At 35.1% G+C, this 72,089-nt stretch overlaps 6 protein-coding genes and 1 long non-coding RNA gene across 9 annotated transcripts; 4 read left to right on the forward strand and 3 right to left on the reverse strand.

Annotated features, from left to right (window-relative positions):
• Positions 1-1,815: 1,815 nt before the first annotated feature.
• On the reverse strand, positions 1,816-2,193 carry LOC131621652 (uncharacterized). Its single transcript, XM_058892681.1, has one exon. The coding sequence runs from the start codon at positions 2,191-2,193 to the stop codon at positions 1,816-1,818; it is 378 nt and encodes a 125-aa protein (XP_058748664.1).
• An 11,598-nt stretch (positions 2,194-13,791) lies between these two features.
• Positions 13,792-17,398, forward strand: LOC131621709 (type I inositol polyphosphate 5-phosphatase 4-like). Of its 3 annotated transcripts, XM_058892748.1 has the most exons (13): positions 13,792-13,999; positions 14,131-14,194; positions 14,308-14,395; positions 14,709-14,777; positions 14,870-14,957; positions 15,058-15,162; positions 15,258-15,876; positions 15,962-16,155; positions 16,232-16,340; positions 16,438-16,586; positions 16,680-17,014; positions 17,102-17,176; positions 17,267-17,398. In XM_058892748.1, the coding sequence occupies exons 2-11, from the start codon at positions 14,165-14,167 to the stop codon at positions 16,915-16,917; spliced, it is 1,689 nt and encodes a 562-aa protein (XP_058748731.1). In that variant the 5' UTR covers positions 13,792-13,999; positions 14,131-14,164; the 3' UTR covers positions 16,918-17,014; positions 17,102-17,176; positions 17,267-17,398. The 3 variants fall into 3 exon arrangements, with proteins under 3 accessions (XP_058748731.1, XP_058748733.1, XP_058748732.1); XM_058892749.1 differs by lacking the exon at positions 13,792-13,999 and having other exon boundaries at positions 14,173-14,194; positions 14,636-14,777; XM_058892750.1 differs by lacking the exons at positions 17,102-17,176; positions 17,267-17,398 and having other exon boundaries at positions 16,232-16,344; positions 16,680-16,818.
• Positions 17,399-17,870: 472 nt separating this feature from the next.
• On the reverse strand, positions 17,871-18,667 carry LOC131621654 (non-specific lipid transfer protein GPI-anchored 16-like). Its single transcript, XM_058892682.1, has 2 exons — positions 18,217-18,667; positions 17,871-18,103 (listed from the first exon to the last, which is right to left on the reverse strand). Exons 1-2 carry the CDS (start codon positions 18,665-18,667, stop codon positions 17,871-17,873), a joined length of 684 nt encoding a protein of 227 aa, XP_058748665.1.
• An 8,912-nt stretch (positions 18,668-27,579) lies between these two features.
• Positions 27,580-28,809, forward strand: LOC131621595 (non-specific lipid transfer protein GPI-anchored 5-like). The gene is made up of 3 exons (XM_058892636.1): positions 27,580-28,000; positions 28,083-28,148; positions 28,238-28,809. The coding sequence occupies exons 1-3, from the start codon at positions 27,658-27,660 to the stop codon at positions 28,387-28,389; spliced, it is 561 nt and encodes a 186-aa protein (XP_058748619.1). The 5' UTR covers positions 27,580-27,657; the 3' UTR covers positions 28,390-28,809.
• Positions 28,810-35,434: 6,625 nt separating this feature from the next.
• On the forward strand, positions 35,435-36,022 carry LOC131621655 (uncharacterized). The gene has a single exon (XM_058892683.1). The coding sequence runs from the start codon at positions 35,435-35,437 to the stop codon at positions 36,020-36,022; it is 588 nt and encodes a 195-aa protein (XP_058748666.1).
• A 21,978-nt stretch (positions 36,023-58,000) lies between these two features.
• LOC131621656 (uncharacterized) lies at positions 58,001-60,897 on the forward strand. Its single transcript, XM_058892684.1, has 3 exons — positions 58,001-58,076; positions 60,345-60,803; positions 60,887-60,897. Exons 1-3 carry the CDS (start codon positions 58,001-58,003, stop codon positions 60,895-60,897), a joined length of 546 nt encoding a protein of 181 aa, XP_058748667.1.
• Positions 60,898-61,591: 694 nt separating this feature from the next.
• LOC131621596 (uncharacterized) lies at positions 61,592-62,527 on the reverse strand. Its single transcript, XR_009289630.1, has 2 exons — positions 62,458-62,527; positions 61,592-61,770 (listed from the first exon to the last, which is right to left on the reverse strand). It is a non-coding gene; the product is annotated as an uncharacterized LOC131621596 (long non-coding RNA).
• Positions 62,528-72,089: the final 9,562 nt, after the last annotated feature.

Genomic DNA, 72,089 nt, shown 5'->3' on the forward strand with positions numbered 1-72,089 from the left:
AAACATGTACAAGTAAATATATATACAAGTGAAACTATACAATATATACGATATATACAAAGCTCAAGACCACGGAAACTATTGCGATGCAATTCAAACAACCATCCCCGGCAACAGCGCCATTTTGTTGAATGCAGTATAGGGCAATCAACAAAAAGATTTGGAAATATTGATCCAGGAATTATCGTCCACAGAGATGGAGAGATTCCATTCAATAGTTTCTATGGTTTCGAGCTCAGGATTGAATGAGCAAAAAGTAAACAAAGATATAGACAGGAAAAGAATAAACACATTCTTAGAAGAGAAATAACTTATCAGGGATGTAAATATATTCACTCTTCACAAACATACACTTACCAACCCATTATACTCAACCTACGACACTCATCTATGTCATCACGTATCTCTCACATAAGCGTCCATCTCTGGAGCACAAACGAGATCATCTCACAACTAAGGTTATCTCTAACGCGAAGTCGCGAGAACATCTGTATTCTCGCATGCCGCTCAAACACGAAAGCATTAAGTACGGACACCCACAGTGAATGCTAGCTCTAAATCTATCTCTAGAGTTCAGAACCAACAGATTATCATCCTAGATAAGGATTCAAGAAGTTTATCTCTAAAGCAACCCAAATCCCCAGCATAGAGCAAAAATCCAGAACAACATCAACACAAATTTGTAAAGCAAGTTAAACATAACATGATAATCGGTAAATATACATAAGATTCAAGTAAATATACAAACAAAACCCAACCAAATAGAAATACACAAAGAAGAAGAGAAATGAACCGAAAATCTCCCGGTTTGTCAGCTCCGTTCGACGCTCAATCCACCCCGATCATCCGTATGCAACCTCCGAAGTTGTTTTCTAAGCTAATCTACCCTAAGAATGAAGGTTTGATGATTTGGGAACAATTAACCCAAAACATAACCTAAAAATTGTGTTTTTGGCCCCTTTTAACGAGCTGATGTCTTAGCAGGTCCGCTTAGCGGAGGGATCCCGCTTAGCGACTGACAGCAAAAGTGAATTTTTTGTTTTCGCGGTAACTTGAGAACCGTAACTCCGAATTGCGCCCAGTTCGAAGCGTTGGAAAGCTTATTCAATGCTCTATCCAATAATGAATGAATGGAAACCAAAATGATGATTTTGTTCATCCTTATTTTGAGCCTTATTCTTTGATGAATTGGTAGAATTTGCATTCTTTAAGCTTAGCCTTTGGTCTTTATTACTCAATGCTCCAAAGATGCATGAATACCTATAAAATGAACGGAAAACTATTAATTGGTATAAAAATGAATCAAAAACACAACTATGCACATATTTAAACAAAAGTTAGGATTTTATTACAAAAATCATAAGAATAGAATCGATAAGTGCCACAATTATATACTCAAAATATCGACATTTTGGCACTTATCATTTGGTGTTTGTGTTTATGTGTAATGCAAACCTAGAAACCCCAAATATATAAAAGCCTTTGGAGACTATACACCACACAATCTTTGTCACAGAATGTTCCGTAGATATATCCACGGAAGGATCATAGATTTCTGCGTTCTGTAGATGCATCTACGGTAAACACCTTGAATTTTTAACGTAACACCCTTCCGTAGATGCATCTACGGAAGTTTCCCTGCTATTTTTTTAGCAGAACAGAAGACAGTAAGCAGCAGTTTTGGTAAAGGGCGTAGGAAACACAAAACCTAAACAATTTGAAACACATACACACCAACACACAAACACACAAACACAAAAACACAAAAAAAGATCATATTGCAATGTTATAGAGTGCACATATTAAATTTTGAAACTAGATGAATACATCAAAAGAACTGTCGCCGGCTAAATCTATTGGTGGTTCTAATTTTGACTTTTTTGCAATCGAGATTTTATCGATATTCTTCAATCTTTTGAATTCATGCATCCTATCAACAAATACATTCGACCACGTATCGGCAAGTGCGGTATGATGAAGATTCCATTCCGGTGACGTAGGTCGTATGGGGCATCCCGGTTTCAAGTAAACTTGTACAAAATGACGCGATTCGGCGAGCCATCCAACACATATAATACGATCAATTGGATATGGAGAAGGTGCAGTTCGGAGCGGAAAAAAGGTTTCCGAAAAACCATAACGCGTCAAGTCAATGTATACCATGTCATATGCGCATGCAATAAGATGACCCATTTTCGGGAACCTCATCCAATGCGAAACCGGTGCGTAGGCCCCCCCCAAGGAACAAGAGCTTCGTTTACCGATGCAAATTTGTTTTCGTCGCCAAATACCCGCATGTACGAGTCTTTATGGTTCACCAACTCTTCGATAATATCACGACGGACAACCTCATGGGCATCCTCTCCCTTACCAAGCAAAGCCGATACGGCCTAGAATCCGCAATTACCGTCCCCGCCACATTGACGATCCGGTCGATGTATTTATGCATAAAAACCGGCATCTAATCAATTAATGGAATTTTTGGAGCAATTTGTACCTCTTCGATTGATGGAGCAATAGGTGTCGGAATCGAAGTCGAAACTTGCGGAACTTGCGATGGAATAGGTGTCGGAGGCGGTTTGCTTAAGCGAGCTCCCTTGTTTGAACTCTTTTGAGATTTTTGCGATTTCGGAGTAGGTGAGTCGGGAAAGCGTTTGTCGACGTGATCATAATATGAAGGAGACCGTGTTGTCGAGTTGTCATTTGGCGTAGACTTCACTTTCTTCGGAGCACCCTTTTTCTTAACGGGTTGAGCCGGCAGTTTCATGTCGGTTGGTTCAAGAAATCCAATCCTCCGCAACTGTTCTTTGATGTATAATTTCGTGTTGTCATCGACCTTCGAAAACCTATCTTGTATCGCCTCCAATTCAAAAATGATAGAGATATTCTAATCTTCTTTGATACAACCATCATCATCAAAACTAAGTCTCTTCCAATGAGGAGTGATTTCATTCATTGTTATTGGCTCACCTAATCTCACCTTTTTAGCAATAGCACAAGCACACGGGAGACCATACATGATAGTAATAGTGCAACCACACTTTGCGCTATCGCCACCAATTGTTTCACCTCGATTCGCCTCGTGACAGATATAATTCAATCCGGCTCTAGACACATTGCTGATCAATTGAGAGTAAAGGATGTTGTTCTTAAATAGATGCTCCAAAACTGTAATGCTCCGACCGAACGAGGTTTGTATTTTGTTGTGTTGGTTCGAAATCATATGATTTATGGCATCCCATGCTTTACACAAATCACCCTTGCTATCACACAACCAATTTTTCAAAGTAGCATGTGTCGACTCAACTCTATTGGTGGTTGTATTCCCAAGGTGTCGGACCTTATCAGTTCACGCACAAACAAACTTCTCCTTACTTTGTCAAGAATAATGCTTTCAATATATTTCAATAAATCGGGATATTTTCACATATTTTCCGAAATTGCAATACGACATTGACATACAATTCTTTTGTCGACAAACTTGCAATACGCGCCCATGCATCTATTATTTTGTCAACAATCACTCTGGGCTTCACCGCTTTCTTACCTTCGATCGCTACTTATTTCGTCCCCACAGCGAGTTTAACCTTACTTCTCACATTACATGATGTGTGATATTGACAAAGTAATGCATCAGAAGAAGGAAATACCTTTGAAACCTCATTCATCAAAGTGGGGTCGTGGTCCATAACAATTGCCTTAGGCATCTCGATTTTTTTTAAAAGTGAGCGACACACCTCTAATGCCCACCTAAAATTATCCTCTTTTTCACACTCCAAAAAAGCAAAGTCAACGGCAAATATCTTCTCGGTGGATGTAACACCGACCATCTCGAATAATGGGAGTCGATACTTGTTGGTCTTGTAGGTAGAATCGAGAAGGAGCACTGTCGAGAAAGTGTTGAACAACTTTATGGAATCCGGATGAGTCCAAAAAATATCTCGGACCGTAACCTCGTCATCGCAATTTCTGTACTGCACCACGTATTTGTTATCATCCAACATTTTCAACAATTGTTGCATCTCGCTCCTATCTCCCCTACCCGCCTTTTTATTGCGGTACCGTTGATTATACACTTGTCTTATATTTGATATGTTGTCGGGTTCCTTCCTTTTCATTGTGGCAAGTATATTTTTCGGTTGGACAAAATTCAAGGACATGTCTTTAATAGATGCCTTCTCAACCGAATCGAGTTGACATGCCACCAGGTGGCCTTGTAATTTTGCGCACAAGTCATGGTTATGCAAACCACAAACAACAGAGCATCTCCACTTCGTGCTAGCCAACATGTAACAACGAATTTTAAATGGACACGCATTTTCTAGTACCCGTGTCGTCTCTTTTAAAATTCTTTAGAGGAGGATGGTATTTCCCGCTTCTTTCACACAATATTGTTACAAACGGGTTTCTTCTTTCCATACCATTATCCGATCTTCTTATCACCACATTAAAACCAAGGTTAGTTGCATTCCTACGAATCCATGTTAGCATGCTTTCACGATCATCAAAGTCTTGCTTGCTACTAAAATCACCTCCGACATCTACCACATTTGCGACTACCTCGTCGATACTCGTACAAACATAGACTAAAGTAGCTAATTCTCTTGAAATATTATCGGGGTGCACCATACCTATTTTGTCAAAATAACACAGAATTACAAAATGTTGGAAAAAATTGCAGGGACTATTCCGTAGATGCATCTACGGAAGTGTTCATCTTCAACACGTTCCGTAGATGGATCTACGGAAGCTACATAACTTTTCTACAGTAAAAAAATTTGATAATGTGAACAATGTATTGGTTGAAAGTGATTATTTACCCGAAATTCAGTATCTTTTTGCTCCCTTTGATTTGTTGCACCAAAAAGTTTGAGTGTTGGAGTGAAATAGGGTATTGATGATGTAGGATTTTTAGGGTGTGGAAAATGAAAAGTTTGAAGAAATGAAACAATGGGGGAGTGATCATGCTGGTTCAAACTATATTAGACACTTTCGTAGATGGATCTACAGAACAATGCGGCGCTAAGAGATTCCGTAGATGCACCTACGGAAACATCCCTGAACTGATTTTATGTGTATTTTTCCCTCATATACACTAGTTTATTACGCTTCCGTAAATGGATCTACGGAAGGAATCAAAATTTTTCAAATTTTGGGGTGTTTCCAGACGTGCATCTGCGAAAGATGGAGGCAAAAATGAAATTTTACGTAGTGTATAAGATATCCATGGAGTTGGTTGAAAAATAGTCTATATTTTTAGGTGTATAACCATTTGTTTATTTATGTGTAATTTCTTAAATTTATTTATAAAAAAGAAGTTGTAAAGATTATCTTTAACAAAAAATTTGATAAATGATAAAATATTTTATAGAGAATATGTTAGGATAATTAATAAACTAGTTGATATATGATACATTAATTAATCAAATTTGTAGTATTTAATAAAATTAATTTATAATTAAAAAATATAAGATAACATAAAAAATGTTTAATTAATATTATCTTTAGATTATAATTGAGAGAAAAAAATTTATAAAGTTTAAATTATTAGTTACTTAGTTTATAAAAAAATACACATTAATAATTTAAAAAAATTAAAGAAAAATTATTATAAAACATATTTATTTTGTGCATATGAGCTAGTACTAAGTTATCCACTTCTATTATTGAATCCAATTATAGGGTATTCTTGTTGTGGATAATAATAATAATAGATCCCAATCTTTTTGACCTTTCACTAGGCCATTTAGAAAATTCAAATTTTAGGGTAAACGCTACTAGCCTTTAGTTGTGCATTCCATGAATAGGGTCCCATTTATCTTTAATTTTGATATTGCCCTTTCTTGTAAGGATCATTGAGACAATTATGAAGGAGGAAAATGTGCATTGGTGTGACCTTTCACCTGTCAAGATTAAGATACATGATTCACATCCAAACGTTGTGCATCAACCACTTACTAAGAATTAAAAAAACTCAAATGAACAAGTTTTCAAAGTCTTGGTACTTGTTGTCTTGCGAATGATTCCTAGGACAATTTGAATGAAGGAAAAACACAAGCGCAATTTTGCTCAACATTTGACCATATGCCGGACAAACATTTAACTAAGCAATCTTGATTAAGTTGCTATACCTTCAACTTCAACTATATATATATATATATATATATATATATATATATATATATATATATATATATATATATATATATATATATATATATATATATATATATATATATATATATATATATATATATATATATATATATATATATATATATAGGTTTAATTACACTTTTCCCAAAATTAGTTTTTATTTTCTTCCTCTTTCAAAGTTAGAGATTCAACATTTTCATTCAATCGTGTTTTACTCTTCACGATCATTCCTTCATTGATTTTCAATTCATAAAAGAGTTGTGGATAAACATCAAAGTTGATTTTATAAAAGAGCTTCAAGTTTTTGTTGTGAATTCAATGTCAAAAATAAAGTATAACACAAGGAAAAAATTAAGAAAAAAGAAGAAGAAGAACACAAGAATTGTTATAACTGTTATTCTTTTATTTTCTCTTTGAAAACAAGATTACAAGTTTACAAGAATAACAAATAACCTCTCTCACCCTAAATTAGGATTTGTTGTATGCAATGATGAGAGACTAGTATGCTATTTATAATAAAACCTAACATACTAACTAATGGGCTTTTTCCACAAGGCCTACTACACAAGTTAACTTAATAAGCAAGCTAACTTAACAAATTAGGGTTTAAACACTAAAACCTAGCATCTTCGACACCAGCATGTGAACAACCTTCGACTTCATGCTTAATCTTGTCGAACCAAGAAGCTACCCTACGACCATACTAGAGTTCGATCCAATATCTCACACTTTCAAATCAAAGTCGAGTTTTTCAGGGTTATGAAAAAAAACTATTTAAACGGAAAAATCATAAAAGGAGTAAATTGTTTATTTTTGGTTTCAGTACCAAAGTGAAATAATCCGACAAAGATATCAAACTATAGGACTATGTTTGGATATTGTAAAACGAACAAAGTGAAAGCAAAAAGGAGCAAAGCAGGATGAAACGAAACAGAATAATGGAAAGTGGAATTTCTGTAATTTCACAATTGTATTTTATACATTTTCAATAATAACTACCTCACTATATTGTGACCTTATACTACTTGAGTTAGTTACACATTTTGTAACTACCTTCTAACCCCCTTAATTACTTTACTTTCTATTACTCCCCCACAAACTTAAGGTTATTTGAGACAAAGAAATTCGAGTTTGCTACACTAACTTTGAAATGCAGTTGTATCGAGCGGTTTGGTCAGCGTGTGCGTAATTTGTGCATGAGCAAGAATGTGTTTAACAAGCAGCAACTTTTCCACTACACATTCCCGAACATAATGAATATCTAGTTCGAGTGTGCATGTGTGAAGAACTAGATTATGTGAGAGAAGGCCCACGCTCAAATGATCACAGAGCAGTGTATGAGGAAGAAAAACGATATGTAACTTAGACAGCAAGGATTCAATCCAAAGTAAATCAGATGTAGTATAAGTTAGACTATGATAGTCAGCTTATATGCTTGATCAAGTCACAAGAGGTTGCTTTTTCGAGCTCCAACAAAACTTTGACCAAAGAAGACACAAGAACTCGAAATGGAACGTCTATCATCTAGGACACTTGCCTAACCAGAATCGCTATAGGCACGAAGAGTGAACATGTGATCCACAAGTGATGGTGTGAGAAGAAGGTCGTGAGAGGTAATACCAACTTAAGATACATTCAACTGCTACCCAGTGAATTTCAAGAGGGATAGACATAAACTGGCAGGCTTTATTGATAAAGAAAGTGATATCAGGCCTTGTTAGTGTGACATATTGAAGGGCTCCAACAATGGACATATATAGACTAGGATCTTGAAAGACATCAGTGTCATTCTTACTTAGTTACATTAACTCAGCATTGGGGTAGGGACACCCTTTGATTTAGGCATATTTGCTATAATCAATAGATCATGCACATACTTGTGTTGAGTGAGTAAAAGGGAACACTTTGTTTGATGCAGAACCTTAATTCTTAGAAAGTAAACAGGTTTGCCTAACATTTTAAAGGCAAATTTATCATGAAGTTTGTGAATAAGATCATGAACTAGTTTGGACGAGGAGCCAGTTACTAGAATATAATCTACATATACTAAGAAATACATGCATATACCTTGGGAAGAATATATCAAAATGGTGTGATCACACTTACTATGAGTGAAACCAAACTGAATGAGGGCATGTGAAAGTTTGTCATATCAAGCTCCAGGAGCTTGTTTTAGCCCATATAGAGTTTTATTAAGTTTTCAAACCAAGCTTTTGTCACTGGAAACAAACCCTAGAGAATGTTGCATAAATTTTTTTTCTTGTAAGATCACATTTAAGAAGGCATTGTTGATATCTATTTGTTAAAGTTCCCATTTATGTGTGATGGCTAGTTTGAGAAGAACTCTAATGCTAGTAGATTTTGAAGGTTAGAAAAATACACAAGAAGGGGAGTTGAATTATGTATTTAGTAAACTTTTGCTTCTAAGAACAAGAACTTCTGAATCTGGCCAAGTTCAGATTTAGAGTAAGAGTAAGTAGCAGTGAAAAGATTAAATGCAGAAGCAATAAGTAAAAGCCCATACAAAAATTATCATGGTTCCTCTCCAACCGAGAGTAGTGCAGTCCCATTGTCTTACAAGAGATTTTTCACTATCAGAACCTGATTACAACCAACTTAGACACACCCATCCAAGACTTTCTTGCTCAATCACACCTGAAAGAGAATTCATTTCCTAGACACACCAGTCCAGGACTTCTTTGCTCAATCAAACCTGAAAGAGAATTCCTTTCCTAAACACACCGGTTTAAGACTTTCTTGCTCAATCAAACCTGAAAGAGATTTCCTTGCCTAAACACACCAGTTCAGGACTTTATAGATTCTAAAAAAATGTTTAGGATTATAACAAGTTGTATTTGATATACAATCAGAGGTACAAAGAATACAGCACAAGAAAAAACCTGGTTACTTGAGATTTCTAAGATATACAAGAGTAAGAAATCTCAAGTTTATGAGCAATACAACAAATATGTACAAAAGCTTGGTGATCAAATCGATTCTAGTTTGTTGTAGTTTATTGTTGTCTAATGGTGTATCTTCCTTAGAATCTTCAGTTTCTTATATAAAGGTAAGAAAAGAGTCGTTGGAGGATAACTTGCACAAGTATCTTTGCTGAAGAAGCAATTTCCAAGAGAAAGACGTTGCGAGTTGGTACGGTTAGGATATTCATCTTCTGAATAATCTCTTTATCCATTGTGTCTTTATCAAGTAAGGCGACCATAGGCATGATAGAGTAGACTGAAGAAATCATGTCAAATAGCCTTAGGCCTTGTGCTAGAATCCCTAGTTGACTTTTTCAATAATTCTGGCAGTTGACAAGATGGAGCTGCTTTACATATAGATATGTGTTATACTATGTTTTTAGCTCAATAGAGGCTGAGTCACCAAACACTGAGGTTCTACGTGAGAGACGGTTTATATGATAAATAAGCCAGTGAGATTAAATTAAATATTAAGTTTATGCTTTCCAAGTTTTAGCACTCATCAAGACTAGTATTGAATAATGTAGGTTTCGTCTAACGCGAAGTGCATGTTTTATATTAGTAAGGTGTGATGGGATAAATGTAATATCCAACTGCTAAAACATTGGGTCAAACTTAACTAAACAAATTGTAATTAGATTATATACGTTTAGAAGCAAGAGTTGGGAATGGTCCATATGATGGATTAGAATAAGGAGTTATTCACCCAACTGATAATATTCGAGAATTGTATTAGATACAATTGGAAGGAGTTCCTACCTAAATAAATGAGTTTTGTGTAATCAGCCTAACGCTGACTTAAAACGAAGTGAAATATGGATCTCGATCCACTAGGAAATCTTCCAACGGGATTTTCCAAATCAAATGATGAGGTCATTTGATTTGAGTAAAATAATGGGAGCATATTTAATTAAAGGCCTAATTGAATATGTTTTAACGATACTGATATCTTCACAATCTTTATGTAGATTACCATGACTTAAAACATCTCTAACAACATGTTGCGAACAATTCTTGACAAAGAAAAATTGTCTGGGACAAATTTTCTGGATTAACATCGAAAATTGAGGATTGTCCTCAAACATGACAAAAAGTTGTATGTCTTAGAGACACCCGTTCCTGAATAGGAACCTCCTAGTTCTGCTCCTAAGGATGAAGGAGATGCTTATAAGAAGCACGTCGGTGATGCCAATGAAACTTCTTACCTCATGCTGACTATCATTAAATTGGAATTGTAGAAGCAACATGAGAACATGGCATCATTCGATATGATCAAACACCTAAATATGCTTTATCAAGAGCAAGCAAGGCATGAGAAGTTTGAAGTTTCAAAAACCCTTTTTCATATCAAGTTAGTCGAGGGAACCCCTGTAGGTCCCCATGTATTTAAGATGATTGGGTATATGGAAAACCTTGAAAGGTCGGGGTTTCCCCTCAGAAGGGAACTTGCGACTGATTTGATCTTGCAATGGTTGCTAGAGAGCTCAAGTCAATTTGTCCTCAATTTCAACATGAATGATATGGACAAAAGTCTTCAAGAACTGCTAAGCATGTTAAGAACCCCTTAAGATCCTTAAATCTTGGAACAATATAAGTTTCTTAAGATGTCTCAACATCCAATTTTAGAAACTTATGTACAGTTGAAGATCAAATCACTTGTTCTGGATTAAATCTTCTTGACCTACGAAAAATAACTGAGATATGTCCAAAAGGAATCTCGCAAAATCAAATAAAAAATGTCAAGAATTAAAACAGCTTGTACTGATGATCTGGTACAATATGTCACAACATCTGTCTTCAATGAACCTGACCAAGATGTTAGAACATCTTTCATAACATCTTCGTGTGAACCATGTTTTAGCAAAATTGATGCCAATCCTAAAACCATGGTACTAACAAATTTCCTGAGTAATGGTTGGAGAGACAACTTGATAACTAAGATTCCAAATTTTGAGATTTTTTAACACGTTCTTTTTAAATCAAGGCCACAAGATATGAGTTGTAATACCAACTTTAAAAAAGAAAGAGTTAATCTAAGTTGTTATGTATTTACAATATTTGATCACAATAAATCCCTTAAACTATAATGATTAATATAAGTGCAACAACATTATTTCAGCATTATATATATATATATATATATATATATATATATATATATATATATATATATATATATATATATATATATATATATATATATATATATATATATATCACTTGAGATTTATATGAGAGTGAGAGGTATAGATAACGACCGTTTGATTAAAATAAACACTTGAGATTTAATATTTCGTTTAAATTATCCATGCGATCCTTTTTTTCTCAACTGTTTTTAGTTGAAAAAAAAAGAGGATCACATGACGAGATATTAAATCTCAACCGTTTATTTTAATCAAACGGTTGTAATTTCTTCCTCTCACTCTCATATAAGATTACCTTTTCTCACTAGACACACTCCATATATATATATATATATGAAAAAGAAAATCAACAATATCTCAACATTAACTAAGAAGCGGAGAGTTTTGCAGATTTAAATCTCACTGTCGCATATCAAATTTTTTTATAGGCAAAATAATATATAAAAGAAAAGGGGGATAAAAGTCAATGAAAAAAAGGCACAAAATGTACCAAAAAGACTAAAACAATAAAAAATAACAAACAAAGAAAGAAAAAATATACAAGAAAACAAGACCCCAACGACAAGATGTTAGGGAACGACCGAAGAGACAAAAATCTCCTACAAAACACCCACTCAACGCAACAACACCCAACCGATCATCTAATTAGAACTCAGATCGCCAGACCCACCATCAGTAGGCTAAGAGAGCCGAAGCAACATTGAAATCACTAAACACCTCTGACACATGTCAGAGCACTTAATTTGTTAGAAGTTTAGGTATATGATAAGATTATGAAGCCATAGAGAAGGGGAATGAGTTCAAGGTTACCCTTTTGAGAAACCAATGACAAGCCAAAAAATACTCTTATCCTTCACCTCTTTCACGTTTGTCGACAATCCAAAAAATCATTTATCATTACATATAGACCAAATGACCCAAACCAATACAAGCCAAATCATAAGAAAATCGCCTCTAGATTTAATCACGACTCCTAAAGAGATGAAAAACTCAAAAGAGCCCTAGGCTCACTAGAAAGAGCCGACTGAACCTCCAATCATCCTATACTAGACACTAGAATCCAAACTATGAGAAATAAAAAAATGAGATGCATATTCCATTTTTTTAACTGAAAAGGGCTTTAACCCAAAAAAATATAAAAAAGAGAAAATAGGTAAAATATGAGGGGGACATAAAGCCAAAACCTCAAACCTATCAAATTCTAAAATTAGGCAAACTTTGTTTGTTTCTATTGAAATCCGGCTCAACAACCAAATGAAATGATTCCACCAAGTAAAATTAGTGAGACATAAGCCTAAGTTAGCCCACTTATTTGCACAATGGTTTATTTCCCTGTAAATAAGTGTAGCCAAAAAATTAAAACTTTTTATCTTTTGCATATAGTTATCCCATATGTACCTTATCTTCTAAGGCACAACATAAGATTTACTGAACGCCAAAATAACTAATTTAGAGTCAATTTGTAACCAAAGGTTCGACCAATTATGGTTAACTTCTTGCTTTATCGCCAAAATAGCTCCCATAAGCTGTTAAGAGTCCCACAACGGACAATATATGGCCTGAACATGTCCTTATAAGTGGGGGGCAATCCCCACCTTATAAGCCGGTTTTGTAGGGTTGTGTTAGGCTCAACCACACTTCTTAACATGGTATCAAGAGCCTCGTTTAAGATCCGTGGACCACCTTCTATGGTTTCCACTATCGGGGCACCCACCATTTATTTCCACGCTCCAGTTGTCTAGTCCTGAGCGTGAGGGGGTGTGTTAAGAGTCCCACATCGGACAATATATGGCCTGAACATGTCCTTATAAGTGGGGGGCAATCCTCACCTTACAAGCCGGTTTTGTAGGGTTGTGTTAGGCCCAACCACACTTCTTAACATAAGCTTTGCAAATAACGCATTCTCCTAGCCTAAAAAACACGCAAAACTGCCAAGATACTCACCAGAATGATTTCTAAAGATACCCCCACAAGTTGCCTTAACGGGATGCCACCACAAGCGCCATCAATGTTAATCTTCAGCCACCCCCTAATAGGAGGGCACCACAAGACCTCAATGCAAATATGTGACTTATTAATGTTGATTGAAAACTCTTTAGAATCATAACATCTTTGATTGACAAATTAGATGTTCCAGATAAGGAGTTGGCATCGAATCTTGTTATTCCCACAAAAGGTACAAGAGATATATTCAAGATCATCCCGTCGGTAGAAAGACATTTATTTATTCATGAGTTATATTTTAAATAAACAATTTCTTGTATCATTTTTTTTGGATTAGCCAATCAGTTACGATACACACAGGGAATCGACTAATATGATTTTGTGGTAGACAATAGAGTGGTCAAGTCTTGTTTTCACCAAGAATCGAACTCGGGTAGCACCCAAACGATTCGTCATAGTGGAAGCTCAAATTTTGTTTGTTTTTTTTGGACAATAAGAATCCTCTTTTTACTTGAAAGTTAATTAGAAATAAATCATATAGTTTTTGTGGTTGCATAAAGATTAAAGACAATGTTATGTTGGGTTATGTGAGTGGGTTACCATTACCAATGTAACCATTGCACTCTGTCTCTTTTTGTGTTTCTTAACGAAGTCTTTGAATTTGCAGATAAAGGAAACCCCTCCATACTGAACCAACCTTACCTCTCCTGCCTGCACTTTATTCCCCTTCAAATTCCCTGCTTTACCTCTGTACGACTCATTACTCACAACAAGGTTCGTTTTCTCCCCCCCTCTCTCTCTCTCTCTCCCCCCTCTCTCTCTCTCATGTTTTCTTCTGCATTGTCTTCCTTAAAGTCTCAAACATTGTTGGCCATTTAAGATATTTTCTTATTTTGTTGAAGCAGGAATGATATTTTGATAGATTAACTTGTCTCAACAATGAGAGATGAGAATTTGAAGAAAAGCAAGGTTTTTTTTTTTGTTTGTTGAAAAATGCTTATTCTATTTCACTTTCATTTATCTATTTTTTTTGTATTAAGTGATTATTGGAATTGCTTATAGTTTTTTTTTTGTTGGTGAAGCTTTCTTGGCCAAAAACATTGGTAAAAAAATGGTTCAATATCAAGAGCAAATCGGAGGACTTTCAAGCAGATGATATCATTTCTCAAGGTGATTGATTAATTAATCACTTTTTTTTTTAATCTCATGATTTTAATATAATTTGGGGTTATTGGATTTGAAATCTTGGTTGAAAAAATATGAACTTTTTGTTTATTTCAATTAAGGGTATTCTATTTGTAACACAAGATCTAGCCTTTGTTGTTTTCTTCTTATATGACTTCATTTCAATTTTCAACCCTTTTTGTGCTAATACTAATTTTGTTCATTTTGTTGTGTTTGATTGAATAGGACAGTAAATTAACCATGGAAAGATGCAAATTTCACCACTTTTATTAACTTTATATGGTTTTTCCTTTTTAAGTTGTTGATGAAGAGTATAGAAGCAACTACTCAGAAATGGAGGCATGTTCTATCAAGAAAAGCAAAACAGGTTCAGCATCACTGTCACTATCACTATCACTACCTTCATATTTCTCAAACTCCTACTAATTTTGTATGTTTAATCACCATTTCAATACATAGAGAGATCAAGTAGAAGGTACATAGATAGAATGCAAAGAGGTAAGAATTACCTTGATGAAGCTCAGGTTACCGATGTATGTAATTATAGGTATGTTTTGATTACTTAAATAACTCCGTTTGTTGCGATTATAATGAAGTTTAAGAATTTTATTTCTATTGATTTAACTTTTTCCCTCTTTCGAATCCAGAATCTTTGTTGCTACTTGGAATGTGGCAGGGAAGTCGCCTCCGAGTTATTTAAGTCTCGAAGATTGGCTTCACATTTCTCCGCCTGCTGATATCTACGTTCTTGGGTAATTTAGGGATTATATAATGTTTTTTATCATCATAATGTATAATTTGGAAAAGGTTTGGAATGCGTTATATTTTTGTGTTTACTGGGACACAGGTTTCAAGAAATTGTGCCTCTTAATGCCGGTAATGTTTTGGGAACAGAAGACAATGGTCCTGCGAAAAAATGGCTGGCTCTTATAAGGAAGACACTGAACAACCTTCCGGGAACAAGTGGTGGATACCATACTCCATCTCCTATTCCCGCTCCTATTGTGGAGCAAGATGCTGATTTTGAAGGATCGATGAGACAAAAGGCAACCTCGTTCTTCCATCGGAGATCCTTCCAAGCCATGAGTCGTAGTATGAGAATGGATAACGACATGCCGCTCCCACAATCTTGCCTTGATCGACGTCTCAGTGTCTGTGATAGGATGATATCCGGTCACAGAACAAGTGACTATGACACCAATTGTCGATGGGGATCGTCAGATGACGAAAACGGAGGCGGCGACTCACCGATTACAACAGATTTTTCGCCAATGTCAAATGGAGGTTGTTTACCTATGGAGGAGAGTGACAGACCGATAGGAAACTCAAGATACTGTTTGGTTGCTAGTAAGCAAATGGTAGGTGTATTTCTAACCGTTTGGGTGAAAAGTGATATCAGAGATGATGTTCGTAACATGAAAGTGTCGTGCGTTGGAAGAGGATTGATGGGATATCTTGGAAACAAGGTACATTTGTGAATTTATTTTTAATACTAGAGTTTTTATTATGTACTAGGGAAAGAGACAATCTCATTTTCTTGGATTTTTCCAGGGTTCAATTTCAATTAGTATGTCATTGCGCGAAACAAGTTTTTGCTTCGTCTGTAGCCATCTGACTTCCGGTCAAAGGGATGGTGACGAGCTAAGAAGAAATTCAGATGTAATGGAGATTCTCCGAAAGACAAGGTTTCCACAGGTCCATGACACGAATGATGTGAATTCTCCTCAGACAATTCTTGAACATGAGTATGTCCCTCATCCATCTCTACTCATAATTTATTAGCAACTAAGTCGTAATTTTGCATTGGTTCATTTGGTGTAGCCGAATAATTTGGCTGGGGGATTTAAATTATCGGATAGCTCTTTCGTACCGAGGAGCAAAAGCTCTTGTTGAGATGCATGATTGGAAGACTTTGTTGAAGAATGACCAGGCATGTTAGTTTATCACCCCAAATAACTACGATGCTTCTTTCCTATATCGGTTACTTTTAAGATTTTACCTGACAATGTGATAGCTTTTTCCTTCAGCTGTGTATAGAGAAGCGGCAAGGTCGAGTCTTTACAGGATGGAGTGAAGGGAAAATATATTTTCCTCCCACATATAAGTATTCAAACAATTCCGACAGTTATGCAGGTGATGACAGACGCTCGAAACAAAAGAGAAGAACTCCAGCATGGTACTATTCTTTCTCGATGAAGTGAAAAATGTCGTTATTTTGAAACAAGTTATTTATATAGATCTAATAAAATAAAATAATCTATTCGTGAAGGTGTGATCGTATCTTGTGGTATGGAAGTGGCTTACAACAATTATCTTACGTTCGTGGCGAGTCGAGATTCTCTGATCATAGGCCAGTTTGTAGCATATTCTTGGCAAAAGTTGAGTCTATTAACAGTAACCAAGTAAAGAAAGGCTCTATTTGTTCGAATTCCAGAATTGAAGTAGAAGAGTTATTGCCGCATTCACGTTCACACGGTTATGGCTACACTGATTTCCATTTCTATTGATGTATAATACACATGTAAATTTAATTCTCTTTCTCTGAGTTCAACTCGACTAAATGACGGAACTTCAACTGAAACATCAAATGTTTTGTTACACAAGGTAATCCACCTCAGTATCAGTAAAAAAACCATCGATAGTTTCTCTTTTGATTTGCATCTGGCTTATAAAAAATTCAAACTCTTGCAGATAGGCAATGCTACGAGGAATGGTAGCTGCAACGGTGACCAAGACATTTCTGATATCCTCAAAGACCCTACGAAGGTTTTCCGTTTGTCCACTTTCCTTTTCTTAGCTTCTCTATAATTTTTGTTTGCCGAAGTGCTAAAACTTGTCCATGGTTCGATGTTGCAGCTGCAGAGTTTATCGATTGTCAACACCTATTGAGAAAGAATATCTGCAGCTCACAATCTGATTAAAGGGCGGGAGAAGGCTATGTGATTCGATTCAAAGAAAATTGCATCAGAATTCTTTATAATGAGATAATGTAATTAAACTTGACTCATACTAAAACTTAGTAAAGAATGACAATCACCAGTTTTACTTTATCATTATGAGAGAATTACGTTTCTCGCTTATTGATTTTTGCAGGGATTTGGTGGCAACTTTCGAGTACGCGACCAAGAGTCTCTTTGGTTCAAAAGGAGGGAAGGAAAGGGAGAGAAATAACTGTTTTTTGTTTGGTTCACAAGGGGTGAAAAATTGAGATGATGTACAAAATGTAAAGCAAGTTCTTTTTTCATATTAAGCAAAGATCACGCTTATGCGAAAAGCTAATAAAATTCACTCAAGATCAAACATTTTTGAATTGTGACCTATCCATATAAGTTTGTAACCATTATTAAAGTGTATCAGTATATATAATCAGAGCTCAAAAGGCAGAAAACATGAACACAAAGCAACCAGCTGCACGCATAACATCGGTATATGAACATGAACGCTGCTGCACATTAACAATTTAATGGAAGCCAAAAACCAATACTACTGCTATGCCTATGAATAATGCAGAAGGTGAATAATAAGATGGAGAAGACGCTGATTGAGGAAGAGGAGTCAAAACTGGTATAATTCTTGAAGTTTTAGACGGCGCTTCTGCTTCTATCGGTGCTGATGATGGTGCCAGTTCTCCTGCCTCTGCCAACTGCAGATTCTCATATACGTGTTTGTCATCTACATCCAAAGTTTTTGAATCTGTTCCAAAGTCACATTAGATTAAATTTTAATCTAAAAAAGAGTATTAATCTTGGAATTGAGCCAAATATTTTATAAAAACCTTAAGCATGTAATTCAAAGTTTAGTACTACCTTGAGGGCTTAAGGGAGTGGGAGCACTTGGAGCTGAAATTGGAGAATTCACACCTTTGCACTGAACAGAACCTCCATTAATAATGTTACATGCTTGTGTAAGAGACATAGCAAGAACTTGATAAAAAGGAGAATTGGAAGACATGACAAGACAAGCACAATCCATATTAGTACTAATCAAAGATCTTAATGATTCACAACAAGTACTTGATGGTACTAAACCATTATTAGTACTTCCTGTAATTATGTTAGCACAAGGAGTGAAAGTGCTGCTAATCATAGAGGATGTGCATGAAGATGAACTAATCTGTCCATTGATTAAATTTAATGAAGAGATTATAATTAGAAAGATTAATGATATCAATGCCATTTGAAAACAATTCAATGGTTTATGTTTTGGTTGAATTGAGGTAAGGATTATGATTGATATATAGTGTAATGGTTGGATCATATTTTGGAAGAGAAGTGGTAGATTTGAATATATGAGGAAGGAGTTCAACTACTTTGGTTTTTTCAGTGGAAGAGTTTTCATGTTAATTTCTTGAGTTATAGTTAGGTATAGTTGGCTAGAATAGAGTTTGTCACATTTGTTAGAGATAAACTTCATAATATGTTTCATGATGCTCATAGAAAAATGAAATGCCAAATAAGAATTGAAATTAAATATGAAGATAAGGGCAAGATGATTTTGTATTAAGGTTGAAATATGATTTTGATCACTACAATTATAACATTATTTGATTTTACTTAGGGTGGCTATCTGGCATGCCTGCCCGCGAAAAATGGGGGCGGAGCAGACATATTTGAGAGTGCGGGTCTAAAACCTTACCCCGCCCACAAAAAGTGAGGGCGGGGCGGGGAAAGCCTGCGAACATTAGGCTTTTTAGGCCTAAAAATAGTAAAATTGTATGAAAAAACTCACGCCCGCAAAAGCCCGCAAAAAAACAGAGCGGGACGGGACGGACACATTAAAGAGGGCGGGCCTAAAACCTTGTCCCGCCCTACAAAAAAATCCAGGCAAAACAAACTTTCTCTGCGGACCGAATCCGTTTTGCCTCCCCTAATTTTACTAACGGCATATATATATATATATATATATATATATATATATATATATATATATATATATATATATATATATATATATATATATATATATATATATATATATATATATATATGAGAAGGGATCATTTGACACCGGTGTCAAAGTATTAATTTTGACACCAAATCCTACCCCTTTATTCTTAACAATTCAAAGGTTAGGATATATTTCCTTAAAAAACTCATGTGTTAGTTATAAGTGAATGTATCCTAACCTTTGAATTGTTAAGAATAAAGGGGTAGGATTTGGTGTCAAAATTAATACTTTGACACCGGTGTCAAATGATCCCTTCTCTATATATATATATATATATATATATATATATATATATATATATATATATATATATATATATATATATATATATATATATATATATATATATATATATATATATTGGTTTATACAAGTCTTTATAAATTTAAAATTAGTTATTTATAATTTTAACAGCTTATGTATTTTGTTTTGGGTTGGCTAATAGTCTATGGAGTTTGACTCCATATATAGGCCCAATTCAATAAGGGTGTGTCAATCAATAATAATAATAATAATAATAATCAAATGAACCTTTTTATGGATGTTCCATTCACTAGCACATTGCTCATTACATTTAGAACATTGTTACGCATCTAACGTTTTTCTGCACTTCACGTTGAACAAATCAGAGACAATTACAAATCGAGAAAGGCTAGTTGGCATCAAACCGAGAGGGATATACATGACTCAAACTTGCACTTACAAGGGATCATATTCAATAGAGATCTTCCACGGAAAACTCATTATAAGAATGTGGAACACGGTCAAGCTTAAACGCTACTACAACTAAGTTTTTTTTCTACTTTATTTCTACATGTTATAATTAATAAACGAGATTTTCATTATGACATCTCCTTGTTATTGATTTAAATGAAAGGCGAAGCTTACACCTTTCATTCTGGAATTAAACCTTGTACGTGGTCAAAGCCGACCCAATCAATTTAAAGATGAGTTAAAAGGTAGTGCACTGACAGTGTAAAATAGTTTTACACTGTCATCCAATAAAAAATCATAAATGTTCCATGTCATTAACTTTTTTTAAATAAAAAAGTTGTTTAATTAGATACATGGGTGATGATTGGTTGACAGTGTAAAAATATTTTACAGTGTCAGTGCATCACCCCTTTTCTCTTTAAAGATTCTGTTTTAATTTTAAAACTGAGAATAAATTTTTAAAAATATATATAATTTTAATCATTAAAAATAACACATCTAAAATATAAAAATATAATTATATGTTAACCAAATGAAACATTAAAAAAATTTAAAATATTATTTAAATTATAAATTTTAAGTTTTTAATATTTTTATTTTAAAAATATTTTTTAATCAAATTATAAAAAAAAATTGAACCACTTGAATTTGAAATCCAGTACTGTAGCGCACCTGCAATTGTGCAGGGCCGGACCTGGTGATGATAGTGGCACAATAAATGGGAAAATTTTACTTTGTACCTGTATATTTATTCTCACACCCCTACATTTTATGTAAAATATCAATTTTGCCCTTGTGTTTTTTTAATTAATGAATTATTTTATTTTTTTAACTTTTATTTTAAATACCAAAAGATTTTGTAAAAGAGTTCCGGTAGTCTTTTTTTTATTTTTTTTATTTTACATTTTTCAAGTTTTATTTTGCGTTTTGGAAGACTTTGCAAAAGAGTTTTATTTTGTAAAAGAGTTTCGGTAGTCATTTTTAACTTTTATTTTGTATACCGGAAGACTTTGCAAAAGAGTTTCGGTAGTCGATTTTTTATTTTGTTTACCGGAAGACTTTGCAAAAGAGTTCAGGTAGTCAGTTTTAACTTTTATTTTGCATATCGGAAGACTTTGCCAGAGAGTTCCGGAATGAAAAATAATTTTGCAAGAAAAGTGAAAATTTTGACGAATTAACTATTTTTTTCATACCGGAACACTTTCAAAAAGTGCTCCGTTATGACAATTTCTTTACCGAAATACTTTCAAAAAGTGTTCCGGTTTACATGCGTAGGGGTGCAATTTTCTGATTTTTTTATAAATAGTAAAATTGAAATGATAAAATGGTTAGAAATATTAAAGGGTAAAATTGATATTTTTTTTAAAAATTGTAGGGTATAATAGTGCTAATTGTAGGGGCACAAAGTTAAATTTTCAATAAAGGGAAAAACCAAAGAAACAAACCTCAAACAAAAGACAAAGACACCAAATCAAACATCAAACGAGTAGGCAGCGTATACACAAAGACACTAATCTAAGCACACTCACTCTATCCCAACCATCTTCAATATGTTTCAGACCATTCTCAAACGACTCATTGTTTCTTGGGTTTCATATCTAAGCGCATTCACTCTATCCCAACCATTTTCAAGGTTTCTTTGGTAACATCTTTCTCAATGCTCAGAGCTTCTTGAGCTTTATTTGGAGTATCTTCCTTATCCTTCATAGCTTCTCAGACTTTGGCAAGAGCTTTATTAGCCATTGAGAGAGCATTATCTTTAGCCACCAAAATTTCTTGAAGCTTTTTGAGGGCAACCTCTTTATCGCCAATATATTTTCTTTGCTTTCTAGTAAGGTCATAAAACTCAATCATTTTTTCCTTTAACTCAGAAAGAGTGAACAACTTATTGGAATGCTCATCATAGTTGGCTTGCATCTCATAGTATTCCTTGGTCAACTTCTTGGTCGTGTCGAGATCTTTGAAGGCCTTCGATCTATTTGAGTTGGCAGTCTCCAATCCCTTTATTTAAATGTTCCACTCCTTGCATAGCTTCCCCAAGGCCAATACTTCATCCTTATCAACAACTATCAAAGAATTGATATTAACAAGTCTTTTCATGTGATAAAGTGTCTCCACAATCATTTCATAGGTAGCCGTCCTATTCAACTTGGTCAAATATTTAGATTCAAATTCAGGGACGAAGTGCTTAAAATCCCTCATAGCCTGGTGCCTTTTGTTCACGAAGGCGAGAGGAAGCTAGAAATGGGTGAGTGCTTATGAAAAACATAAACAATCATTTCCCATAGAACTAGTTTATCTAGGGAAACCACCTTTGTATCAACCAATCTTTAGAGCCTTGTTTGACCTCGTCCTATGACCCAATTCACTTGAGGACATTCAAGCATTAGCTTTCTTATCAATAGGCTTGGAAACCACCTTTGTATCAACCTTTTTAACTCCATCAACCTTATTCCTAGAATTCACCTTTTTCGATCCACGTCCCTTCTTCTTGGTATCTTCTTCCTTTACACTAGCATCCATATCCATTGGGACCTCTATTCTAAGGTGTCTCTAGCAATAATGCCACCAGACGTTACAAGTACCACATACGGGGACAAAGTGGATGTTTATCCCTTCTTCGTGATCATTACCATATTTAGTTTATCCATACCATCTACAAGAAATTAGGAATGTATTTCATCACAAAATAATAGCAAAAAAAAAATAGAAAAATAAAACAACAAGGATAGAGGATGGAAACACTTATCACCAAAAATTTCGTTATTTTGATTTTTGTTGCTCGCTTTGAGCAAAAGGCAAATGTTAACATATTAAGGTTTCTTTTTGGGTGGGTTAGCACCCTCATGATCAACTTCCCTTGTACATTTTAAGGCGCCCTAGAACCTCAAAAGGGTTCGCTTAAAGCTATATTACTCTTAGGAGAGGTTGACCTTTTTGTAAATTTATGTCCTTGGGCCATGAATAAAGTGGTTATGAGACCACCATTTCTTGAACTTGTCTTCGTACTTAGGTTGCGAAAGGGGAGTGTGGTGCTCTATAGATCCGCCTACCTCTCTCTCCAAAATCATATGAATTTTGAAAGAATTACCTTCATACATCGTGGATTCAAAATTATTTCAATCCTTATCTACATGGCACCCTATCTTCTTCATCAAGTGCCCCTGTTGGAATCTCGCAGTGAGTTTTATGTGCAGTAAGGTTAATGGGATGACTAAGGGTGTTCGCGGCGTGGTTTGGGCAGTTTTGACATAAAAATATCCGAACCGCAAGAGAAAAAAGTGTGCGGTTTTGTTGACTTTTAGAAATAAAACTGAACCAAACCAAACCAATGCGGTTTGGATTGGTTCGGTTAGTTCGTTTTTTTTTACAAAAATATATTGAGCCATACATACACATATTGATGACAACATAACTTTGTATTTAGTCATTTATGTGTTATCAAATAACAACAAAATTCATGATATTTGGATAACAACTTTCCATTTATTATACAAAAATAATATTAGATAAAAATGGAATAAAAAACATAAAATAGTAGCATAACATAATATCAAAAGCATTATAATGAAATAGAAAAAAATGTGGAAATGAAATATTAGAGAAGTTGAAAAAGAAAGAGCAGAAGAGATGCGATTAGATAAGAAGAGGAAATTTAATAACGTAATTGAAAGAGAGAACAGTATAATAAAAATAATAAGATGAAAAAGAAAGAACATAAGAGATGAAAGACTAGAAAATAATATGAGAAGAAAGTGCAATACCACTAGGAGAGATTTGAGAAGACTTAAATTGAAACCTTAAGTATGAGGAAGAGAAAATCATTCATAATCCTAAGGCTAAGGCATAATAGGTTTGAGTTTGGGTTGGATATAAGTTAATTGAAATTAGGGGGCTTGTAACATAATGCGGTTTGATTCGGTTTGTAAAATACAAACCGCAAACCAAATTGAACCGCGCAATTTGTTAAAAAATGGCCCAAACACATCCGAACCAAATGTAATTTTTTGCTGTTTCAGTTTGGTTTGGTTTGGTTTTGTGGTTTTCTATTGGACCGGTTTGATTTTGAACACCCCTAGGGGCGACGAAGTAATATTTATTCTTAAAGTTTTTGATGTTATCCATGTACACTTCAACAAAATTTATGACCTTGCTTCAAGGATATCAATATTTAAGGATGGCCTAGACTAGTAAACCTCGTCAATACGTAGAACATATGACAGAACAAATCCAATGTATGCAAGTTGTTCTTGTACCCATACTGGTACTAAAAAACCTTCATATACACCAAACTTATGGGACGCAGTTGTGAAGGAAATTTTTTGAGATGATTAAGAACTTCAACTTTAAAGTTATTGACAGGAAGATTGACCCTCATTCGAGAGAACAAACACTTAAACATGGGAAATCTGCACATACTAAACCGACTATAGATGTACTTATCATTTATGAGGAGGGTCACCTATCAGTATGATGACAATCCCGCCTATTTTTATGGAAGTTCCATTATATATTTCTTGGAATCTCCTAAAATATTGGTCTGCATCTTGATTTCTATTGACCAATCCTACCTCTGAACCATCTTAACATATGTTTGCTTCGACTACTCTGGGTATGGGCTGTTTGACGGGTTGAGGCATAACTTGTTGCCCTTGATTATTAAGAATCCCTTCATTGTTTGGTAGTCCTAAATTTTGAACTAGCCTAACATTTTGGATTTGAGGGATAGGTCAAATAGGCGCTTGGGGAGCACAAAACAAATCACCAATTCGACCCATTTGATGGGCCAATTGTTGGTAGCTATGATTTGTGTTTTGGATCGACGGATTAAACATAATACCAATCTATTGTATAAGCATATTCACCGTATCATGGTTAGTTTCATCCATTTGCCGTCTCACAGACACGAGGGAACTAGTGGTTAAGGGTGGCATAACTTGAGGGATATAGCCTAAACCTCCTTGTGGTTGTACCATTCGACTAGGGTTGCTTATAGCAGATCCTGACGCTAAGTATGAATTAAGAGGCGACACAATAGACATTGTATTATCTGCATATGCCGATGTATTAGTTTGTAGGTCTACCATCATTATAGTTGGCATGCCATAATGATATTCACTACTACCAAGGTAGCGTAAATATTGGGATAAAAGGGTCTCCTATAATCGTTTGTGTGGCCCTGGAGTAGTTGGAATACTCGCTGAATGTGGTAGGTAAACCGCCACTTCTGGTAATATCGTCGAAATTGACATTTGGCTTATATTAGTAGAGGTTATTCTAACGCTTGTTGAAGTTCCTGCATTTCCCACAATCAATTCGATTAATTGTTCTTCTATGTTTGGAGCATTGTTCTAGAGAGGGGGAGGCTTTTTCAACGTTGGACGAATCATCTCAGCAAGAGTTTTACCACTCCTCAGACGCATAAACACTCAACAATTGAAGACATTTCATGTAAGAAGAATAAAACAACAAAAAAGACACAACACTTTTCTGCAGAAGTTAATTTTTTTTGCACAAATGGGTACCACAAGGTGTGTTAATTTGTTTATTGGTCTTTCCAGTAAATCAAATAATAAGTTTTAGGCATAATTACACTAGTGGTCCTTTAAATTATTTTATTGTAATAAGTTGGTCCTTTAAGTTTTTTTTAATAGGTTGGTCCTTTAAGTTTTTTTTGTAACAACTTGATTCTTTAAAATTTTTTTGGTTGAATTAGGTTATAACTTTATAGTTTTTTGATGCTACTTTATGTATTTAGGATGCTAATAATATATGCATTTTGTTGCAACTTTATGTATTTTGGATTTTTGGGTGATTGGTTTAATCAAAGACTGAAAAAAAGGGTAAAAAATGGTAAATGTGCACACATTTGTTAACTTAAAAGATCAAATTGTTACAAAAAAATCTTAAGGGACCAACTTATTACAATAAAATAACTTAAAGGATCCCTAGTATAATTATGCTTAAGTTTTAGTTCACTTAAGGAAGTAAACTCGAAAAAATTCTATGGACAACTTGTGCAAATTATTTTGAAGAAACGTGTTTGTGCTTGAGTGTTGATGTTTGAATATAGAGAAATTGGATAGAAATTCTAATATGAACAATATATGATTGTTCAATGGGACAAAATAAACAAAGACTAAAAATAAAAGTAAGATAGAATGATTTGATTAAAGAATTACAAAAGGGATGCAGATTCATACATGTTTCCTCACAAACTATTTTCTCTCTGTGACTTGGATACTCGAGTTCTATAAGGATTAATGATAAAATTTGCGAACCTTGATTACATGAATGAAATCAACTTATATACTAAATATCAATAAGCGTCGATAACAGTTACCACTCTAGAACTCGACATGTATCTTATCACGTGGATCTATGTTCTCTCCTCTGCTTTCGCGTGTCCTTAGTCTTTGAACTGCTTCTAAATGGCTACCCAAGTCTATAACTGCTCTTAAATCTCTTAACTGCTTCCGTCGAGAACATTTTCAAGTCTTCTAAATACCCATGCCGAGTACGTCAAGTCATTACAAACCTTTTTCGAGATTCTGGACATATTTTGAAGAAAGAGTGATTCTAATCTTGTGGATCTTTTCCTAAGACTCCTCCAAACCAAACTTAGTGGATTTCTAGGTCATATAATCCTTGGACTCAAGAATAGGCTAAGTCTCACGACACCTGGTAAGCGAGTTGAACTCAACACCTTAAACAAAATGATCAATATGTCGAAATTTTAATCTTGTAATCTCGTATTTAACATTTTCACTCTTTTCTTACACTTTTTATGTCGATAATTGAAGTTCAAATTTTCATGCTAAAAATGGTCCAATAAATTAATGTCATATATTAAAATAATCATGTTAAAATTTTAAAAAAATCAAATTCAAACCATTTTCTTCCAACAATTAACACAAAAATCCTATAATTGGATGAACTAAAAATACTGTTTTGTCCTTTTCCTGGTATTCTTTGGCGTGTGTGTGTAAACCCAAAAGTTGTTCGAATAAAGAAAGTATTGCATATTAGACGGGACATGCTTTAAAAAAAACATGCCTTCGCTGCTAAGCATATATATGCATTCAGAGTTTAATCCCCTTTTAGTAACTTACTCCATAATTGTAGCACTAAAAGCATGAACATTGCATATCAACACTAATTTGATCCCAATTCAATCTCAAAAGTAAAACCCATCATGAAAAGAAGATGCATTATTAAAGTCATTCATATGATTTTTCATTATAGCTATGTTACTTAAACAGTCTTAAACATCTTATGCGACACTTTATAGCTCTTTATATATCTTATTTTTTTTATCTTACATATATTATAAAATAAAAAAGATAAGAAACATAAAAGAGAGGACATATAAATTCGCAAAGTTCCAGATAAATTCTTTGTTAAGAATCTAATGTAAATGAAAAGCAAAAAAGTGCTCTCACACTTTAATTCACACTTTCTTTTTGTCGCTACAAGCAATTCTCTAGTGACTTTTCCACCCAAAATAAAAACAAAGAAACCAACAAACTCAGCATTTAAATAATAACATTTGATCAACAACATTATTGTCATAACATCTTAAAACAATGGCATTCAGAAGCAATGAGATGCTGCTAGTGCTAAGCATGTTCTTTGTTGTAGTGTCTCTGTGGGGTGTCACCGTGGCACAAACGGACTCAAGTTGCACCAATGTGTTCATAAGTCTTTCTCCATGCCTTGACTACATCACCGAACAAACTTCCAGTCCTTCCTCCGGTTGTTGCTCACAGCTTGCTTCTGTTATGGGGTCACAGCCACAGTGTCTATGCGAGGTTGTTAACGGCGGTGCTGCTTCGTCTATTGCTGCCAGTTTTAACATCAATCAAACTCGCGCTTTGGCTCTTCCAACTGCTTGTAATATCCAAACACCTCCTATCAACACTTGCAACGGTACGAGTTATTAAATATATCTGTTTATCTGTCTATCTGTATGTCTGTTTCTCGAAAACTTAATTCCTTATTGTAATTTCAGGCTCAGCTTCTTCTTCTTCTCCTCCGGCAGGTGTTTCTATTTCCAACATTCCGAATTCTCCTTCAGGTATCAAATTAAAAACAAATTCTTAAAAACTTGAACAAAAAGTTTTCTTGCTGAATAGATGTAATCAATTTGATGCTATTTTGGTATAGGGAGTTTTTCATCAACTACTGGAACAACTGGAAGTATTCGAGGCTCATCGTCGTCTTATAGAACATCATCAAGTTCTGGAAAATTACAATGTTCTTTGCTTGTTCTGGTTATCTTTGCAAAGTTCACATTCATATTCATGACCACTACTTAGGTTGCATCGTGCATGTTTTTGTAAACCTTATTAGTATTGTCTAAATTCTACTTATTTTAAGTACACCCTTTGTTTTTCTCCCTAACACATTAACCAAGTCATATGATAAAAGTCACACTAGTTATGTTTTTTTTTGTGTAAGAAAGATATATTAGATGGAAAACTAAGGGTTCTCAAAATCTGTTACACAAGATAACGAGATAAACTCGACAAAAAAGCATTACAAAACCTGTTACACTAGTTATGTAATTAGAAATCAGAAAACATGTATGCTTGAATTAAATTCAAAGGTTAGCAGCTTTAGAAACTCAATGGCTGGCCTATGTTATCTCATTAGTAAAATCATAAAACTTCTTCATGTTAGACCACAACCAACATGTGAAACAAGAAATCAATAAGCACAACACAGAGGTATGTTTCAGTTTTTTGGTAAAAATAATTTTTGTAGTGTTAAATTTTTTTAAAGAAAAAATTCAAAAAAAAAATTAGTTTAAATATTTATTTTAAAAATATTATCTTAGATATTTTTTTTAATATAAAAAAAATCATTTCAAATAGTTTTCTATAAAAATCATTTTTAAAGATAAAATAAGTGGACCCATAATCATGTTTAAAAATGCTATAAATTTTTTGTGAAATGACATTAGGGAGAAAAAAAAGAGAAGCAAACCAGTCCAAGAAAATTCTTAAGCAGTCAACTTTTACGAGATCCACAATTTAGGGAACTTTTTAAATTTACAAACCATAGCCTACCTTTTAGGTTTTGTTTAACTTGATTGACAAGATAATTTTTTTTTTTTCGGAATACATAAGTTTAGATGAGATAAGCCTCTACCTAAGTCTCTATGGTTTATTAAAGCATATCTTAAAACTCAAAAAATATTTACAAAGTTATCATATATTATCTATTTTTGAAATGGTGGTCGTGAACAAACATGTGAGTATCCCTTCTATATCTATGTGAATTTCTGTTAAATCTTTTTTTTTTTTTTAATATGATTCTTTATGACTGTTTACAGTGATTTCTGATAAACAACCGTTAGTCCTCTCAATTCTTTTGTATATTTTTGGTAACATACATGATCGACTAGATTGATCGTAGGACATGGTGGCTAAGTGATTTTGTCTTAGTGATTAAATTCATCTTTTTGACTATATTCTAAAAAAAGCACTCGAATTTACAATTGGTGTAAAGGCAATGGGATATGCAACAACAAAATTTAAAGAAAGACTTAAAGGATTTCGACTGTAAATATAAAAGACATAACTTGACGAAAAGTATGTAAATGACTTGCACTACTAAAACGAAAACAATATTAGAATGACAATGGTGTTACACGTACATTCTCAGCAAACTCTTTCTCTCACACTTGATACTTGAGCAATTTTGAGTAATTTTGTACAAAATCAACACACTTTTCAACATAAAAAGACTCTTATTTAGACTAATTCGACCCTAACGGTCTTTTCCTAACGAAATGCCACGTTGCTTCCATGCGTCCTTTTGGCTAAACGAATTACTTCGAAATTCAAATATTTCCACCCGAAGCCTTCGAAATGCGATCCCCGTGACTTATTTAAAATGCGTATACCCTTCGAAACATTTTGAAAAATATCTTCAATCCTTGCTTTAAACATCTCGAAGACGTTCCAGTAGAAGCTTCAACTCAATACAAAGAAAAAAACTCATTCGAAGGGATTCTAAGAAATATCTTTGCATGACTCTCTCTTATTTTCTCTTCGAAACATACAGTCTAACAACTTTATTTTGGTCGTCGAAATCTCCAGCTAACAAATTGCCCCCAATAAATGTCTATTATGAATGAGATGCAGAAATAGGCATTTCTTGCCACTATAGATTTCGACTGCTTTAAGCTTTTGATCTTCCGAAACTTAATGGCGTCATTATAATTATGACGTTTCTTTTCAAACGTCTCATCAAGACGTGCGCCATCAAGGTAATCATTGCTCCCAATAAGTAGGAGTGAGGCTACAAACTGTGCAACCGCCTGGACAATCAATCAGCGTCGAACGCGTGTCCCACTAACTTTAAACCATAAATTTTCATAATTTTGAGAGATTAACTTTCGTCCCTATAAATAGTGATCCTTGTCACTTTCAAAACCTTTCTTCTTGCTTTCTCCAGAAAAATCTCCTAATGTCTTCTCTTCAAAAAATCTGTTCAAAGATTTTAAATTTTCTTCAACAAAAAACTCAACTACACCCTCTTTACTACGAAACATCATAACAAGGATAACGTTAATGTCTCCGATGAATAACACATCGCCTTCCTGGCGCTCTGGCTGTCGAGATGCGTATTCTGTTCAAGATCGCTACAAGTGGCGAAAAGATACCTTGCCATGGCGAATCAACTCAATTCTGGTAGGAAACTTGACCTAAGCCAGATGATTCTTGGGTATCTTTATGAGTGTCTTGGCGAATCTGCGGACCTTTTGAAAGCTTACAAAACTGGAACCCCCCTTTTATTCGCTGGACCCTTTTGGCTACTACAGTTGTGGTTAAATGCCACCTTCGAATCTGAATTACCAAAGAAATGTTTGGTTGAAGAAAATTAAGAAGCTATCAAGGACCGAACAATCGAAGGAACAAGACTGGCTTACTTGACCCCTCAGGATGAAGGAGGACAACTACCTGAAGCCTTTCGAGCTTATATGAAGATGTTCGCTAAACGTTATCATTTTAGCCCTTCGATGGCTCCTTTTGCTGAAAGGAAGATAGGCCCATAATGGTTTACTCGAGAGTTCCCTGCTCATCTGCCAGATCAGCAAGCTGAATCCACGACTATTTGGGAGGCATTCTTGACCCCTAAAATGTTATCTCATAGACTGAGGACTTCGAAGAGCCATTATGGTCTCTTGAGCTATCAACCTAATTTGGTTTCGAGACAGTTTAGCCTTATTCAAATCAAGCCAAAACCTATGTAAGAGAAGAAGAGCCATCTGTGCCTTCACTTTGTTTTCAACTGAAGAAAGCTTCGAATCCCGGACTGCTAGATATATTGGGATCACCTCTCTTACACCCATCTCCTTCAGAGTCTATTTCCACTGTACCCAAGAATTCTCTACACGGTGGTCCAGTTATTACAACAAAGAGATCTTTGATGTTCCTACTCTCTCGAAAGAACTAACTGCAGCTTTCGCTTCTACGCATGAGCGCTTCAAAAAAGGTACTTCGACGCATATCAAGGAAATTCAAGCGTTTCAAAAATACTTCGAAATTTCCTACAGGCCAGGTGATCTTAGTCGAACCATTGGCGAAACAACTTTTACCTTACACGAAAATTTTTCTAAAAAATTGGAGAGTCTGAAATTTCCTTCATATGTTCGTCCTGAACAACGTTATGAAATGGCTCTTAACATGTACCCTCCAAAATTCCCTCGACTGCCCAGTGCTGACTTAGGTGTGGCTTTAAGTCCTCCATTTCCAGACTGGTTCTTCTGTGGGAACTTTACAAAAATTATCCACGAAGAGTCCAAAAAACGCGTCGAACGAGTGGTTCCGACTAAGCATACCCTGGATAGTTTCCAACGACATCTTCATATTGGCCTAGAACACGTTTGTGTTCTAACTCCGATACCTGAAGGTGTGAAACGGGAGGATATTTCGATTTCACTCATCTTTTTTGTCTCTCTAGGGTTTATTATACAAACTTGTTTTATTTTTCCTTGTTTGATTTCAGTTATTGATCGAAGGCAAACCATTAAAGATAAAGCAACTCATTGAATTCATTGAATTCATCATAAGGATAATTTTCATTTGTAGATTGACTCAGATCTTTTAATAAATTGCAATTAAAGATGAGAATATTTCAGGTTATCCTACATGGACCTATAACCTATCGTATTTAAGTTTGGTTTGGTCTTACATATTTAATAACAAGGTTAAGTTTATTTAAAGTCTATTTAATTAAATAGACTAGACCTATGCTATTAAAAAAAACCTATAAAATTTTATAGATCAGTCGATATATACACATATTTTAGAAAATAAGATACATAATAGTATACAGACTCTGTTTGGTAAGACATGCTTTCGAGCTTATAGCTTATGTCTTGTGTCTTATAAGCTCATATGATAATTTAGACTCGTTTGGTAACGGTCTTTTCATCACGAGTTTATAGTTTATTTTACTAACTTATAGCTTATTTTTCAGACGCTATTTCAAATAGCTTTTAGCTTATGTCTTATAGCTTATTACTTTTTCTTCCTTTTTTATCCTTATTATTTTAATTAAAATCCATTTTTAACCCTTATAATTTATTTTAATTTAAAATAAAATAATTATATATTAAATATCTTTTATGTCATTTTACATTTATAAGTTAATTGAACCGTTAATTTTATCAAACAATTCAATGAGCTTATAAGCTATCAGTCTCAACCATCCGCTATAAGCTATAAGTCATCAGTCATCAGTCATAAGCTAGCTAATCAGTCAACCACTATTTTTACCAAACAGCCACTCTCGATCGTAGTTGCGGGGGATCGAACCGTGGTCCTTCCTACCAAGTTTAGGGCCAATCACCACTGAACCAACTAACGAGATTTTGTTCAAACCAATAACAACAATCGAAGCCATTTCCATCTTCAACCACCTTATAAAGAAATTGTTATAAGAAGTGAAAGTAATCTGTTTAAATAAAATTGCACTCCTCAATAGATGACTGAATGTAATTTCTGAAGGAAAGTTGCACCCCTAAATAGATGACTAGTTAACTCATTTACATTTACGGAGAAAATCTAACTCCATGTATTTTAAATCTTTATAAAAAAATCCAACATATTTCCTTCTTTGTCTTGATATCTAACCATTTATATGTGATATTTCCATATCTGCATTTCTAATCTGAAAATTGAATAATAATCATAGTATTAAAATTCCATCAGACATATAAAACATGTTGAAATAAGATGTTATTTACTATGTTTTACAAAAGTCAAACCACTAGCTTATTTCAGATAATTTTAAATGTATAAACACATGATATTAAAATAGACTTGTTTGATGTGTTCTTGAGAAGGTTGAAATTAATTGTGGAAATTTCAACAAAATTGAAATATCTTTGCACCTATGTTACACATTCAATGAAATTTACATTATGACTCTAAAAGTGAAAGTACATATCTATTTTATGCCCTTTTCCAATTGAATTAAATTCTACATTCCAATTTCTATAATCTATAATACACATAAAGATTAGCAATTAATTCTGAAAATTTAATTTGGAAGCTAAGAAAAGTTACATCCATTAGTTATTAAGCATATTAAGCTATCTAAATGTGATTATATCTGCAAAATTATCTATTTATTTTATGATAGTAACAAAAATAAATTTCAAACACAATGTAAATTTTAAAAAAGGAAACTATTGAGAAGTTCTTAGATAATTGAAAGAAAGAAAGTTCAAGGATAAATGTATGATGATTTGGTTAGTTTATATGATTGGTGGTACTTTCCAGTTGATATCCACCAGACTTAGCTGAGGCCTGTTTCATTGTTCTTTTTGTGAGAACTTTTGGTACTCCTTTCATCAATTTATTGGAAAAAAAAAATTAATTTAATAAGATTGATTTAGAAAAATATTATTCATAAAAATAGTAAACTGTAACATATTAAAAAATGAGCAACAAAAAACTAAAGGGTTGAATAACTCACTGTTAGAGAAAGTTTTTGGAGATGCTGAGAAGCCATTGCAAGATGTAAAATCCAAAAGTAGTCCATATTAGGATTATAAGCTCCAACAATATATAATTCCAATTGTCTAAGATTTTGATATTGATCCAAATATTCCTTCATTAACTCGGATATCTGTTTATCCCAGTAATATTTAAAAGCAATTAATTGACAAAAACATAAACATCAAGTAGCATGTATGGGTTTAGAGTGACTCACCTCTGAAAGACTGATATGCATAGGGAAATTCCTAACCTGAGAAAGGTTCGTATGCATAGTGAAATTCTCAACCTGATTTAATCTTGCAATTGTAGCAAAGTTATAACTTATATATATTTATCTTGTTGAAACCTGCATCCCAAAAAACCTTCAATAACTTTGGAGCCTCTAGAGAAACTATGCTCCTCATCCATGTGAAACATCTAAATTCAAAGGATGAGAGATTCAAAGCATGAATATCCATCTTACAAGAACGACCTTTTGAATGGTAACAACAAACTATGCTCAAATGGCGCAACTTTGCACTGATGATTTTGAAACCACATGCGAACCGACACAGGTTAATGGTGGCATGTTCCAGTTGGAGACAATTAGAAAACAAATCAGTTATGACGTCACCTTCACCGAGTCTATCCAACACAATTGTTGTCACATTCTTTAGTCCAGAAAACTCAACAAGATTAGAAATATGACTACAGCTGTAGCTAAACTTGGATAACTTATGAGACTTAATATTCATTGTGTAATACAAGTTTAGAGACACCGGTCGAAGAATATTCAATTGAGGAGAGATTTGATGCAATGATATCAATATTAATTTTCTTCAGAATAATAAGCTCGCAGATAATGTTCAAATGAAGCAATGATGTACTAGTTATTTTTAAGTCAAATTTGAAATTACATTCATTAAGAGTCAAGTTTTCAAGACGAGTGCAGTTAAAAAACAGATATTGAAGCATATTCTGTTGAAATATTAAACTTGATTTGGGCCTATTTATTATCTGGTATTTTGGGCTTAGATTTTGGGTAGTGTTTCTAGAGAATTCTTGTAGTGTTTGGAATGTCTAGATATTTCTTATAGTTGTAAAATTCTCTAGAATACTCTTTGAATCTTTAGAGTTGAGAACTCTCTAGAATTAGTGTGTCTAGAGTTCTCCTTAGAGTAGTATAAATAGAGATGTAATCCTACACATTTGCATCAAGCAAAATACAAAGTTTTCTCTTCCATAAAGAATTCTCCTACCTATCAAGTTTCTATTCAAGCCTCCAATATTTCTAAACACTTGTCCTACACACAAAAACAACCTTAATTCCAACAAAGTGGTACCAGAGCTTCAAGATCCTCAAAAGATGGCAAATGGAGGTTTCCCTTTTCAAATGTCGATGCTCACAAAGAACAACTATGATAATTGGAGTATCAAGATGAAGGCGCTACTAGGATCTCAAGATGTGTGGGATGTCGTTGAGAAAGGCTTCAAGGAGCAAGATGAAGCCTCACTAAGCCAAGGTGCAAAAGATACATTGAAGGAGTCAAGAAAGAGAGACAAGAAAGCTCTCTTCTGCATTTATCAATCGGTGGATGAAGATACTTTTGAGAAGATATCCAACGCAACGACGACCAAAGAAGCATGGGACAAGCTTCAAACTTGCAACAAAGGAGTTGAGCAGGTAAAAAAGATTCGTCTTCAAACTATTAGAGGTGACTTTGAACGTTTGTTTATGGAGGAGTCTGAGTCAATTTCTGATTATTTTTCTCGAGTATTGGCCGTAGTCAATCAACTTAAAAGAAATGGTGAAGATGTTGATGATGTGAAAGTCATGGAGAAAATACTTCGCACTTTAAATCCAAGTTTTGACTTCATTGTTACCAACATTGAAGAAAACAAGGATTTAAAGACCATGACCATTGAGCAACTCATGGGTTCCTTACAAGCATAAGAAGAAAAACAAAAGAGAAAAACTAAACAAAAGGACGCTATAGAGCAACTACTACAACTCAACATAAAGGAAGCAAACTATGTAAACTACAAGAGCCAAAGAGGACGAGGTTGTGGCCAAGATCGTGGACATCGACGAGGACGTGGAGGAGAAGGAAGAGGAGGTTATAACAACTACTCTAACAACTTCAACAATGGAGAAATAAGTTGAAATCCACAAGCGACAAATGGTCGTGGAAGAGGAAATTCATGGTCAAGGTACGAAAAATCACAAATCAAGTGCTTCAACTGCAACAAGATTGGTCACTATGCATCCGAGTGTAGATTCTCGAAGAAGGTTGAAGAGAAAGCTAACTTTGTAGAAGAAAAAGGTGGAGAAGAAGAAACTTTGCTACTCGCATGTCAAAACCAAGTTGAAGAGAAAAGAAACAAGTGGTACCTTGACACTGGTGCAAGCAACCACATGTGCGGCGATCGAAGCATGTTTGTAGAGATCAATGAAGCGGAAACTGGCGATGTCTCATTTGGAGATAACTCAAAGATACCCGTCAAAGGCAAAGGTAAAATTCCCATACGCTTGAAGAATGGTAGTCATCAGTTCATATCCAATGTCTATTATGTCCCTAACATGAAGAATAATATTTTGAGCTTGGGGCAATTATTAGAGAGGCTATGACATCACCTTGAAAGAACATAGTCTTTTCTTAAGAGATTGTAGACATAACTTGATTGCTAAGTTGCCTATGTCAAAGAATAGAATGTTCCTTTTGAACATTCAAAATGATGTGGCAAAGTGTCTCAAGGCTTGCTATACCGATTCTTCATGGCTATGGCATCTACGATTTTGGCATCTCAACTTCGATGGTCTAGAACGTTTTGCAAAGAAGGAGATGGTGAGAGGCTTGCCTAGCATCAACCACCCAGACCAACTCTGCGAAGGATGTCTAATTGGGAAGCAATTCCGAAAAAGCTTTTCAAAGGAATCAACATCAAGAGCCACAAAGCCTCTAGAGCTCATACACACAGATGTTTGTGGACCAATCAAACCCAACTCTTTTGGTAAGAGTAAGTACTTTCTCCTCTTTATTGAAAATTTTAAGAAGTTCAAAGCCCTTGTGGAGAAAGAAAGTGGTATTTTCATTAAGGCCATGAGATCTGATCGAGGAGGGGAGTTCACTTCAAATGAGTTCAATAAATATTGTGAAGACCATGGAATCCGTCGTCCACTGACTGTGCCAAGATCGCCACAACAAAATGGAGTAGCAGAAAGAAAGAACCAAACCATACTTAACATGGTGCGAAGCATGCTCAAGAGCAAGAAGATGCTGAAGGAGTTTTGGGCCGAAATAGTGGCATGTGCGATATACTTGACAAATCGCTCCCAACAAGAAGTGTGCATGAGAAGACACCACAAGAAGCATGGAGTGGAAGGAAGCCAGGGATCTCTCACCTCAAAGTGTTTGGAAGTATTACCTATACCCATGTTCTAGACGAAAGAAGAACAAAGCTCGATGATAAAAGTGAGAAATATGTGTTCGTAGGTTACGACTCAAGTTCCAAAGGATACAAGCTTTATAATCCAAATAGTGGAAAGATCGCCATAAGCCGCAACGTGGAGTTCGATGAAGAAGATTGTTGGGATTGGAGTGTTCAAGAAGAAAGGTATGATTTTCTTCCTTACTTTGAAGAAGAAGAAGAAGAAGAAGAAGAAGAAATTGAACAACCAATGATAGAGGAACATCTTACACCACCGACCTCACCGACACCAAGGTTGGAAGAAACAAGCTCAAGTGAGAGGACACCGCGACTAAGGAGCATTGAAGAGCTTTATGAGGTAACCGAAAACCTAAACCACATTAACCTCTTTTGATTTTTTTGGTGATTGTGAGGCTCCAAGCTATCAAGAAGTGGCGAAAAATATCAAATGGAGAGACGTCATGGACGAAGACTCATTTAAAATCCCGGAGCAAGAAAACAAAGGAACTTTCATCACCTAAGAAGGATATTTCAAATAAGACCTTAAGAAGTTAAAGATGGATGACCCCAATTCAGTTGACACCCCGTGGGAATGTGGCAGCGAGTTGAGCACACATGAAGCTAAGGAGAATGTTTGGAGTCACAAATCAAGTTTAAGGGGGATGTTGAAATATTAAACTTGATTTGGGCCTCTTTATTATTTGGTATTTTTGGCTTAGCTATTTTGGGCTTAGATTTTGGGTAGTGTTTCTAGAGAATTCTTGTAGTGTTTGGAATGTCTAGATATTTCTTATAGTTGTAAAATTCTCTAGAATACTCTTTGAATCTCTAGAGTTGAGAACTCTCTAGAATTAGTGTGTCTAGAGTTCTCCTTAGAGTAGTATAAATAGAGATGTAATCCTACACATTTGCATCAAGCAAAATACAAAGTTTTCTCTTCCATAAAGAATTCTCCTAACTATCAAGTTTCTATTCAAGCCTCCAATATTTCTAAACACTTGTCCTACACACAAAAACAACCTTAATTCCAACATATTCTTGCTTCAAAGGAATTAGATGCAACACAAGAGTTTTCAAATTTTTCAATGCAGAAAAATTCATAGGCGCTGCTATGTGGTAGTTATGTAGGTGCAGATATGTGAGAGAATTAGGGCCAGACAAGAAAGGACATAAAAATTTGTATGGTTCTAATTTAAAATCAGTTTCATATGCAAAGAGAAGCTCGATACGATTGACACCCTTTAGAAATCCTTTGTGAATCAATCCATCAATGACATAAGTATGATCGACACCTAATGGGAAATTTATTCGGATTGAATTAATCATGTCACCATGATATGTCTGCATGAAATTACCCATTCTTATGGCAAATTGAGATTGAAGTTGTTGAAAGAGTGGAAGGGTTTTTGGTAACTCTGAAACTGTATTATAGTCAAACATGTTATGGAGATCAAACGTGTGGTCCTTCCTTGATCCCCATTCGTGATACCAATGTTTGGACAAAGCACTAGTTTTCACCAAATTCTTCAAACTTAACTTGGAAAAGATATGCCATATAACACAATCCAGCAACTCAGTTGACTCACTCTTCATCGTTGCTGCAAAGCAAGCAATAATGAACAAACTTTAGTATTTCAATTAAAAAGCATAACCAACAGCATGTATTTATTACTGTAAAATTTCATATTCCAGTAAGAACGAACCTGGAAAACAAAATAGAGTACCTACCTTACCGAGTTGAATGACAAGTAGTAGGATTTCTATCTCTACAGAATTAGGGTTTATTTATTTCACTTTAAAGAAAGGGTGTATTACTTGACTGGGCCTCCTTATAAGTTTTCGCTGGCTGGCCCTTTTTAAATCAACTTTATATTTTAAATCTGCAAATATCTCTATTATTTAACCTAATTTTACATGCATAAAACTTTGGCGGGTCCACTCTCTTATAAGAAGTTTATCATACAAGCTTAGTTCCCGAACCCTAGTATTTAACCTAAAGTATTATTCATATTTCTAATTTATTTAATAATTAATAAAAAATTCACTAAGAGTGTGTTTAATTTATTTTTTTAATTAACAAGAGTACTAACAGTTAGGAAAGTAAAAACTAGATGAAAACACTTCTAGAGGAGATAATCTCTTCTATATCTGACATCAGAATATGTCTAGGATTTTTCGAACAATCATTATAAATACACATCTCCTACTGTCCACCAAGTTTTAGCTTCTAACTTTGGCCACAACTTGATTATATTTTTCCATAGATGAAGAATCATCAACCTTTGCTATACCAATACATTTAGGGGTGTGCAAAATATTCGATTGTGATGCCCAAATTCATAACCAAATCTAAACCACTTTTAAATATCCGGATATAATTGAATGGTTATTAACCGATTTAGTTATTAATGGTTTGATTATCCATTCATATAATTCAGATATAATTAAATGGTTATTAACCGGTTAAATTATTTTGTATTCGGTTATAATCTGCTTATTATCCAAATCCAAATATTTTAATTGTCAAAATAAAATAAAAAATTGAATTTTTTTTTTCAAAAAACAAAATTTTTAAAACTGGATTTTTTTTAAAGCCCGTTATATAATCATAACCAAATTTATAACCGGCTATATAACCAATTTTACTTAAAATGTGATTATGGTTATAAATCCAAACCTTTAAAATGGTTATGGTTTAGTTTTTTAAAATAACCAACCATGCACACCCTAAATGCACTAGCAGATGCCTTCCTCTTGTATTTACCTAGCATAACTGCAGTGCATAAATCATCTGTATTTGTATGCAACTTCCTGCACAATTTCAATATGCATGCTTGATACATTTTCTTCAATCTCCTTATCCCTAAACCATCATTCGTTCGAGGCCTGTAACCATCTCCCACCCCACTGTGTGATAAGTTATCTTTTGATTTGTCTCACCCCATATAAATCTTCGATGAATTCGTTGGATTTCATCTATACAATATTTTGGCAAGGCAGTGGATATCATAGGATAAATAGGTATAGCTTCTAACACACTCTTCGCAAGCGTCACCCTCCATGCAAAAGCTAATTGATTTGCTTTCTAGTGCGTAAGCTTCGTATTGATCTGATTCTGATCAATAACATGATCATAGTCCTTTTGCTTTGGCGCTTTTCCAATTAATGGAACTCCTTGATATTTTTCGAGCAAGTTTGCTTCTCTATAACCAAATAATGTAAAAAGTCTATCCTTCATTCTTCTACTGGTATTGGTAGAGAAAAACACATTAGTTTTCTCACTGCTAACTTGTTGCCCTGATATCTGGCAAAAGGCGACCAATGTATCGACGAAAAATTGCATTTGCTTCTCCGTAACTTCACCAAACAATAACAGATCGTCTGCAAACATCAAATGGGACACCACCTGCCCATGTTTACCCGCCTTTGGGGCCTTCCACTTACCCTCATCCACAGCCTGACTAATTAAGTGGGATAATTTGTCGATGCACATGACAAATAAATATAGAGAAATCGGGTCCCCTTGTCGAATTCCATGTTACGGACGAAAGTATTTTTCTCTTGCTCCATTCCACTTCACATTTGTTTCGACACTAGTCACCAAGTGCATGATAACATTTACCATGGCCTTTGGCAACTGAAGTTCATTTAACACTTACCATATAAAGCTCTCAATTTATCATACACTTTTGATAAATCAACTTTTATAGCAAAATAGCTTTTCCTTCCTTTCATCTTAACCATACCATGTATCATTTCTTGAGCAACTATGATATTCTCATGGATATTTCTCCCCGGGACAAAGTCAGTTTGGTACGGAGATATGATAGTAGGAATACAATATTTCAACCTCTCCACGAACACTTTACTCACCATCTTATATATAGTATTACACAACGATATGGGGCGAAATTGAGTGATATACTCAGGATTTTGAACTTTTGGGAATACAATCTTTCAGCAATGATGATAGGATTACTCCAAACTTTCCCTAACAAAATCACACACCTGACCCTTCACAGTATTCCAGAACTTTTAGAAAAAACCCACCGGAAAACCATCTGGCCCAGGCGCTTTCCAATGATGCATATTAAAGAACATTTAATCTCCTCATCCTCTATAGGTGCATTCAGACTGGTTAAAACAATGTTTCTGATTTTTGGATAGGTCACCCTTGTGTGAAGCCACTCAAATTGCGAACTCTGCGTGGCAAACAACTTTTGATAGAAGTCATTTACCATATCTCTTATATGATCTACATCCTCCATCCATTGGCCATCTTCTTGTCTCAGCATAAAAACATTATTCTGTCTTCTTCTAGTTACTGATTTTGCATGGTAATATTTAGTGTTTCGATCCCCGTCCTTTAACCATTTCTCCCAAGATCTTTGGTACCACATTAATTCTTCTTTCTTCAAAATAATATCAAGCTCCTGTTATAGCTTATGTTTCATAGCCACCAGCCTGCACTTTATTCTGAATTCCACCAATCCTAGCCACAAGTTCCTTCTTTTTTGGACGTACTTGATCAAAGCCTGCACTCTAGTCTTTCCTTAATACGTTGCCCACCATGATAAATTGGGCCTTTCCATGTATATTTTTCTCCCATAAAACCAATATCCATTAAAGGCATGCATCTATTCTCTCCTTGAATTTGATACATATGCGGGTATTTGCTGGACCACCACCTCTTTTTTCATGCATACTCATAATATCATTGAAATCTCCTACCCCTATCCACGGGTCCCTCAAGTTTGTAGCGATATCCTTTATGTCATTCCACAACTTACGCCTGTTATCCTCCTGGGGACTAGCATATGTCGTTGTAAGATACCAAACTCTCCCAGCAGGATAACTAACACGCATATGCATGTATTGGAATTTCTTTATCACCAGTTGCACTGTAAAACAGTCAATCATTCAGGCTACAATAATACCTCCAGCAAAACCAGAGTTTTTTGATGCCAGAAATTCATCATAGCCTAATAACATAAATGTCTTCCTCAACTTATTTAAACAACATCTCCTCTCCATGACCGCTAACATCATAGGGTTACATGTTGCCTCGTATTGCTTACAATACTAGTAGAAACCCCGACTAGCTGCTCGTCTACAATTCCATACCATTATCTTGTTTTGTATATTCATAATAAACATAACACATATGATGGACTACACCATAAACATATTAGTTAAACGCCCTAATCGGAGTTTCATGAACCAATTCCATATCTGAATCCAAAGACACATCAGCCTTTTGATCACTAGCATCCAAAAAGTTGTCATCTTCAATGCTAATGTCGTCATCCCGCTTACTCTGCTCGAGACTAACATGGAGATGAGGGTCTGGTGCATGTTTAGTATCAGGTAGGCTGGGTACATTTGGTGCAACACCCGTGTTGGTACCCAGATACAGTGGGTCTATTCGAGTGTATGACGAAGATTGTTCTTAATTCTTGGAAGTGGCTATACTCCTCTGACAACCTTGTAGACAATTGTAACTTTCATATTTGGAATATTCTACCGCTCTCTTGTTTTGAGTAGTAGGAATTTTCTGTGTTGTTTTCGTGTGGAGTATTCATTATACTCCCTTATTAATATCATTGCCTATTAAAAAAATCCCCCTTGAAAATTCATGTCACACGCGCCCCAAGTTTGACTCTTGTGATACTCTTCACCAGATTGGCTACTTTCTCTTTAGTCTTTAACACGTCATTTCAAATACCTTTGTGATGATCTGCGCCGAATTTCGGTGAGATAATGACTTTGTCATTATTTTATTTCTTTTTCCCAACTCGAAGATTCTTGTTATGTTGTATCCCGTCATTATGCTATTTCCGCTTTTCATTATCTTTCCTTCCCTCTTTCCACCACTTGTCTCCAAACTAATGGTTCCTGAGAAGGTTCAACATGGCTACTTTCACCAAGTAGATCAGCTGCTATTTCATTCGATATTGAGAGGAAAATATAGAGCCAGAGATGTTGCTAGTAGCATTGAATCTCGCCATTACTTTTTGTCTTACACCTTCCACCGCGGGGACATCTTTCTCTTTGCCTTTCCTAATCTGTTTTTGTTTCTGAAACACCACCCATAGGCTGCTACTATCACTCCCTAAAAAATTCTCTCCTCCATTACTATTCCCCATACCATTGGCTTCTTAATGTTTTTTTTCTATAATGCCCAAACCTACCACAATTTGTTCAAAGGAGATGGAGACCTTCATACTCAACATTATACTTACGACCTTTAATCATAAACATGGCTAGTAATGGTTTGGTCAAGTCTACCTCAACACAAACGCAAGCATACTTTTCTCTTTCATGGATTAGATTATTCTTGTCCAGCTTCACTATAGAGCCAATTTGATTTCCTATATGTTGGAGAACTCTAGCATCGTAATACTTGATTGGCAAGCCTGACATCCTTACCCAAACAAAAACACCCTGAAAATTTTTGAGGGTGTATATTTGGACACCATTCATTCACAATGATATAATGATCGTAGATAAACCACGGGTCTTTCATCAAAGCTACTGTATGTTCGTCCTCATGTGAGAAAGTTACCAGATAATAATCATTGCCCAGATCTATGATGTTAATTATTTCTTTTTCCACCCATATTTGTTTCAATCTTGTCTCAAGTGCTTGGCATATTTTGTTTTGGTCTTTATGATTTGTGAATTGTATGTGAAACTCTAATTGTTGAGTTTATGGATTTTATTGAATTATTGTACTTTATGCCAAGTCGAGAATTAGGGTATTACACTCAGGATATAAGTTTTATGGATTCACCTCACACTTGCATTACCACCAATCTGATGCATAATCATTATAAACTAAGCTCGTAGGTAATATGCCAAGAAATCTTTCCTCTCGTTAGCAATGATCTGTCATTGAAGGTGAGTACAATAATCTCCGATATCGTTATACGATACTTTTTTACTCTCACATACATGAAGACATGAATAGCAAGAACTAAGGTTGTTGAACAAGTATAGGGAAATTGGGAGATTCGTACAAAGAACTTTCATAATATTTGATGGCATTTAAGTATTATGCTCCAAAAACTGTTGCAATTTTGGATACACTGCCGATATTTATCCCAAACAGAACTTGTGTTAGTGGAAATAGAATATAACATAGACTCTTCTGGGCATATGAACCATGCATCAAAGGTTTTTTGCTCTACAAACCTATTATAGAAATCGATGGAACATGGTTGCACGGGAAATATAAAGGAACGTTACTCATGGTAGTAGCACAAGATGGCAACATTAATATTTTTTCAATTGCCTTCGCTCTAGTTGAAGGTGAGACTGTTAGTGGCTGAAGTTTCTTTCTCAAGCATCTCTGATTACACGTTGCTTCGTAACCCAACCTATGTTTGATTTCAGACAAAAATCCATCTATTGAGAGTGCATACAATAACCTTAATAAGAGTTGGCAAGATCCTCTTTATAAGCATGTCTACTGCATCACACATATTGAACAAAACTTCATGCGGGAGATCAATGATAAGATGCTTCGAAAAAAGTTATGAATGTAGGGTATACGTCAAAAGAACCATCGTTACAACACTATCACAGAGAGATCAGATTGATAAATGCATATGCGTTAAAATGGATCGATAGCATTCCAATGGAGAAGTGCACCAGGGCATTTGACAATGGTCAACGGTGGGGCCACATCACAACAAATATTATGGAATCAATGAACACTGTTTTCAGAGGCAACAGAAACCTACCGATAACCGCGTTGGTGAGAGCAGCCTAATTTAGGTTAGGGTCATTGTTCGAGACCAGAGGTTCAAAATGGAGTTCAGTGTTATAATCAGGGAAAATTTTCAGTGAAAATTGTATGAAATTTATTAAGGAGGAAACTGCCAAAGTTAACACACATGTGACGATAATGTTTGACCCTCCTAAAATTTGATTTAGTGTACAGGAGAAAATTGACTATAATGAGGGAAGGCCAAGGGGATACTGTTGGGTCGAACTAGATAGAGGTTGGTGCGATTGGGGAACTTTCAAACATTCTGTATGCCTGGCATCCATGTCATAGCGGCATGTTCATATGCTCTCCAGGACCCTTCTAACCATCTATACGTCGCTTACAAAGTCATAAAATTATTTAATATGTACAACAATAGCTTCCCGGTGGTAGCAAAATAGGATTAGTGACCTATATATCAAGGGGACATAGTTTGGCACAGCGAAAATATGCGAAAGAAAAAAAAGGTCGCCCTAACAGCACGTTTATTCGGGCCGAAATGGATACGGCAAACAAAATGGTAAGATTATACAGTACATGTTGTCACTACGAATTACAAAATGGTAAGATTTCCCAACGCTAACTCTGTCACAAGGGTTAGTCAAATCCAGTTGTCACTGCAACATAGATATTTAACACACTATGACTAACGGAGTGGACGGAAGGGACTCATATGCCTCTATTAAAAAGTTAAATGACCAATTTGACACGAAAAAAAAATTAAGGGACCAAACTGAACCTAGGGATATAGTTAAGGGACCTTAATTATTTTTATTTTAAAAAATTCAAAATTTTGAAAAATAAATATTTTACCGTATTCTAAATATGTATGAAAAAAATTATTCAAAAATTTAAAAGTCAAAGGATAATTAAACAATTTATAAAATTTTAGAAAATAACAGAAATTAATATTGCGCATGTCTAAAAAATATATTATTTTTTTAATAGAGACTAAAATAAAATTTAAAATATTTATAAGACTAAGAATATATTTGACCCTAATTCAAATAATACATTTTTATAAGTGATGAAAAGAAATATCAAAATTCTCAGTCTATAGACGAAACATAATTTAATGACAATAAACTATTTGAGTAAATATGACTTATCAATACATCAAGTTAGTCAAAGTTGGTATGGCTGATATATCTATACATATTCAACTACGAAATTATGGTTTAGTGAATTTAATTCATAAAATTTTATGTTTTTTTTAATGGAGCTTATAAATATTTGATTGAAATTATATTGTAAAAACCATATTTAATTATATTTATAATTACTAAAACCACTATTTTAAAAACCGGACCGGATCGGCTGGTCGGACCGGTTGAACCGGGAACCGGTCAGTTAACCGGTCTGATTCGATTGCTAGATCGGATATGTCACTAAACCGGGGTGAACCGGTCAAAACCGGAAAAACTGGTGGTTTAAATGCATTTTTAATTTTTATTTTATTTTATTTTAAAAACTTAAAATAACATCATTTTAATTATTTTAATAAAAATTAAAATTTAAAATAAAAAAAAAATAAAAAAAATAAGAAAAAAAAAATAATAATGTTTCAGATGCGGTTAATTTTATTTCAGATGATTTTGATATTGAAGAAGGAGATACCAACATTGAAATAATATTTTCTTTAAAATTAAATTTAGTAGACAATGAAGTTACTTTATTATAATTTATTCAATTAGATTATTTTGCGATTAAATTTTGTTTGCAAATATATATACTTTGTAATTTTGTACTATTTTATTATGTGTGATACCTATGTTTAAAATTTGAATTTAAATTATGAACTTGTGAATTTATTTAGGATATCATATTTTTAAAAAATTTAAGTGCCAGTTATATATTGTAGAGACTAAATCATCATGTTCGACATGTTTTATACCTATATAGTTTTGTTATAACGACCGGTCTATTCAACCGAGTTATCCGATTTAATCCGGTTTAGTCATGTGGTTCGACCAGTGACCCAATGGTTCGACCAATAAACCAGTGACCCAGTACCCTCACCGATTTAATGTCCGGTCCGGTTTTTAAAATATTGACTAAAACAACATTTAGAATTAAATAAGTTCAAAACTAACAGACAATTAATAGAACAATAACATTAATAAGGGTCTGTTTGGTTCAACTGTGGTTCAACGGAAAGTAAGGGAGGAGAGAGATCTTAATAAAGGAGAGGGGATGAGAGGTGAAGGGATGTATATTTTAATTAAAAACACCAATAGTTTGTCTGAGTGACAAGAAAACAAGTTAGTTTTTTTTTTTAAACATACAAATTCTAAAGACATATTTTTTTGTCGGTTATAAGTATCAAACATACACAATCAATCTTAGACTCACCATTCATATTGTTCTTCCATCTTCATTCGCTCCTTTGTATACACAAAGAAAGACAATTCTGGGTGAGTTCTTGAAAACTATGAATCACCATCATCATCTTCTAATTCCAATGTATCATTATGAAAAATTATCCTCAATATACGGAGAAAAATATTTTAATCATGGAAAAAATAATCAAAAAAATAATATTAAATATCATTAATTGAATCAATTATTTCAACAATATTTTCTTCTATTTAAAAAATATAATTAAAATTAAATAATTCTTTAAATATTATAAATTATAATTTTTTGGGTAAAATATCAATACATTTTGAAAAACATAAAATTAGTTGATCATTCATTTGTCATTATATATATAAGTCATCAAGTTAGTCAAAGTCATATTTATTAAAATTGCATGTTACAACTTACAAGATCATGTAACAAAAATACACAAAAACTTAACTTGGACTAAAGAAAAAAAAATCGGTTATTTATCATCTTTTTTAAATTTTTACTAAACAAACATAGTTTTTCTCTTCTTTTGTACTATAAAAATAAATATGTTTAAATGTAACACGGGATAAATGTGTTATTTTTTACAATGCATAATTATTTTATGATCACCAAAACAAAAATGAGATTGGCCCGGCCATGCTCCTTTCTATACACAAAGAAACACAGTTCTGGGTGAGTTCTTGCAAACAATGAATCACCATCATCCTCCTCTAATTCCAATGTACCATTATCATCATATTTACTGATTCTCTGTACTCGTTACGGTACTCGTTCCTTTGTCAGAGGAGAAACCCATCAATCACAATTGTCAGAGAAAGGTATATTTTGTATCACCACCATTGATTAAGATCTTGATGAAAATTGTACTCGTTCCTTTTTTTATCAAGGTCTTAATGAAATCAAGTTTATCATTCATATTTTCTCTCTTTTGTTACAGTACTCATTTCTCTTTCTCCTTTGTCTCGGGAGAAACCTTTCATATTCCAATAATAGTTTTCAGAGAAAGATACATTATATGCTACTTATTTCTTCTATCAGCCACCGTTAATCGAAGTCTTGATCTTGCATACTATATTATCTTTCTTAATTTCTTTTTTGTACATATGTAACAACACTTATTAATGGTGAAACTAGAGTGCACTCTTGAAAATTGTGACTTTCTAATTCCACCACATTTCTATCTTCTAGTCTCAGAAAATTGTGACTTTCTAATTCCACCACATTTCTATCATGCATGTCTAAAGCAAATTAAGCAGAATGTCATCGTAACACATTGCCCATTGTTTAAATTGCTTTTGTTATCTCTTAGGCAAAGACATCATGGCAGCTAATCCTGACAGTAACGAGGCTCGTGCTCGCAAGTCACTCACTTTGATTGCAATATTTTGAAACGGATAAGGCAATGATTAGGACATGTGAGGCTAAAAAAAAGGTGAAAGACGAATTTATGAATAGTCTTTAAGGATTGGATTGTGTTAAAATTGCTGTTTTTTTTAGTCTTAGTTGCAACTATTATGTACTTAGTTTTGAATTCTAACTGATTGGTTGCAATTTTTTCTGTTCATGTATATCGAAATACATTCATTCAGTGTGATTCCACTTTAACTCTTGAATGTTGCAACTTATTTTCTTAGCTCTTAATATCATACTTATTTTGTTAGTTGATACTATCAATTATGGGTACACCAAAATTCGTTTGAGAGTGTAGCTAATCATTGCAGAATTGGATCAACTAGTTAATTCTGCCAAAATAAACTTGAAAAAAAACAACTTACCTTATAGGCTATATACCGATAATCTCAACTGGAAACTTACAAAAGAGACAAGAAATTTCACAGGTGTTTGAAAACACTCATCTTTAAAACAAATTTCGTTGGAAGAGAAAAACTAATACTTTTGGGCTTACAAACATCATCCCAATTCACCCTATCTTAGACCCATTTTTCATCTCCCTTAAAGAAATCTTCTTTGTAAAGCAACAATCTTTTTTCAAACCTTAACAAGCAAATTTAGAAAGGACAAATGTGAGTGCACAATCCCATTAGAGATGGTCTCCATGATGTCAAAACTAAAATATTTTAGCATTTCTATATATTGGACAGTATCATCTGAGTCTTAATGTGCATCTTAGTATTATGGAACTTAGAATGCATTTAGAAAAAGTCTTATGCATTAAAAACATGTTCTATATGAAAAATATACCTATGTGTCAACACATACGATCTATGAGTCGGTAAACTTCTCACAAAATCCAAGGAAATGTTGTCCCATTTCCACTCCGGAATACTCAGTGATTGCATCAGAGCCGGCAACATCTTATGTTCAATGTTCGACTCCTGAAAAGTCAAACAAGCATAAACAAACTCGACTACCTTCTTCTTCATACCAGGCCAACAAAACATTTTCTTCAAATCCTGACACATTTTAGTAGCACCAAGATGAATACTCAGACTACTTCTATGTCCTTTCTCAAAAATGATCTTTTTAAGTTTTGTCACATCAGGTGCACAAAACATGTCTCTGAATCTTATAACATTATTCTCATTGATTCTGAAGTCACCACCTTTACCTTAATTGATCAACACCAACCGTCCAATCATTCTCAAGTCAATCTTCTAATCTTCTCTAATTTCTTCTAGAATACCCTTGGTCATCTTCAACACACCCAACTTCACACTAATGGGAGTCCTTTCAACAGACTCATATCTCTGAGTTGCTCGATTAACTCCAACTCTTGAACCATAAGCATCGACAAATGCATCAAATTCATGCTCAAAGCATCGACTATGTTATTTGTTTTACCAGGATGGTAATTCAACCCAAAATCATAGTCCTTTAGAATTTGAGTCACCTCCTCTGCCTCATATTCAACTATTTCTGATTGAACAAGTGCTTTGAACTCTTGTGATCACTGAACATTTCAAATCTGAAACCAAACAGATAATTCCTCCAAATATTTAACACAAACACCAATATTCCTAATTCCATATCATGCGTAGGATAATTCCTCTCATGAATTTTCAATTGTTTGAAAGCATAAGCCACAACCTGACCATTCTGCAATAACGTGCCACCTAGACCCATCTTTGAAGCATCGCAATACACAACAAAAGCTTCACTCTTACTTGGTAAAATCAAAACTAGAGCAATCATCAACTTATTCTTGAGCTCTATAAAACCCTCTTCACACAAAGCATCCCACGCATAAGCTTGTTGTTTTCGAGCCAATTGAGTCAAAGGCATCGCCAACTTCGAAAATCCTTCAACAAAACTCCTGTAATAACCAACCAACCTTAAAAAAATTCTTACCTCAGTAACCGATTTCGGATTCTCTCATTGCAACACAACATCGACCTTTGAAGAATCAACAATATTACCACCACTAGAAATTACATACGCAAGAAAAATCACTTATTTCATCCAGAACTCACACTTGGATAACTTCGCATACAACTTCTTTTCATTCAAGGTCTTCAACATGATTTTTAGATGCTCCGCACGCTCTTCATCAGACTTAGAATATATTAGAATATTATCGATGAACACAACACAAACTAATTTAGATAGGATGGAAGATCTTATTCATATATTTCATAAATCCACCTAGCATATTAGACACACCAAACGACATCACAGATTATCCATAGTGACATATCTCGTTCTGAATGCAATCTTTGGAATATCTTCTGGTTTCACTCGAATCTGATAATAACTTGACCACAAGTCAATCTTACTAAATACACATGTACCAACTAACTGATCCATCAAATCATCAATCCTCGAAAGTGGATACTTGTTCTTGATGGTAATTTTATTCAGCTATCGATAATCTACGAACAACCTCATGCTACCATCTTTCTTCTTGACTAACAACACCGACACTCCCACTGAGACACACTCGGTCAAATAAAATTTTACTCAAGCAACTCTGCAATTGTTTCTTCAGCTCACTCAGCTATGAAGCAGACACTCTATAAGGAGCCACTGAAACCAGACTAGTACTAGGTACTAAGTCTATAGCAAACTCTACCTTGCGCTATGAAAATAAGTTACGAATATCGTCTAGAAACACCTTTTGAAAGTCATACATAACTAGAAACTCCACCATCGTAGCTTTACTATTGATTTCTAAAGCATCAAACATCATGAACACCTGAGCCTCATCCTTCAAGAATTCTTCCATTTTCTAGTAGATATAAACATCAACTCTCCATCTCCTTTAATCTCTAGAATATCACGGTCTTCGCGAAAATGTTTGAACTTCAACTAGTTTATCCCAAGGATAACATCATGTTGATTCAACTGTAGATAGACTAAGTCCATCCCAAAATCTTACCATAAATAGTCAGCAGACAACTCAAACACACCCATGAAGTAGCCACTGAACCATTCGTTGGGGTATCAATAACCATACTCCCAACCATAGCATACAACTTTAAATCCAATCTCTTAGCACATTCAAGAGAAATAAAAGAATATGCTGCACTCGTGTCAATCAAAGAAACCAGAGGAATATTATAGACGAAACACGTACCTCGAATCAATATGTCGAAACTAATAGGTTCTGATCCCAGAAAAGCAAAAAACCTTCCCTCTAGACTGGGATTTCTTTTGTTTTTGATAATTAGTACTAATGTGGCCTTACTTTCCATAATTATACCAGTTTATGACATTACTCTTACAATCAACAATGAGATGTATTGTCTTTCCATATTTGCAGCATTTCTTCTCAGAACTCGAACATCTATTGGCACGATCACCCATAACACCATAATTTTAACACTTGATTGAAGCGGGAGTCCCTCTTCCACTTGACGTTTTCTCACCTGAAGCCTTCTACTTCCCTTTTTCAGCTGGAGCAATGTATGGTTTCCCACGATTTTGATCCTTCCTTATCTTCCCATTTATACTCTTATCGTGAGCAGATCAAGCTCTACTATCCTCATCATATATTATGCACTTATTTACCAACACATAAAATCGGCAAATATCCTAATAACTGATACGTTGCTTTATGTCAGGTCGTGAGTCGCTTTCGAACTTAATGCACTTCGATCCCTCAACAGCCACATTATAATAGTGTGGAAGAGAATGTCATCAGCTCTTTGAACTTAGCAGCATACTCAACAATTGTTGAATTCCCTTGCTTAAGTACCAAGAATTTGATATCTTTCTTATTGTGCATGTCCTCTAGAAAGTACTTCTCCAAGAAGCTAGTTTTGAACACGGTCCAAGTAGCATCAGTACCTTCACATTCTATTCTCTGACACACGTTGTCTCGCTTATCTTCGGCATATTTGGACAGAATGTGCGTGCCAAACAGCACATACTATTCATCAGTGCAAGTCATCACTCAAACAGTCTTCTCAAACTCTCTGAGCGATGTATGCGCACCTTATAAATCATATATTCCCTTGAAATTCGGTCGGTTATTTTGCTAAAACTTCCCAAATCCACAGAACTCATAGATTGGCTGATTCTATTGAGCCTAAAGCACTTGTGCCATTGCTTCTAAAGCCTCAACAATTGCTGCATCGTTTCTTCCACCAGTCATATCTCCGCACACCAACAAATAGACATTAGAAGAAAAAAGGAATGATAATGTTCACATACTAGTCGACTATCAGGGAACAAACAACATACAAAAACTTGGTCTAATGGACCTACCTTCTCTGGTACCACTATGTAACACCCTAATACCCTAATGCATATAATAAAAATTTAAAACAACTATACACAAAGGGTGTCACATTAACACAACATAAACCTACTTCGTAACACATGTTAAATAAAACATAACATAATATAAAATCCTGTCATCACATGTTGTCCTTTACATAGCCTCATCACAATGGAATTAACTCAATTAAACAACTCAACAAATAGATTAAGTCTCATTATAACTCTTCTTTTTAAACATAAACTTAGTTATCGAAAAATACCTTCAAACATAAAATAAACACATAAGCTAGAGTTATAACATATAAATCTCACAATAATAACATCAAAATAAACATAAAGAAAACAACTCATAACGTTCGCCTGCACAATGTTACAGATCAGAGCAACAAAATCTAAATATCACATAAAGATAGGAAAAAAGAACATCTTCAACACCATCATTTATTTCTTAAACAGATACTCATTTATCGGCTCGTATGTACCCTAAAAGGAGCACAAAACCACACAAACAAAGGGGTGATAATATGATCAAGATATATAATGGTATAAAAGTATACAATGGTAGTCTAAAACAAACATCATTCATCATACAATCCATTTACATTAATTTAACATAATTCATCTGCATCAATCACAATCACTTTGTTTCACAAAATAACAACTCATTCACAAACATCTTTAGGTAATTGCAATGCAGACAATAAGTTTACTCATGCATGTGATACCAATCTGTCATACCCAAATTTTTACCCCTAAGATCCCACTTATCTATCATATGAATTTGTACAAGATCACAAGTATACTTGTCTCCTATCCCATTAGACTTTGGGTTGACCTTTAGTGAGAGATTACCAAGCACCCTTGTGTTTATTTTAACATCTTTATTTACTTATGTTATCATATAACTTTCACTAACCATTATTTCAAAATTCAAAAATATGTTTGTTGTTGCTTTCCTTTTCTCTTATCGTGCAAGGTAGAGTTGGAAATCAAGGCATGAGAGTTTCCACTACTCAAGAGGATCCTATTTCATGTCAAAAATCTCAAAGTAACTTGGCTCATGGTTGGAGTTTTTTCCGAAAGATCGAGTGTGGTTTATAAATTAGGGTTTTGATCTCTCAAGTCAAAGAATGGTCAATTATTAGTTTTCAAGAGCTTCAACTTCAAGGTGTGGCCTCTAATCTTAATTCACATTAATGTCAAGCCTTACTTAGCGTCATTTGATCAGAAAGAGTTCAAGTTTGTTGCTTGGTTTTCAAGTCATCTCAAGATAGGTTCATGTGTTTATTTTCATGCCTTCTTCATCAAGTTTCTCAAGCAATTATCATGTTTAATCAAATAACAACCAAGGATAATTCATTTGGAGTCCATATGATCATCATTGTGCCTTGGAATGCAAGGAAACATAAAAAATGATAAGTTGGTGCAAGATTGGCCTAAAAATTAAGTGTGGCATGCCTTTGGTCCAAATACCATAACTCTCTCAATTTTGAACTTTTATGGGCGCTTCTTTTTTCCAAATGTCTCTTTTGATGTTCTATTTAACTTTCCTTTTTAGGTCAAACACCAATTCATGCTCTAAGTACCTCAAATGTTGAAGGCCACTTATGCACAAAACTAGGTCCATCACATGGTCGACCTAATGTCCAACCTGATTTTCCGTGTTGAAACCCCAACTTCTCATGCTTTCCATTTTCACCTCAAGCATCCAATTGAAGTGGTTATTTTTTAATTATGTTATACTCCGTGAAAGGAACATTTGACAAAAAGAAAATCAAGAAATGCACAAGTAGATTTTATTTGGCCTTAGTTGGAAGTTGGTGACTTGAACTCTGTTTGTACCATGACCTGTAATTTGCAAAATGGCGTAAAACTCACATGGGACCACTTTTCACATGTGCAAACTTCATTGTGATGATGAAACGCGTTTGGTACAAAGAAAAATGACCTGAATCACTCAACAAGTCACATATTTCACACCATTTATCCCATGGTTTTGGATCTAGAATTTTACAACTTAGTTATGAAGAGCTCACTCTGAAACAATCAAGCCCAAAACCTTCAAAAAACCAAAAGTTCAAATTCTTATTTTCTCTTGATTTTAACCTCAAATCTTTGCCCATAAAGCTTCATTGTCTTCATTTGAAGCTAACTGAAGCATTACATAAGTTTGAAACTTCTTGCAAAGCTCACTTGGAAATAGGTAGATACGAGTTTCTATTTCACTCAAACAAGTTACTATTCTCTTCATTTTGTTCCACTAATCAAAAATCCTAACCTAACTTAAATTTATTCATTGTTTTAAGCATTTAATTTTACTTTGAAAAACTAGGGTTCTTCATGTTTTCTACAAATTTTCTTTGCTTGGAGTGAATCAATGGCTCCAATACAGAGAGACATGAATGATGAAGTGCTTAGAAGCTTACACGCATGATATTTGAGCTTGAAAACATGAATTCATGAACTTGCAAATTGAAGTGAACGAATGTTGAAGATGAAGGTATCCGCGCGTTTGAGTGGAAAATTTGAACTCCCACCCAATCAGATAGCGACACGCTTTCCTATCCGTTATATTCATATTTTACTTTTATTTTTTAATTCATTTTATTTTCTTTTATTTCAAACAATTATTAAAAATAGCTCCCTTAACTTTTTTAACTCCAATTTTTTTCTATAATTCTCTAAAAATATTTTCTACCTTATATGTTTTCCTTTGTTTTCTTTTTAATTCATTTTAAACAATTTATTTCTCCATCATTTTTAAATATTTTGAGATCTAACTTTTGAGATCTTGTTTATCATAGTTTTTATGATTTTCCATAATTTTCTTGGTCATTTATTTGATCATTTGATGTATGTTTTAAATTTTCCCTTTATTTGATGATTAAATGATTATTTGATCATTTTTAGTATTTTGGGTTGATGATAAGTTTGTCTGATGATATCTTGAAGAAAGTTGATTGAAGTAATGATCTCATCTCCCTTGCCCTAGTGCTTGATCAATTCTTAATTCTCTCCACTTCTTCTTTATCTTTTTATTTTGATTTTGTTTTGACTTGTGCTACTTATTTTAGGAGAAGGATTTCTATCATTTCTCTAACAAATATGGTATATAAATTGCTATTGACCGGCCTCATATAGGTGCTAGTTTTACATAAGTACACTTACGATTGCTTAACATAACACTAAATTGTTCTGATTTGATTGATTCATTAATAGCACTAACATTAACCATTAATTGTGTTAACTTCACTTTATCTTTTAATGTCATTTATTTTATGTCATTTATGATTTTTCCATTTACATTCATGTCATTTATTTGTTTATATTTCTTGTCTTTATTGCTTTCTTATTGCTTATCAAAAGACCAAAAAAACTTAAATATGAGAAAACCTAAAAAAACTTTTAATAATTTTGTGTGGACTTGATGTTACTATCTCATACTTATGGAGTTTGGACTTTGGACTTAGACTTGGGATGATTTCCCTTTTCTTAGAGATTCATCTGATCTTTTGATTCATCTGGACCTTGGACTTTCATCTAAGAACTTGGCCCCTATCTTGATACACAGTTGAACCTTTGAACTTGGCTTTCATCTGAGGCTCTGGGATTTATCTGGTCATATTGATTTGCTTTCTTGTTGCTTATTGTGGTTAAATTCCAAAGGAAATGAATGCTCATCTTTTGGTTAATTCACTTGCACACACAAAGTCTTTCTCTTGGGCTACCTTACAATGAGACCTTTTATTCCATCTTATTTACTTTATGCTTTAGGATAGTCTTTTCATCTTCTCTCATTCTTCATTTTTCAAAACTTCTCTCGTTTTCAAACTTAAAACCTTTCATAATAAATCTTGACTTTGTCAAGTGATCATCAAACCTTTTTCTTAATAAATGCTAAAACACTTAAGCATATTCAAACACTTTCAAAACATAAAAAATACAAATATCATCAAACTTTGTTTTTGTGCCTTTTGTGTACTTTTCTTTTAAAATCTTTTTCAGAAAGAAAGAACATTAGTCCAATTCTTTCAGTGACGCAAACCCTAAGCCTATAAGATTGAGGTTGCAGTTGTTGATATTTTCCACTTGAATGTGAGACATGTTTGTTGATTAAATCCAAGTAAAGCTCTTCATATCAAGATGACGCAAATACACACTCCTTCATACTTGTAGATGACAATTAGTGTTTTCCACTCGAAGACGGCAAAATATCATTTTCCTTTAAAATCAAACAAAACAAACCTCCGTTGTTTTCTTTTTTAGCAGAACTACAAATGTTTTGACTTCCGTATGACATAGAAGGGGTATGTAGGCACAACATGCGATGTCTTGTCGAGCACACAAAAATAAAACTATTTTTTTTCTCATCCCACCAATCTTTTATAAACTTTAACCCTTTAGTTTAAAAACACAGATTTTCAAAAAGATTCATGTGAAATACTACAGATATGAAGGGTGTTAATACTTTCTTCTTGTATAACTAATTCTCGTATCTAGATTTTTTTTTTTTTTTTTAGATTTTATCAATATTTTCCCATTTCTTTGAATAATATTGTTGTTTTGATATATATGAGTTAGATTTAGTTAAATATGAAATATATTATTAGAATTTAATTTTGGTCACAGTCATATCACGTTATATATGGTGTAAAACAAATTGCTAACATAGATAACAGTAGAGGATAAGAATCTACCATGGAACCAACTTGTTCTGCTTGCGCCATGGAATGGAGCATCCAACTTGAGAAATATCTTCGTTCTAGTAAACCAGGTAAATGTCATTTATGTCATATATTGTCTTTTTTTTGTTCATTTCTCATACCTTTCAACAATATTGAAGGACAAAAACGTTGGCTGTTGTACTGATTTTGGCAAGGAAATTGTTTAGAGACCATACTTGATACTTTCAGCATTGTGATTGGAGTCCCACATTCTTTTCATCACAAAATACATTAATGTTTTATATATCTTTACACAAACATAACTGTTTAATTGCATCAGCTGTATTAGGAGGGACAAATTTTGTACTAAGGTTTAGGCATTTCTGATGTATTATATTTAATATAGTTTTTGCTCTTTCAAAAAAAAAAGCCAATGAATTAAAATTAATAATTAATTCTGTAAATAAATATTTAAGCAACACTGAATTAAAATAAATAAATAATAATTATAAAATAAAAAATAGCTCTAATCAATATTCATACTATTCACATGTCATCAAAAATAATTTTTTATTTTAATCACAATGACACGTAATCAAAATTGAAGGGAGATAACAAATTTTCAAATGAGGTAAAGTCGAAGAAAAAAAAAATTAATTTTTAAAATGGAATGACTAAATGATAAGATAGGAGTTGTCATTCCTGGGTTGATTCCTGTTTAGCCTTTTTCATTTTTGGACTTAGGCCCTCTTTTTTATTAAAGAAAAATGGAATGACTAAATGTGAAGAATTAGGGGTGTTCGCGGTGCGGTTTGGGCGGTTTTGACAAAAAAAATCATCCGAACCGCAAGAGAAAAAATCGTGCGGTTTGGTTTGGTTTGGTTGGCTTTTAAAAAAAATCCAAACCAAACTAAACCAAACTAATGCGGTTTGGTTCGGTTCGGTTGGTTCGGTTTTTTACAAATATTTTATTGAGCCATAATACACATATAGATGACAACATAATTTTGTATTTAGACATTCATACACTATCAAATAATAACAAAACTCTTCATATTTTGACAATAATTTTCCATTTAATATGTAAAAATTAAATTAGAAAAAAGTGGAATATTAAATATAAAATAATAACATAAAACAATATAAAAAATATTATAATAAAACAAAATAATATAAGAGACAAGAGATTAGTGAAGATGAAAAAGAAAAAAAAGTGTTGAGAGATTAGAGAAGAAAATGTGCGATAAAAACGAAACTGAAATACGGAACATTTACATAAAAATAGAAGGTGAAAAAGAAAGAATATAAGAGAGTAGATATTATAGAAGAAGAAGGAAGATGTATGTGGTAAAGAAGGTGCGATAATGTTATTAGAGATTTGAGAAGATCGGGACTAAAATTATATGTGTAAGGATGAGAAAGTTGTTGGTAATCATAAGGCTAATGTATAATAGGTTTAATTTTTGGTTGGATATGAGTTAAGTAAAATTTAGGTTGTAACATAATGCGGTTTGATTCGGTTTGGTTCGGTTTATAAAATACAAACCGCAAACCGAACCAAACCGTGCGGTTTTGTTAAAAGATGACCCAAACTAATCCGAACCAAATGCGGTTTTTTGCGGTTTCGGTTTGGTTTGGTTTGCGGTTTTCTATTGGGTTGGTTTGGTTTTGATCACCCCTATGAAAAACCATTAAAATGGAGAAATAAAAATACATTTAAGCCTAAAAATTAGGATTGTTAAAAAAAAAAATCAAAGAACTGGACGAAATGTTATGTTTGGTTAGTGAACCAAACCATAATCCACAAACACTTCTAGAATCGAACCGAAACTAAAATCGAATGGAACTGAAACTGAAAATGGAAAATACTTAAAATAAGTTTAATTTTTTTTTTAAAAATGAAAAAATAACTTAATGGTTCGGTTCTTTGATAAATAATTTGGTTTGGAAAAAATCTTCTAACAGTTTAGTACGGTTGAAAATTTTAAAACGGTATACCAACTCAATAATTTTGGTTTAGTTCTTAATAAATTGAAAGGTTTTATTCAGTTCAAGTGATTTTTTTACTATATTCGATTTAGTTCAGTTCAATTTTTCGCATCCCATGAATAATCCCACTAAAAATAATCATTAAAGCTAAATATTTTCATGAAGTTTAATTTATTTAACAAACAAATTATCAACTATTATTCGAGGTTACAACTTATAAGCAGGGACTGGTTGTGTGCCGGGTTCAGAGAGGCTGTCACAGACTGTAATTTATTAGATATTCCAATGGAAAGGCATCCTTTCACCTGGGTAAAAAGTAGAGGTACTGCACATGCTATTGAAGAACGACTTGATCTCTAAACTTACCAACTTAATCGCTTCTTGTTCAGACCATAGCCCTATCATGCTTCATTGTGATCCGACCCACCGTATCAGCCATAAGAGCTATCGTTTTCGGTTTGAGAATGTATGGCTTAAAGAAGATGAGTTATTTGATGTTGTGAACCAGAGTTGGAATGCTGTAGATAATGGGGAGGTACTGCATCGTATTAGTAACTGTGCAAAAGAGCTTTCTATTTGGAATAAAGTAAAATACAAGGAGAAGAACCACAATCTTGCTTTACATATGGCAGCCATGGAAGCTGCTAGAATGGCTAATGATCAGGGTGCAGCCGGGAGATTTTTTGAGGCGCAGAAAGAGTACAACAAAATCCTGATTCGGGAGGAAATCTTCTGGAAGCAAAGAGCTAAAATGCATTGGCTTCGACACGGTGATTCGAACTCAAAATTTTTCCATAAGTCGGCAACAGTAAGGAATAATTTCAAAAAGATAGATATGCTTGTTGATGGTATAGGGGCGGTAGCTAAAGATCAAGAGGGGTTATGTCGCGTTGCAAGTACTTATTTTAAGGAATTGTTTGCGGTGAACCAGGGAGAGTATGAGCCCGTTTTGTCTTGCATTCTTCCGGCTGTAATCAACACACATCCTGACCTTTCCGTCCTTTTTAGGTACAGGAACAATATTCGCAACCCGCAGCGGGTAATTCACAACTTGCAGAAAGCCAGCATCAAATTGTTTCTCAACCTCTTTCTTAATCTTCTCAGACATATCTGGGCGAGTCCTTCGAAGATTCTGCTTGACAGGAGGACTATCTTCCTTGAGAGGTAGACGGTAGGGCTGGGCATCGGTTCGGGCCGGTTCGGGTTCGGGCCCAAAAACCCAAACCGAGCTACCCGTCGGATGAATAATATGGGCCCAATTTCCGACCGACTTCAACTTCGGTTAACTCGGGTTCGGTTTGAATCGGATCGGTTAGCATGATTGGATTTTTTCGGTTATTTAAAATACTTGGGCCTGTCCCATATTTCAGCCCAATTTTAAAATGACTGGAATTTTTTAATTTTATAAGGGGTTGTTTTGAATTAAGGCCAATAAAGTAATCATACCATGAGTTAGACTAACATTTGAAACATCCAAAATTTAAGCCCAAGAAAAAATTATTATCAATTTTAATATATTATTAAATAAATTGAGATTAAGTTGCTTAATTATTTTTATTATTAAAAAAATTAATTTATTTCGACCAATATAATTTATTTTTTAATTTGGCAAACTTCTCATTTAAAGCATGTTACCTAAATCCTTCCAAAATTTAAATAATTAATTATTGACTCTCAACACAAACACAGAGGACTCAATTAATTTACATCACCAATAAAAATTAAAGTTCAAATTACATTTAAACAAATTCTAAAATTATGAGAACATTGTATTTGACATTCTCCAAACACTTGTGCCTTCAACCTGCAACAATTCTACTGATAATAAATCAGATAAGTATAATCCAAAAATGATAAATAGCAACAATAACTACAAAACTTCAAAAATAACACTTAATTGTCAAAATCAACAAACATATATTTTTATAAATTTAAACACCAGTTCATGAATAGCATAGCAGTAACTTTGTGCATTTTTGCAGAGAAAATTCAATAAATTTTTTTGCACATATGTGCTTCAAGTCTGCCATCAACAAAAAAATCAAATATAGTATCATACAAATTCCTTTCCTACACACATGGAAGTGAAATCAAGTAACTTTCATCTCAAATTTATTTCAACAAATCATTCATTCAAATTCCCTTCTTATACACATTAGAGGAAATTCCCTTCTTATACACATTAGAGGAGAAATCAAGTAACTTTCATCTCAAACTTATTTCACCAAATCATTTGATTTCATAACAGTCAAACATACTTCACTAATTTAAAAAGAAAATTCAAATCATTTAGTATATTTCACCAAGTCACTTAATACTAAATCTCAAACATGCTTTAATATATTTTCACCAAATCATTTGATTTCATAACAGTTCAATATACTTTTATCTCAAACATATTTTACCAAGTCATTCAATACTAAATCTAACAGTTCAACATACATTAATAATTTAAAAGAAACACAAATTGCTAATCATATAAAAGAATGTTCAGTAATATACCCCATTGCTAGAGCAGTAACAACCCAAGTAACAAACTGATGCAACTCCGGCGCCGATGTTAAATTGTCACTCCTCCAAGCTCAGATGTGATTTTCACCTAAAAATTGATTTAGAAGATTATGGTAGCACCATTTCCATCAAAACCTGAAACAAAACAAGCATATACACAAGGTCTTAGACTTACTTCATACACATTCGCAACTGTAATTCCAAGTTCAAGCTTCTCAAACAGAGATATAACATACACAATACACAACCAAACAAGATTTTAAATGAAAGCTTATGACCATAACTTAGTTTCCAACATAAGAGATTTTGATAAATCCGTCTAAACACAAAACATAGTCATAAATTGAAGTTTACAAATTATCTTGATTCAAAATAGTTACCTTTTTTACTTTAATCCGTTCTTATGCAATTTTGAATCAAGATCTGAACCGAAAATATATAAACAATAAACATGATCAACAACACTATATCATTTTAAAAAGAAAACTCTAACCTTAATCACAAACCATAAATTTCATTATAAATCAATAACAACCAACCTTAATCATTATGTAATCTGAGTTGATTGCAAAGGCGGCAGCGGAGATGGTGATGGGAGACAGTGTTTCATAGCACAGCAGCGCATAACTGTAAACAAATAAGATAAAATACAGTGGTTTCAGTTTTAAAAGCAATAGAGGAAAAACTGAAAAATGAAGTTGAGATTGAAGATTATAGAGTTAGGAGAAGAGAGAAAGAAGGTTACCTTAAAGAAGGAAGGATCGGCGGCCGCTGGGAAGAATGAATTAGGGTTTGTAACATGAAGAATCAATATATAGAACTCCAGATTTGGGCTAAGGAATGGATTAGGTTTGCAAAATTGGAAGCATCAAGATCAAATTGGGCTTGGAATACGTTGGGCCTAGCCATTACCAACTATTATCTTCGGTCGGATTCAGTTTCCGACGGGCCCAAAATCAATCTCCGAATCCGACCGTGTACACCCGCCTCAACCCTTTTCTTCCTTCCGCCAGTACCCGCAAACCGAATAAACCCGATCCGCTTCAAGAATCCTCCATCGGATCGGTCGGATTCCGCCGGGTGGTTGATTTCTGTCCACCCCTAGTAGACGGTGTACCACAATATCTGTATCAAGACCTGGCATATCCTCGTAGGACCAAGCAAAGATGTTCGCATACTCTTTCAACATAACAATAAGCCTCTGCTTCACACTATTCTCAAGCGCAGCCCCTATCTTGACCTCTCGGACTTGCTCTTTAGTACCAACATTTACCATCTCGATTACCTCTTGATGTGGCTGAATCGCTTTCTTTTCCTGTTTCAACAATCTAGCCAACTCGTCAGGAAGATCACAATCTTCATAAGCTTCCTCCTCGGCTTGGTAGATCGGATTGTCAAAATCATAATGAGCAATAGCGGAATTGTTACCAATGGAATCCGTGGTAGTGGAACATCTGCATGATTGATGTTTTTATTTTAGTTTTATTTTTATTAAGCTATGTGCAAGTGTGTGCAAAAACATCGCCATTTAAAGGAAAAAGTTAAAAAGAAAGACAAAGAGCAAAACATTTGAATGCAAAAACGTCCTTTTATTTCATGATTAACTTTGAAAATGCGAACTGCATGGCCCTACAAATGATTCACTACGCCTTGGGCAGAGCATAGGAATTATGTCATGATAAGAAAAGTAAAAACAAGGAATTTACTCCTGAGCTTGTGTAACTTGGATGACATCTTCGATTGTCCAGTTGCAAGGCATCTCCCCAGGAATACTTGGACGAATCCAGCTATCAAAATCACAGTCACTATCCACCTCCTCACCATTGACAATGGCGTCAACCTGACCGTCTTGAATGACACCCCCACTCACGAACTTGATCGGGCTAAGGACACTAGACTTGGGCGATGCATTCTGCCTTCCAGGATTGAAACCAAGACCATTCTTATCAAATTTGGGACGCACGTCAATTACTTGTCCCCAACCTTCCACTCTTCCAGTCTCAACGACAACCTGAGCATCTTTCAAAGAGGACATAACCGTTTCCGGCTTTGTTATTTCATAAAGAGGAGTTCTCACAGCATTTACAGCCTCAAACGCTTGGAACGGCGTCTCGTGTATTTCACCTTCGATCTCTACATATCGGAAAGAGGACAAGTGACTCACGATATAATCTTCTTCACCACAAACTGTCACCACTTTACTGTCAACCGGATACTTCAACTTCTGATGAAGAGTGGATGTCACAGCACCAGCCTTGTGAATCCACGGTCGTCCCAACAAACAACAGTAAGCAGGTTGAATATCCATCACATAAAAGGTTATAGTGAAGATCTGAGGACCAACCTGGATTGGTAGATCTACCTCTCCGAACACAGACCTCCTTGAACCGTCAAAGGCGCGCACAACCAACTCACTAGGTCTTAACTCCACACCAGCATAGTCAATTCGCATGAGAGCTGATTTGGGAAGTACATTCAAAGAAGACCCAGTATCCACCAAAACACGGGACAAAGTCGTCCCTTTACATTCAATCGAAATATGCAAAGCCTTGTTATGGTTTCTCCCTTCTGGAGGAAGATCACGATCCGTAAATCCCAAACCGTTCCCAGCAGAGATATTATTGGCTACCGCCTCTAGCTGATTCACAGATATTTCATGCGGGACGTAAGCACCATTCAGAATTCTCAAGAGAGCATCCCTATGACCTTCTGAACACATCAATAGTTGCAAGATGGAAATCTTTGACTTGGTCTGACCCAACTGCTCAACAACCTTGTAATCAGACTTCTTGATGATTCTTAATAATTCCTCCACATCCTTGGAAGACACAGCACTATCAGGTGCCCCACTCTGAATTGGAGAATTCTGGACATCAGCATCATGGAATTTTGTAAGTGCTTTAGGGATTCGAGCAATGCAAATGGTGCAATGCTCAAGATAGACAATGTCTTGCTTATTCCTCGTGCGGGAGCCCCAAGCAACTTCAAAGACTTGCAGATCCAAACATCACGACCAGGTGCCCTAGAATAGAACTCACACCTAGCGTCATCGTCACCAAGCATAGAATTTGTAGACATCCATACAGTATGGAGCTTAACCAGTTGCAAATAAAGCAAGCATGGAAGCCAATGAGCATAAGACACGTCCTTATAAATACCCTCAACTGAGATTTCTTCTTGGTCACCCCACAAAGTTGTTCCATGAATAATCTTTGAACACACAATAAGAACAAATCCAGTCTCTGAGTCTGGTGCGAATACCAAGTCTGAATAAGAAATCCTCGGTCTTGAATACCTGTTATGCATGGAATGTATGAGATGCATGATATGCGTGAAATGCCATGTTCATTCGATTTCCAAGGAATCCTCGTGTTTTGATTTTTTAGCAAATAAGATATGGAAAAGCTCGACACGAGGCTTAAAGATATGATTCCTTAGAAATGGAAGGAACATGTATGCTAGTTATTTTTTGTACATCATTTTTTGGAAAGTAAATATGCAATGATGTAAAGTGGTAGGACTTGTTGCCGCCCACCAGGCATTCTGGACTACCGGTAACACACATAATACGGAGCCAAAGGTTCGGCCCCCAGATGGTATACCATACGGAACATAGAATGTCAATTCACAGAACCAAAGCCCGTAGTCAACAACACACTGGAACAGAACACAGACTACCACTCGAACAAGAACCATAGTACCCCACGAACAGGAACCAACAGTACACTCGAACAAGAACAGCGGTAACCCACGAACAAGAACAGCGGTAACCCACGAACAAGAACCGAAGTCACCATCAATGTACTTGTTATATAATCATTGATTCCCGCCCCGCTCACGGGTAAATCTAGGCCAAGGTAGGTCGAAAAGCCAACAGAGGATCGAATGTAGGCGCTATCATACGATATTGCCTCATTCCACCAAGCTCTGCCCGTGGATACGTGCTCAGATCAATCAGGCATACGCCTTCTGTCCGTCACGGCCACTCTAGTCCTAGTTCCTATGGTATCACTCATAGCCTGGGTATTGGGCCTTTTACCTCTTGAAACACCCACCCACAGACAGAAATCCAGACAGTCCAGAATATGATGCAGAAAAGTAAAAGCGCACATAGAATGCAATGCAAACAGGTAAATATGCAAAGCAATAAAAGCACCCAAAGATAAACACACAAGCGCTAGGATCGACTCGCTAGGTCCGGACCCGAAATAGGTCAAGACGTCCCCAGCAGAGTCGCCAGCTGTCGCTACCGCGAAAATTAACAGAGTCGCCACTAACATATTTATCCTGAAAAGGAAGGGAATGCCAGCAAACCACAAAACAAAACAACAGTCTCACGACCAGAGAAAAGGGTAAGGGAGTCGGTTACGCGAGGGGAAGGTATTGGCACCCCTCGCGCCCATCGTACTCGATGGTATCCACGCCTGTGTTTAAAACTATGGGTGTATAATAAATCTACGCTAATCTGGACTAAAATGAATGCAAAATGTAGGGAAAAGAAGGGATTACGCTCGCACGGGCCCTACCCCGCTGCCTACGTATCTGTTTTGCAGAATCAGAGCTACCGTAGCTCGGCTAACTAATTTCTGTTTGTTTTATGTTTTTTAGGTGAACAAGTTACATTCACACTCCGCTGCTCGACCTTTGGAGACTTATGCTGGGAATGGAGTGGAAATAACAAGCTCTTAAGAAAAGAAAATCAAAGAGTATGGTTTGTGTTTTAAAGAATGCATGAGGAAGACCTAAGCTAAGGGGGGAAATCTTGCTACCTAATGTTATCATACAAAGGGTACAAGTCTACACTAAACTAGCAACCTATGAGAAACGGGGGAAGCAAACAAATAATATCACACAAACGAGCATCCGCTCGTAAAGCAAACAAAACCAACGGTACTGACCGAATGGTAGAAAAGCGGTCCCGCCATAGCCAAGAGGAGCAGCTCAACCCAAGTCAACCAAGCATTAGACCTCGCGAAAATGATCGGGCCATAGACAAGAGGGCGGACCCCTCTCAGCAACCAAGCCGTCACGGATCGTAAAGGAAAACAGTGCGTGCGTACACCGAGCATCAACGTCGAGCGACGTGAGCTATAGGAAAGGCGGGGGTCCGGCTACATGAACCTTTTTCCTGACATACTCGATAACAAGATCTTTTGCAAGTTCGGAAGCAGGCAACGTGTAGCGTGCGCATACCAAACGGACTCGATGAAACTAGGCGGGGGTTGATTGCTAACCCTTCCCGCGTGCCTTCCATGAGGACTTAATGGAGTGCCATATAGGACTTATTACACTGTGACTCCCTGCCGCAAAGCACAAATATAAACACACCAACAAAAACAGAGCCTCTTTCGAGGACTTGGCCAGATGCATGTCTAAGTCCTACTTCTCATGTTAAAGGATGATGCGAGAAAGCGATGAAGTGCGAGAAAAGTAAAATGAAACGGGATCAATACCAAACGGATGATGATCCGTAAACTAAAGCGAAGCAAAGCGAAGAAACTAGGATCCCGCGAGCGAGCTAGCAAGCAAAAAGCAAATGGTCAGCACACCGATTAGCCATGAAAGCACACAAAGGTCGACATGCGCGTCGAGCATAATCACAATACACCTGCAAGAGGAACAAGCAAACCAAACAAGCAGATATAAAGTAATAGGAATGCGTCTCCAAGATGAGATCACAATACGAATGAAGGAAATCGTGCTCCGCGTGTGAAGCGGAACACTCAAGCAATGAGCGTCGATCGGTGACTATCCAAGAGCCTTGCACATTAGCACACAAGTTAGAGATAACAAACATCGCAATCGGAATTGCATTATTGCTATAAACCGAAAGAAACGGGCAAGTAATATAAACATGAAATGGACAATGAAACATCAAAGAGAAATCAAACATGAATGATCTACAAATTAATGAAAACTAAGCATCTAGCTAGATAGTACATCTCATAAGCTTTCCGACGATATAAAGAACGCGCAAATCGGAGTTACGAGCAAAAAATTATGCGAGAAAGAAGTTAGAGGAAAAAAACACACTGGGGAACCGGTTCCCCCATTTGGGAACCCGGGTTCCAGGGCATTCTGCCACCCGTTTTGGCCTCTGATGGATGGGAACCGGTTCCCCAAAGCTAGGAACCGGGTTCCACTGTTGGAAAATCACTTTTTTGCTATTTTTTAGGCTTGGGAACCAATTCTACCCAACTTGAAACCATGCCAACTTATAAGCATCATGAAAAACCATCAAAACACATTCAAAACACAATGAAACACCCATGGAAACAAGGCACGATATCAAAGCAACAATCGATGGCACATGAGAAGATGTGAACCAAATATCAATGTGAGGCATGCTATTAGCAATAAGCGAACAATCATCAAGCACCAAAGCAACAAAACCAAACATATATCGATTTCAATGATTAAGCACAAATGAAACACATTGGCAAAAGATAAACATGAATCCCCACGTCAATTAGGCCAAACAACCACAAACCAAACAAAGTGCGACGCGTAGAGCCAAACCACAACTCAAACATCATCACCAACAATTATGTAAACGCCACATAAGCGACGAGCATTAACATATACAATGGTAATCAAACTATGACAATATCTCAGGTAATGATTTAAACGCCTACCAAAACAAATAATAAGCAAAAGATTTCAACACATGCATTGGCACAAACACCTTGAGTGCGACACAAGATACAAGTATTAACACCGACAATCACATCAATATGACACCAACGGCAAGAATTAACACATGTGAAGATGATCAATTATAGCAAATATACTCAAGTCATAACCTAAGCGTCAAACTAGACCATTATCAAGCAAAAATTATACACAAGCATTTATACAAACACTTGGAGTGTGTCGCAAGACACATGCATGAATGTTAACAATATGCACACACAATCACCGGCAAGCCATGGATTCGAACACAAGTAGCGTAATTCATCATCAACGAACATCAATTATATGGAACAAACATTAATTCTAGCCACAATTCATATGAACACAATTAACAATACGCAAATTCGTCAATCAATCATCATCCCACATCCATGGAAACAAGAGCAAGAAGTAGATCTAAATTTGAATTCATGTAATGATTATCAATTAAGCACTTAATTCATGATTAGAAAGCTTACCGAATGAAGATCTAAACCGACGCGCGAACACGAACACGAACACGACACGTATGCGAACACGACGCGAAGCGAAAAGCGGATCCCAAGGAGAGTGAGAGAGGGGCGCGCAAGCTAGGGAGAGAGGAGGAGAAGAACTTCGAACTCGGAACTTTGATTTTCAATCCATGTTGTTCTTGATCTTGAAGAAAATTGATGAATATTGATGAAAGTTTTATGTAATTTGTGGTTTTGATTCAAGAGAATTGAGAGAGAATTGAGAGAAAGTGTTTTTGATCTTTTTGGGTGAAGTCAAGTTATGAGAGTTTGTGAAGAAAAATGACTTATATAACGAACATAGCGAAATGTCCAAAACGCCCTTAATTCTCTTATTTTGGCTCGTTTTTAAGGAAACTCGATTCGGCTCTGAATTTCGGAACGAAACCAACGCCACTGTGAAGATGACCAAATTCGTGACTCGTCGCCGCGAGAATCGTCTTGATCCGATAAGCGATGAAGAAATTACGCGCATTTGAATGACGAGAAACGTCGATTCATCTGGCGCGATTGTGCAGAATTTTGTGAGTACCGCTCAAAGAACTCGATAAAATTCCATCTTCGGCTCAAAATCTGAACAAGCGTGTGTGACGAAGAATCGTAGCTAACGAAATTTCCGAGAAAATGCCACCGGAATGGGCTTCATACGGAAAAAATCGAAGAAGTTATGAATTTTCGAACTAGGCGCGACATACTTGAAAACACATTTTTTACCGAAACAAAGCGGCGATCCTTAAAATGCTGGGAATTTTCCATGCATAATTGGCCTTCGGTCCGAACATATGAAATCTTGGTAATGATGGTACGGAGCTCCAGTTAAATTTTCAAGTGAATCCGATGAGCGGATTAGGAGATATGAATTTTCCGAGGTCCGAAACCCTACATTCAGCATTGTTTTTTACCATGAAACCTCAAGTAGTTTGCAAATCTGGCAACCTTCCTCAAAGAATTGGCTTCCGATCCGAACACGAAAGTTGTAGATATCGTCGAAACTGTCGGGCCAACGCGGGAACTTAGCTCATATCACCTTCCAAGTATGACTTGCGAATTTTCTCGTATTCCTACTGTTTACACCATTTTTCACACCTTATCTTCATAAACCCATGAAAACTCTTTATTATTTTTCTTCAATTTTTGAATGACGAAATAAACGTCATTACTAACTTATGGCTCAAATAAAGAGGGCAAATTTTGGGGTGCAACACAATGTTGTCTATAAACTTGTTGCCAAACTGCTTGCTAACCGTTTAAAAGTGGTCTTGGATAAATGTGTTTCGGAAGAGCAATCGGCTTTTGTTGAAGGAAGGTCCATTCTCGATAATGCAATGGTGGCTACGGAAATTATTCATGCTTTGAAAAGGAAGACTAGTGGTAACAAGGCCAATCTGGCTTTGAAGATTGATATTAGTAAAGCCTATGACAGAGTCGATTGGGGTTTTCTTAGAGGTATGTTGCTTCGGCTGGGCGTTGATGAGAGATGGACTCATTGGTTGATGATGTGTGTTACTTCGGTGCATTATTCTGTACTTGTTAATTCGGACAGAGTCGGACCCATTTTTCCAGGAAGAGGACTGAGACTAGGAGACCCTTTGTCACCTTACTTGTTCATCCTTGTGTCTGAAGGTCTTTCTGCTCTCATTAAGAGAGGTGTTTCCCGAGGAGATATCCACGGAGCTCAGATTTGCAGGGGGCACCCAGTGTGTCCCACTTGCTTTTTGCTGACGACTGTTTTCTTTTTTGCAGGGCCACTATCGCGGAGGCGTCTAATCTTATGATTATTCTTAACACCTATGCTGAAGCGTCGGGACAAGTGATCAACCTTTCTAAGTCCGAAGTTTTCTTCAGTCGTAATTTGAGTGTGCCGGCTCAAGAGGATCTAGCCAATTTGATGGGCGTGAGACGTGTGATAGGGACAGGGAAATATTTGGGATTACCTTCCATGATTGGTAGAAGCAAGAAGAAGGTGTTCTCGTTCATCAAGGATCATATATGGAAAAGGATTAATTCTTGGAGTGGGAGACACTTGTCTAAAGCGGGGAAAGAAGTGATGATTAAATCAGTGCTTTAGTCCATTCCCTCCTATATTATGAGTGTCTATTTGATTCCGGATGGGGTGGTGAATGATATTGAGAAAATGCTTAACTCGTTTTGGTGGGGGGGGAGTCGGAATAATAAAGGTATAAGGTGGTTGGCTTGGGAAAGCATGACTATTCAGAAGAGTGAAGGGGGTATGGGATTAAGGGACTTCAAAGCTTTCAATATGGCTATGGTAGCAAAACAAGGATGGAATATTATGGCGAACCAGAAATCGCTTGTGGCTAGAATTTTTAAAGCTAGGTACTTTCCTAACTCTTCCTTTTTTGATTCTCAGATTGGCTATAACCCGAGTTTTGTGTGGCGAAGTTTATGGAAAGCTAAGGCTATTCTTAAGCTTGGAAG

Source organism: Vicia villosa, unplaced genomic scaffold (assembly GCF_029867415.1).
Source record: "Vicia villosa cultivar HV-30 ecotype Madison, WI unplaced genomic scaffold, Vvil1.0 ctg.000010F_1_1, whole genome shotgun sequence".
NCBI classification, from domain to species: domain Eukaryota; kingdom Viridiplantae; phylum Streptophyta; class Magnoliopsida; order Fabales; family Fabaceae; genus Vicia; species Vicia villosa.

Bases quoted from the DNA above. Each gene is read 5' to 3' on its own strand.
- LOC131621709 (XM_058892748.1), top strand. From the start codon at position 14,165: ATGAGAGATGAGAATTTGAAGAAAAGCAAG. The intron at 14,195-14,307 runs GTTTTTTTTTTT...TTGTTGGTGAAG, and splicing joins AGAATTTGAAGAAAAGCAAG to CTTTCTTGGCCAAAAACATT. The intron at 15,163-15,257 runs GTAATTTAGGGA...ACTGGGACACAG, and splicing joins GCTGATATCTACGTTCTTGG to GTTTCAAGAAATTGTGCCTC.
- LOC131621655 (XM_058892683.1), top strand. From the start codon at position 35,435: ATGGCAAATGGAGGTTTCCCTTTTCAAATGTCGATGCTCACAAAGAAC.
- LOC131621656 (XM_058892684.1), top strand. From the start codon at position 58,001: ATGGAACCAACTTGTTCTGCTTGCGCCATGGAATGGAGCATCCAACTT. The intron at 58,077-60,344 runs GTAAATGTCATT...CTTCTTGTTCAG, and splicing joins TCTTCGTTCTAGTAAACCAG to ACCATAGCCCTATCATGCTT.
- LOC131621595 (XM_058892636.1), top strand. From the start codon at position 27,658: ATGGCATTCAGAAGCAATGAGATGCTGCTAGTGCTAAGCATGTTCTTT. The intron at 28,001-28,082 runs GTACGAGTTATT...TTGTAATTTCAG, and splicing joins TCCTATCAACACTTGCAACG to GCTCAGCTTCTTCTTCTTCT. The intron at 28,149-28,237 runs GTATCAAATTAA...ATTTTGGTATAG, and splicing joins CATTCCGAATTCTCCTTCAG to GGAGTTTTTCATCAACTACT.
- LOC131621652 (XM_058892681.1), bottom strand. From the start codon at position 2,193: ATGGGTCATCTTATTGCATGCGCATATGACATGGTATACATTGACTTG.
- LOC131621654 (XM_058892682.1), bottom strand. From the start codon at position 18,667: ATGATCCAACCATTACACTATATATCAATCATAATCCTTACCTCAATT. The intron at 18,104-18,216 runs GTAGTACTAAAC...ACTTTGGAACAG, and splicing joins CACTCCCTTAAGCCCTCAAG to ATTCAAAAACTTTGGATGTA.